Raw genomic sequence first — 72,089 nt, 5'->3', positions numbered from 1 at the left:
AGGATGTCCCTTGGGTCAAAAGCAAATGATTCATCTAAAGAGACAAACTGTCTCTATGCAAACAACCTGCTATTTGCGTGATATGCATATATCAATACCTACACATCTAGATAATCAGAACAAACAAAATGCAATTATGTGACAAAATGTCTTAATAAATGGCTTTGAACTAATATCACAACAACACTTTTCAGTTGCTGAAATTGTTTCCATATTATCTAATTAACTTAGGCATTTTATGCAGAAATTATGTAAATAAGTATATAAGCAAGACGTGAAATTTCGAAACATATTATTGATCTTTGAAACAAATTTTACTATCAATTTTCCCTCATTGCATAAATGCTTTGCAGGGTGGGAAAATAGCAATCGATAGTGACACTCTTTAAATATGATTATGCAAAACAGGAGGGCCTACATAGGAACAGATGCAAATCGGAACAATATTGCTTACAAAAGGATTGTTTTTCCCTTGCAAACAGTACACAACTGAGGTCATGGTTAGAAAATCATTACAAAAAACACTACCATAGTGAAAGTGTGAATTCTGATTTTCACTGTATTTTGTAGGCAACCAAACGAATAAGAGGCTTTTTACATCAAACTGATTATAAACTTGTGCAAATTATGTGGATATGCAAGGGTATTTGCACATATCAAGAACTTACAAGCTTGAGTTAGAAACAAAGTCTGTTTCTGAAAAAAAAAAAAAAAACGTTCCCTCAGTATACTATTAACTGCTATGGCATGGAAACTATGCTAGGAAATGTTTATATAATAACATTTTGATAAGGCAATAATTTATGCAAAAATTGTCATGTGAACAATATAGGAGATGTTATACTCTAAGTCAAAGTAATCTTAGTCTCTGACTTAAAATCAGTCAATTTCAACAATAAATCAAAGCAGAAATAATATGTTCATAGCCATAAAAGAGTATATAAGATGGCCTTTACAATTACTAGGATGTGATTTGTCAACAGATTGTCACATGCTACTGTTATTTACGAGGATCGTAAATGTCATATTCTTCCTGGTTGTCATTGTTTTCTCTTGGGATAATGTAACTCCCTGGCAGTCCAAAGAATGTTATATTCCACCACATATCAGCTAATATAGATGTATAGATGATCATGACGTACATGATCTTGAAGCTTTTTCCAAAAGATAGTTATGTTAACTGGTTTTGTGTAAAGATGTCAGAGGTTAAGATTAAAAAAAAAGAATACACAGGTACAAATGTAAAAGGTAAGAATGTCAGAGGTTATACATGTGTGCATCAAAATTAACTTTCATGCAACCCATACATTAAATGCGATGACGGTGATGACTATACCATGTCACTAAATTCCATGTCCTTTCCTACTTATCAAGAGGAAACAAAAACACTTGAGAGGGGAGGGCTTAACATTTTTCGATAATCAACAAGGGTATCACTGTCAGGTAGAACACGCACAAACATGTATTAAGTTTCATGATATACCTTGATTCACATTCAAGATATGGAAGAAAAAGTGAAATATAGCACTTTCATCAGAGCTTTGACCTTTTGACAGAAAATTTCCCAGAGAATCTCCATTAGGTAATACATGTGTATATTAAGTTTCAAGAAAAATCCTACAAGCATTGCAAAATATGAGGGAAATAGTGAAATTTTGAGGGCCCAATTGACCTTGATCTTTGACCCCTGACCTTTGACAAATGACCCCTATATTCCCTAGAAAATCCTTGCCAATACCAAGTTCCATGAAGACACCTTGAACCATTTGCGAGATACAGTGAAGAAAAAGTGAAATTTTAACATTTTCACCTGACCTTTGACCTTTGACCTATTGACCTCAAACTCTCTGGTGAATCTTATTTTGGTAGTACATGTATGCAGTCACTAAGTTTCAAGAAAATATCTTCAGGCATTGCATAGATATGGGAGAAATAATGAAATTGTTGCATTGACCTTGAACTTTTGACCCTTGACCTCTTGCCGATTTTATTTAAAAACAGCTTAATTAATTGCCCCATCATACGTCATCCTTGGACCAAGTTTGGCGAAATTTGCTTAATCAAGTCTTGAGTTATCGCGTAAAATGATACAACTTCTTTAGTCGACCTTGACCATTTACTTCTAGTACATTTGGGTACTAATATGCAAAATATACTAATTAGATGGTATTTGCATACAGGAATAGTGTTTTGATATTACAAACCATTTCCTTTGGCTAATAAAGGATATGCATACTACTTTGGTAGTTTTTATCATAAAATGAAGTGCTTAGACTGTAAGGAAAACTTTAAAAATAATGTTTTTACTTTACTTTCTTTAGTAATTATGTAAATTAGCTGGTAAAGATGGTTCAATTATTCAAATTCTTTTCTCATTTGGTTTCATAGAGTGTTTCTAACGGGTTATATCTATCTAGGATGAGATTTAAGGGGGTTTCATTGTTTACAAATCAATTTGCATAACTCGCATAATTATGCAAATTTTAGGTTTATTTACATAGGTGTGACATCAATTTTTGCAGGAATTGTTTTCACATGCTCTATCAAATACTTCTACCAAATTAGGTATTTCTGCTGGATGCATATATATTTTGTAATAATTTGTATATGTATTTTTGCATAAATTATGCAAATTAAGGCTTATTTGCATGGATACAGATTGTCTCTTTCGATGAAAAAATTCCAATTGTACTGAGGAACATGTGTGCCAAATAGGACATTTGTACTATAAAATGCAGTGATCACCCCTTTTTTCGCCCTTAGCAAGCCTACTAGTTTCACATAATAAAAGAACCTTCTTCATACCCATCCCGACAATAGAAAGTGTCGCCTAAGCAACCACATCCTGTGTACCACCGATGCTTTTCGTCCCGTCTCTTTCGCGTATATACTACTGGGAATGTCTAGACCATAAAGTCTTTATAGATCCGAGCATGAATCATAAGAGGGCTTGCTCCAGTCGATTTGAGCGACATCATTAGTCGTCTTTAAGATGACAATAGCCTTTCAAACACAAAGTTCAAAATTGATGCGCCCCTCTAGCCTGAAATAACTATCATTCTCATATTCTATATAGACACTGAGGTGTCCACCGCGTACAAAAAGAGGGAAATTTGGCTCTTGCATAAAAATGGGCCAATGGTGCAATTCTAAGCATACTAATTCTTATTCAATTCAATTCAATTCAATTCAATTCAATTCAATCATAGTTTATTTCCAATCATCGAAAATCAAAAAACATAGTACAAAGTATACATGTGATGAAATATTGTTCAAACGTTTGCATAAGATTCATGTAATATATATACGAGACAAATTATAGAACAACATATAACATGTACAATATTTAGGAAAACACTGTATAAATACTTCGTGGGCCAGCGGAAAATAGATTCGATTATGGAAAATAGTGATCCACTAAAAAGCATAGCTTGTCGGACGTGGATCGCTAGACAAATAATGAGTAAATTATATACTATTCTATAACAATATACATGTAATTATTTTGAGATACACCGGTTGGGAAAAAATATAGAATACCAATGCTAGTGCCCGGACACTGCTCACTGAACCACGTGTACCGGGAAAATATGACAAGGACAATACGTTCGTACACACATTCGATTACCCACACGTATACACTGTAAGACGCGAGACAGTACCGAGAGGAGAGAAGACGGTAACAATACAAGTCTACGAAGAACAAAAGACAGGAAAGGAAGAGGAGAGAAGAAAGAAGAGAAGTCTGCACACAGAACACGCCAAGTGCTGCGACATCAGGACAAGTGAAGGCTCAAGCATGAATCAAAACAATTTAAATTATCTAAGATTATAAGTAGAAAGTAAATATTTTCTGAGTTTGTATTTAAATGTAACAAATTTGGGGGAATCTTTTAAACTATTATCTAAATTATTCCAAAGTCTGGGTCCGGTATAAAAAAATGTATTTTGGGCATGTGCGGTTCTCATTAATGGAAGATGAAATTCGTCGGATCGTCGCGTGGGATAGTTATGAACATGACTATTTCGATGAAATAAATCATGGAATATTTTAGGTAAAAAGTTACTGTTGTAATTAAACATAAACTGGCCAAGTTGAAACACATACAAATCATTTACTTTTAATATTTTATGGTCAGAAAACAAAGCATCTGTATGTTCTCGGGTATGTAGATTAAAAACAATTCTAAGCGCTTTCTTTTGCAGTAAAAGAAGTTTATCAAGTAACATCTGATATGTATTACCCCAATTCTATTATTATTAATATTACTAATTCTTAGTTGTAAACTTACTAGACATTTGATAGAATGCATGGTACTGAAAAAAAGCACTTTGAATATGTTTAATGTAACAAACCGTTGTCAAGAATAACTCTATTTGATATCTAAAGTCAAGAATAACTCTATTCAATATCTAAAATGGCGCATGCCCATTTTGATACATAATATATATACTGAAAGTTAACGTAAAAGACGAAAATCGCAAAATTATAATTAAAGATTACAGGTAACAGTGTATCGTATAAGACTCGATAACTTATTATGATAACATCCATAAGTCGGCTTTCATTGCACACTATTCCGCTGCTATCAAAACGAAACTAATCTAAACATGTAAAAAAGTACAGCCTCAGTATTGCAGTTTCATCAAATCAATGTGCTACATGCTGATAAACTGTCCGCATTTTTTTTTCCGAGGGGCAGAGAAGCATATTCAAGGTGTTAAGCATGAAATAGTATAATTGGTTGAGATGAGGATTCAGCTATTAGCCTTTTTACAGATACAACGTACTTTGAAAAGAAAGAAATATTAAAGAGCATACAATTCTGACAGGAAATCAAATTTCATTTGGTGAAGATCGGTTCTGAAATGGTAGAGATATCCAGAAACAAAGTGAAACATAGCGCTCCTTGTAAAAGGCGGGCACCTATATCTCAGCCATTTCAAATCGCACTTCTCTTTGGGTTTTGGATTCACGATGAGCCCTTCCTGTCATACTAAAAAAAAAAAAATAATTGTCTGATTATGTCAATTACTATCGCAGTATTTCAAAGTGAAATGAATATCCCTACTAACTAGTTACTACCTGTAAAAGTGGGAATTTTCGCGAATTTCGCGCAACCAGAAACTAGCGTGAAAATAAAAGCACGTGAATATTTTTTGCTTGCTGTATGTTCCTGTGCGTGATGTCTTTATTCCGCGGAATTAAAAACACGCGAATCTCTTCTTACCCGGCCAAACGCGAAAAATTAGTCGCGCGAAAATATCCACTTTTACAGTACATGACACAAACATAATGATGTCATGAAATTTGTTGTGAAGATGATAGATGAATGTTACAAAGAGATAGGAGGTAGAACATATCCTAACCGCATTCATGCAAGACTAATGATATTGTAGCAATAGTACCCTCCCCCCCCCAAAAAAAAAAAACAACCCCGCAATAATCACAATAATAACAATAACGATAACAATGGTGATAATTGCAAAAAAGTCTTCTCTATTTAGAGTAGCCTCTTCAATGCTATCAGTGCTCTAGCTATCAGAGGGCCCGCCTGACATTATTATCGTATATAGAGTTGCTATAGGACGGAATAGGACGTAATCGCTGCGGGGAGGGAATTGAACTCGGGTCCTTCGACTGGGAGTCGTGAAGCTTAAATATCCACCGTGCCACGGCGCCCTCGCCACCCCCCCCCCCCCCCCCCCCAAAAAAAAAAAAAGAGGAAAACCAAAAAACACCCAAACAAAAAAAAAGAAAAAAAAAACAATGTTATTTGGCATAAAACAGTCATGATTATGCTTGATTTTTATGGTTCATCCCTGCAATACTGAAGATTTGTGATTCTTAATATCATTAAAGTATCCGTGGCATAAATAATAATTATGCTTATTGTCGCTGGCATTCAATGCATATAGTGTAGGCAAGAACTTCCACTTGCATGCTAATCTCTTGGTTCTCTGAAAATTTGCAAAATTATCATGCACGCAATTATTCCTCGTTTTACAGTAAAAACCTTGTGTTCGCATGTTGCAACTTAAGCGGTAAAACAATACAAAACCAAAGGCAAGGTTAAACTTCGTCTTCTTTACACATCATTCTTAGGATGATCACTGACATGACAATTTTGTGTGTCCACCGCTTCAGAAAGATTAACTGTCTTATAATTTGATCGACATTGTGGGATTAACATCTGCAGGAAGAGAACCTGAAGCATATTCCAAAATTCGGTTCAAATATATTAGGCGCCAAATCTTCAAATTTCATTCTATGTTGACGAATTCATATACACGGACGAAAGGAGAATGGTTAGCAATGTATTTCCGTCAAACTTCCAATGGCCCATTTAAAATATTATGCAACATGTAGGTTAATTGTCAGATCATCAAGTGATCAGCAACAGTGTGAATACCGCTGTGCCAGCGTGTAGTCATCACAACAAGCAAGAATAGCTTTTTCGTATTATGTACAAGCACGTCAACAGTACGCGGCAGTTTCTTTTTGAATGGACTCCCGCTATCTACTTTCAGGAGATTAAGTTTGCTACGCTGAACGTTTCACGTTATAAAAGAACCTTCTTCATCCCCATCCGGACAATAGAAAGCGTCGCCTACATCATAATCCCCATCCCGACAATAGAAAGCGTCGCCTAAGCAACCACATCCTGTGTACCACCGATGCTGATGTTGTTCTTTTAGATTTGTGGAGCTCTCTGCCGGGTGTGCCGGGTGTGCCGGATGGGCAATTTACTCCAAAAAATATATTCAATTTAAATATACACTTAAATTCTATAATAAAAACCTACACTATACTTCTAATTATTTACAAAATATAATAATAATAATAATAATAATAATAATAATAATAATAATAATAATAATAATAATAATAATAACAATATATATATATATATATATATATATATATATATATATATATATATATATATCAATATTTACAAACGAGATATTTACAGAGAAAGAAAGGGGACACGTTGTAAGAAAAGATATCGCCTGCCTATACTCCTGCACCGACATGCAGGGTTACGCCGTTCCCGTCGGCAAGCAGGTAGAAGACCCGCCCGCCGACGCCGGTGAAGTCTCGGCCTTTCCCGGGGGCAGGCGCCTCTAGTGTTAGCCTTTATGATAGGCGGGGATATCATGGAAGAGGAGGGATGATAGAAGAATAGAGGAAAGGGTGAGGACAGAACAGAGAAAACAGACACCGATGCTTTTCGTCCCGTCTCTTTGTTGGGTATGTCGGAGCACTAGACCATAAAGTCTTTGTAGATCCGAGCATGCATCGTAAGAGGGCTTGCTCCATTCAGTCGATTTGAGCGACATTATAAGTCGTCTTTAAGATGACAATAGCCTTTCAAACACAAAGTTCAAAATTGATGCGCCTCTCTAGCCTGAAATAACTATTCTATATAGACACTGAGGTGTCCAACAAGTTCAAGAAAAGGAAAATTTGGCTCTTGCATAGAAATGGGCACATGGTGCAATTCAAAGCATAAGATACTCATTCATAATTGTAAATTTACCCCAACGTTTGAAAGAATGCATGTAACTGAAAGAAAATATCTTTAATATGTTAAATGAAACAAACCATTGGAAATCGGAGAAATCTCTCCACCTGAAGCTTAACAATATATTGTTATATCAATAACAGTCAAGTTTCTTTACAACTCGTCGTAGCTACCATCAACCTTCTTGGCGACCATTTCTTCGCACTCAGCCGGAAAAGGACAGCTGAAACAAGTTCTGCAGTCGAATTCCCGTTTGAAAGCTGGACAGAATTTCTCCTCCAGCTCTTAAGTATTACAGGACGACATAGATTTTAGCAATTATATTACAACCATCACGAAGGCCGACGACCAGTTGAAGTAAATGCCGCAACAGAATAAAAAGGCAAACCCGGTGTTAAAATACAAAGATTTGATTCAATGGTGTGTCAAAGAACACAAATATCAATGTATTCTACAGCAACAAAAATGACAGAAGTTAACGGAGTTTGACAAAGAACGACGACCAGCTGAAATAAGTATTAGAATGTTAGTCTAGTTCCCGTTTGGAAGTCGGACAAAATCTCACCACCTGATGCCAAACAATATTATATCACTAACAGTCAAGTTTCCTTACAACTCGTAGCTACCATCTTTTAATATCATCACAAGCCCCTTTTTACACTTTCACGGATTGCTTCACGGATGACCACGGATCGTCATCCGTGGTGTTCCGGCATGCAAAATATCGATTTTCCTTTCAATGCCGGTGTGAATACAATCCCAACTGGTTGTCTACACGGACAAGTACGGAAGCTACAAGGACAAGTACGGTGCCTACACGGACAGACAAGGAATGAACGCGGACCACAGCGGAAACGATACGGAGCTAACACGGATATCAAGGAAGAGCACGGATGCAACTGGGTCCCTTCGCGGTGTTTACGCGGATATCCCCAAAAAGTTGACACATTACATTTGCTTCTTCTTTTGATACTTTATCATTCTTGGGCGACATGCTTCCAGAGCTAAGTAATATGTAACAAGCACACCAGAAAATCTACAGCAGATTACATACGCATCTGCTTGTCGACATCATAAAGGCATATCTCTTTGTTGCAAAATCTCATTTTGCGGGAACATAACAACATAAACAAAGCAAAACAAACTAAGACAAATCAACCCCCCCCCAAAAAAAAAAAAAAAAAACAGCAAGAAGATGTGTGTGGGTCACTTGAAGATTCTCATGCGATATAAACCTACTAGAGGAGTCGATTGGCTGTACTGATGGGTGAAGATGTGAGCAAATTTCATTGACTTTCTGAGCTTGTATTGGCAAAATATACACGAATTTCTCATCCCGGATGGAGCCGATGCTAATACGGACGTTCCGATGTCTTCACGGAGGCAACACGGAGTAGCCTTCAAGGAAGGAATACGGATGCAACACGGAGTAGACGATGCCGACAAGGAAGAGTTTGTATTGATTTCCATCCGTGATGTCCGGGATGAAAAATTAAGCAAGCTCATTTTTTTTTCGGCGGACATGCCGCATGATCAGGGATAATGTCGGATGACTTCACGAAGTCAACACGGTCATGCCGGAAATAGTACGGATGATCCCAGACAGACGATCCGTGGTCATCCGTGATGCAATCCGTGAATGTGTAAAAGGGGCTTATAGCGACCAATTCTTCGCACTCGGCCGTGAAAAAAAGAGTTCCGTGTGTGTGTGTGTGTGTGTGTGTGTGTGTGTGTGTGTGTGTGTGTGGTTTATTTTGTATGTGTGTGTGTGTGTTCCCGAAGACATCATCTCCCGAAACATAATGGCAAGTGAAAACATTTGCATAATTTTCCTTTGGTGCTAGTTTCTGGTTGCGGAAAGTGGGCGAAAAAAAAAATCCGCCTTTACAGTAAAGTTAAAAGGCGAACGCAGATGACATTCTATGGTATGTTGACAACATGAAATCAATTTTTTCTTTGTTTTGTTTCTTTTTCTAAGAATAACAAACAATAAGAACAGTTAACAGGGATCGACAAAAGCGGGATGGACAGCTGAAACAAGTTCTTCAGTCGAATTCCCGTTCGAAAACTGGACGGAATCTCTCCTCCCGCTCTAAAATTTTACAGGACGACATAAATTTTAACAATTATATTGCAACCATGACGAAGGCCGACGACCAGTTGAAGTAAATGCCGCAACAAAGTAAAAAGGTAAACCTGGTATCAAAATACACAGATTTGATTCAATGATGTGTCAAAGAACACAGAAATCAATGTATTCTATGCAGCTACAAAAATGACAGAAGTCAACGGAGTTTAACAAAGAAAGACAACCAGCTGAAATTAGTATAAGAATGTTAGTCTAGTTCCCGTTTGGAAGTCGGACAAAATCTCTCCACCTGAAGCTTAGCAATTAATTCGATAACAGTCAAGTTTCCTTACAAGTCGTCGTAGCTACCATCAACCATCTTAGTGACCAATTCTTCGCACTTGGCCGTGAAAGAGAGTTTCGTATTTTACCGAAACCAAGACATCATCTCCTGAAACATAATGGCAAGTGAAAACATTCGCATAATTTTCTTTTTGCGCTAGTTTCTGGTTGCGCAAAGTGGGTGAAAAAAATCCGCCTTTACAGTAAGGTTAGAAGGCGAATGCAGCTGACATTTTTGGTATGTTGACAACATGAAATCAATATCCCTTTTTTAGCATAACAAACAATGAGAACAGTCAGCAGGGATTGACAGCTGAAACAAGTTCTGCAGTCGAATTCCCGTTTGAACGCTGGACAGAATCTCTCCGCCCGCTCTAAGATTTTACAAGACGACATAAATGTTAACAATGATTACAACCACGCGAAGGCCGACGACCAGTTGAAGTAAATGCCGCAACAGAATAAATAGGTAAACACGTTGTTAAAATACAAATATTTGATTCAATGTTGTGTCAAATAACAAAAAAAAAAAAAAAAAATCAATGTATTCTACAGCAAAAAATATGACAGGAGTTGTCGGAGTTTGACAACGAACGGCGACCATCAAATAAGTTTTGCAACGATGGTCAAGTTTTCGTTTGTAAACCGGACAAAATCTCTCCGCCGTGTTTCCTACGCGTAAAGACAAGATAATACAAATTCAATGTCTATCGACTGCGGTCAAGTCTCCTTTCCCATCGCCGTAACTACCATTTGCACAAAAGACGGAAAGTCAGCCTGTTATTCACAATTATCTATAGCAGCGAGAATACTTTTTTTTTTTCTCGTGAAAACACAAAACTTCCCATTCATTGTCGTTCTCGGCATTGCGAATCATATCACCCAGCGGATTAGCTGTAGCCACGCGTTTTGGACGTTGCTCGACGATGGAACAGAGACGGAATTTCGGTGGTACAGTAATGGTAATTCGTCGGGACGATATGCAACGTTTTAGATCACACGGATAACAGGCTTTACGCTGTGACAAGTAAAGCTGAACAAAACATAAACTTGAACACGAACGGCATTGAAACGAAGCCATATAGTCAGAACGTCTCCCGACGGTTGAACAATGATTCGTCGGGAACGATATGCGACGTTTTTAACAAAAGAAACGCAAGGCACAATAGAAGCCGAACTTTGAAAATAGCTAGTAAGTCGGGACGAAGAGCGACGATTAGTGAAAGGGAATCCTTTCTCTATCGTCGCTTATCGTCGGGACGAATAAACAAAGGTATGAATAGAAAGTACGTGTATTCATATGCACGGTTGCTTATTCATATGCACGTGACGCCTGTTCATACGTAAATCATCAAACATGCACAATGCGACATCGTCGCGACGAAGATATCTCTCTATCAGGTTTTTCTGTGGTGCCTAACGTAAATTTCACTTTGTTAACACGTCGCTCATATGACGTCAGAAATTCGTCGCAAAACAAAGTAAATTTAACGTAATTAATACGTTGTTTTCATGACGTGCTAAATACGTCGCAAAGCAACTTAGATCTTACGTAAGTAATACGTCGTTAATACGACGTGAAAAATATGTAGCAAAATTGACGTAAATTTTACGTCATTAATACGTCACTAACAATTGGTAAATCATCTGACAGAAAATTGACGTAAACTTTACGTCATTACGAGGTCCCTATCATGACGTGATAAGTACGTTGCAAAAAGACGTTGAAATTACGTTATTTTCTGGTCAGTATATGACGCGCGGTCAGTTTGACCATGCAGTTGCGACCAAATTAAGACGTCATTCCGACGTCAGTCTTCTATGTGGGTGCACATTTGAATGATGACATTGCAGCCATATGGTGCTCCGGGCTCTAGCTCCATACCAACCCTGGACAAAAGTGCAAAATCTACCATGAACAATGTTTGCAGCTTTCTTTTTGTGCGTGTATTTTCTTTGTACCAAAAACTCGACGGCAAGGGTCTGACAACACCCTCCATGCACTTTGTGTGTGTATCTATGTGTGTGTGTGTGTGTGTGTGTGTGTCTGTTTGCGTGTGGGAGGATGTTGTGTCTTTGTGTATTTATGTATTTGTGTGGGTGTGTTGGGTGTGCAGTACATCGTTACTCGCAAACGCCTTGTGCATGGTAAAGTTAAAAAGAATAATCAAAATTTATTCTGAAAGAAAATAAAGGAGAGGTCACAGCTGGTCGTTATTCACGCATGAAAAAAAAGTAAACTTTCTTTTCATAATCACAACCTTGTCAGAAATTGTACATTTCATTGTAATGGTATTTAAACATCCAACTTGTCTTATATGATCACATATTTTATATTTCAATCGAGCCTACTGTGACCTAGTTTAGTAATCATGTCAAAAAGCATTATAACTTTTGGCCAGTATAAAGCGTGATACAACAGTCTAACAACTAGGAATATAGGTGGTAGGCGCAGATATAGGTTTTGAGTATAAGGAGTACGGTAGGTAAGATTCGTGTCATGGTTGTACCTTGAAGTAGCCACAGCTTTATTAGACCTTGTAATGAAATACGAATTAACCTAGATGTCATGACTTTAAAATGTCGTCAAAATGGCTTCCACTTCTCTGGGGTATTTTCTCGTCAAAAAGGGGTCTTTAAGACGTCTTTTTCGTTTCTGTATCAATATGCGTTACAAAGTCATGAATTGACGTGTAAACAACGTGTTAATGACATTATTCTGACGTGACATATCTTCTCGTGAAAATGGTTAGTTACACGTCAATAATAGGTCTCTATATATGACCACCAAATATGACGTCTTTTGGACAACTTCCATTTGAGCAAAAATACGACATTTTGACGTCAGTTTGAGACGTTTATATGACGTCCATCTTGGTTTAAAAAAATAGTAATTTACACGTCTTCAAGACGTTTTTGTATGACCACCCAGACGTCAGAAAGACGTCACAAATATGACGCTTTTTAAATACCTTCCATTTAAGCAGAAATGCGGCGTTTTGACGTCAGTTTGAGACGTCTAAATGGCGTCTATTTTCCTTGTTTTTTTACGTCAAAAAGACGGCATGTAATGACGTCTTTGTGACGTTACAAGTATGACGTCGTTTTTACGTCTTGCATTTGAGCAAAAATACTGCTGTCAACAGTGTACGGCGTCTTTCCGACCACAGCCTTTACGTAATATATACGTCATTCTGACGTGTCTCTAGTATCAGGAAATACGTCGCTAAAATGACGTGCTAAAAACGTCAAAAAGCAAGGTAAATTTGACGTCAGTGACACGCCGTTAATATGATGTCATAGATATGGCGCAAACTGACTTAAATTTTACGTCTGTAATACGTTAGATATATGACGTCCTATCCAGTGGCGTATCGGGGGGGGGGGGGGCAAGGGGGGCACGTGCCCCGGGCGCCACTCCTTTGGGGCGCAAAAAAAAAAACGAAGAAGAAGAAGAAAAAAGAAAAAACGAAGAAAAAATAAAGAAAAAAAAAGAAAAGAAGAAGAAGAAGAAACTCACCGGAAGGGGGGGGGGGGGGGGTGGAGGAAGAATGGTGGGGGGGGGGGGGGGGGGGGCAGAAAACCAAATCAAAAAAAGATAAAAACAAAACATAACGATGACTCGGACAAAATGACAATGTTTATTGTGTTCACACAAGAATTCTATGTAAGCTGAAATACAATTTTCGGCTCGCTCGCTGCGCTCGCTCTATAAATTTTATATAGAAGAAGAAGGTAAGAACAAAATTTGATGATGAAGCCGACAAAATGACAATGTCTATTGTGTTCACACATGTCATTTTATATTTAGCAGACAAAATGTTTCACTGAGCAGCGGCTGCAATTTCTTTCGCTCTGAAGCGATCGCCAATTGGATCAAAAGAAGGCGCCAACGGTTCCGAACAAGATAAGAACAAAACGTAATGATGACGTGGAAATATACAAATTTCGGCTCACTCGCTCGTACTAATTTAGAGTATTTCTTCAAGCCCTCAGTTTGTTGGTAAAAATCGTTATCTATAAGGCCGTCACTATATCTTGATTCGAATTGTAAGATTTGATAAGCAAAAAATGACAAGAGTTCCATGTTTTGTAAGCTGAAATACAAAAAATTTCGGCTCGCTCGCTGCGCTCGCTCGCCAAAATTTATCAAAACAAAAAGGAGATAAGAACAAAATGTGATGATGATGACGCGGAAATATACAAATTTCGCGTCACTCGCTCGTACTAATTTAGAGTATTTCTTCAATTCCTTATTATAGTTTGTTGGTAAAAATCGTTATCTATAAGGCCGTCACTATACATTGTGTCTTGATTAGAATTGTAAGATTTGATAAGCAAAAAAATGACAAGAGTTCCAAGTTTTGTAAGCTGAAATACAAAAATTTTCGGCTGGCTCGCTGCTCTCGCTCGCCAAAATTTATCAAAATTAAAAAGGAGATAAGAACAAAACGTGATGATGACGCGGAAATATACAAATTTTGGCTCACTCGCGCGTACATGGGGGGGGGGGGGCATTTCAGGAAGCAATTTGTCAGATATTTCGTCTGACAAACTGTTAAAAGCTACCGAAATCCTTGCTTCTGATTGGCTGAAAGCAAATTTTGTGCAACAAGTTGTCGGACAAAATGCTTCATGAAATGCCCCTCTGGTTTAGAATGTTTTTTAAAGTACTCAGTTTGTTGGTATAGATAAATCGTTATCTATAAGGTCGTCACTATCTTGATTAGAATTGTACGATTTGATAAGCAAAAAATGACAAGAATTCCATGTTTTGTCAGCTGAAATACACAAATTTTCGGCTCGCTCGCTGCGCTCGCTCGCCAAAATTTATCAAAATTCATTACATTTAAATCACCCTCAAAAGACCCCTTTTAAAGGCTTGAAAAGCATATCATGTGGACTTTGCTTAAAGTCTCTACCGGGATGGGGTTGGGGTTGAACACTAGTCTTTTTCAGAAATTAGGGGCGCAATTTTCGCGCTTGCCCCGGGCGCCGTTTTCCCTAGATACGCCACTGGTCCTATCTACATTGCAAAGCTGACGTAAACTCTACGTTTTTAATTAGTAGCTTATATAATGTCATAAATACGTCAGAAACAACGTAAATATTAAGTCATTAATACGTCGCTAATGTAACGAAAAAAAAAATATGTTGCAAAGCAACGTAAATTTAACGGCAGTAATACGTCGCAAATATGACCTGAATAATACGTCGCAAAACTGACTTAAATCTTAAGTCTTTAGTCCGTCGCTAATATGACGTCATAAATACGTCGCAAAACGGACGTAAATTTCTCGATATCAATACGACGTTCATAACTATGACGCGATAAATACGTCTCAAAGCAACGTAGATTTTGCATCACTAATACGTTGTTAATAATTATGTGAAAAATACGTCGCAAAATTGACGTAAATTTTACGTCATTAATACGTCACTAATATTAGGTAATAGATACGTCAGAAAACTGACCTAAAGTTTACGTCATTAGAAGCTCCCTAACATGACGTCATGAATAGGCCTACATTTCAAAAAGATCGACGTTAAAATCACGTAATTTTCTGGTCATTATATGACATTCGACCAGTTTGACCAATTGCGACCAACTTAAGATGTCTTAATCTGACGTCAGTCTGCTAGCTGGGTAAGATTTTAGGAAAATCCGACAATCCGTTCAAAAGGTATGCATTGTAGACATTTTCGGTGAAATTCTTCACTACGTAAGAAGACTGCTTGAGCAGTTGATGATGTCATCGTAGATGAACCATAAAAGGGAATGCAAAGAGAATTCGACATACTTTTATCATTCTAGCGTATTGAAAGAAGACTTGATCGATTTCAGAAGCCAGGAAAAATGACAAACAAAAATAATTTTATGTCGAGGGACTCTGTGCTTTTCATTACAAAAAAAAAAAAAAAAATCTGAGAAGTTCTTTTTGTTATTCACTACATCTACAGTATGAAGGGGAAACAAACTTGAAGGGGTTACTTGAAAGGAGATATCCCCTCCCATACGAGGGAAATTTTGCATTTTATTAACTGAATTGAGAGATCTGGTGCGCACTTTTGACAAAATGTTCGGAAGTCTATGAGGGAGGACCGAACAAGGGATGATGTGGGAATGGCCTAAGCGGGGGAAATTTTGCATTTTCAGAATTGAAATTTAACAATCTGGGTGCACTCTTTGGGCTAAATATTTGGACAGATTTCTATCAAAACAACAAGAAAATTTTCTACATCTCGGGAGTTATGGGGGACATATGATATGTTTGACAATAAATATTTTCATGGGGGGGGGGGGGGGGCTGCCTTCCTGCCCCCTACCCGGATCGACGCCTGCTTAAAATTTTCGTACAGTAAATGATAGATAAGTAGCCGGGCTACTTATCTATCATTTACTTCTCTCAAATCTTGCTGGGATAAAGCGATCACTTGACTTTAGATGATGGATGCATTAAACTGGCTGTTTTTGGAAACATAGTTAACTTCTCATTGCAACAGTCTTATACGTAATCAATTGCTTCATGAATTAAACGTTTATTATATAAATTTGAAAAGAAAATTGTCATTTTAGAGCAATAAATAAATAAATAAACAAGCAAGCATAAAATTTGATAGGACTTTGAAAGGTTAACATCGACTTGCTTGGCCCATCGCATAAAAAACTGAAGCATGTAGTGATTGAAAATTAATGACAATCAAATCGAATCTAATAAAACTTCCAATATCATATTTGTCTTCGAAATATCGCCTGACTATAGCTAAAGATCATGAATACAGTTTATGAGCGCACGATATTTAATAGCCTGGTACTCACTAAGGGCACATGTGCTTCGAGACAACTCCTCGCCACCCGTCCACATCAGATAGACCACCAGCTGTGCCACCGAAGCTCTTGACAACCAAACACAAGAGTTGCAGCATCAGCAGCAACTTAGCGTCACGGGAACACAAATCCATTCTGCTGTACCTATGATTAAAAGCGTCAATAATGCTTTCGAAGAACACCTGATATCCTTTCGCCCACTTTCCCTAGGTCCTCTTCTTGTGACGAGGAAACTTCGTAACAAACATAAAATGTTCAGAATTTAGCACGCAGTTGACTAAAAGGGCCAAAACTTGGTACATCAACAATAAATGTCTAATACAGTCTAGAAAGCAGTATTCCGTGCTTCTACGTGACAGACTTTGAGCGTTGTTATATTAGATTATCATGATTTACACGCGGTCCAACCAAGTGACGAAGATATTGAAAAAAAAAGCTACTGTATGTGTTTCTTGAAGGTTTGGAAAAAGCTCTTAGCCGTAAAACCAGGAATCCCCTTCAATCCCGCTGGACACAGTTGTAACCACGATGTCTTTCCTGCTTTGTAGTCGAAATAATAACACCATAACTTGCCAACTCTCCCGCATGTGGGGGTATATACCGCTTTTGAGAGATTTCACTAGCATTCAAGATAGCGCTGCTTGCTTATGCAGCCTGGATTCTACCACTTTCTCAAATGTAAAATGATGGCAAGTATTTAAACATGAATAGGCCCTATGTTAGAGCACGAGCTTGAAGCAGGGATCTATCCATAATAACACATGTGCAATGTGCAAATACGGTGTATTGTTATAGTCGCGCGCATAATGCTTCTGTCACATTTTTGTCACAGATCACCGTAATATTGCACAAGTTTTCCTGGACAGTATAGAAAAGAAAGACAGTGGTAAGTGCTATCAGCTTCTATTTCATATTGAAACATATATAACACATTTCAATATGTTGTGTTTTGTAATAGGAAAGGTTTTTTTATTTGCGGAAAAAATGTTCAGATAGTCTCCAGACCACTTAACATTTACACTCGAACTCGTTCAGTAGGATCTCGGTCTCAGCTCACCTTGACATCGAACCATATTTCATGGACAGTAGAAAAAAAACAGTGGTGCAATTATCAATTTATAAATTTCATAGAATTCCATTTCCTTTTACGCGTTTTGTAACAGGAAGAGCTCTTCCTCTTACAGACGAATGCTTGATAGCCGTCACTGAATTGTGCATTATTGCATGGGACTTTGTTCATTTAAATCTTGCTTTCAGCTCACCGTGACATTGCACAAGTTTTTCAGGAGAGCATGCAGAACAAAAATTAAAAAACAAAAACAAAAACAAAAAACAAATGAAGACAACTACAACTGTCGCTTTGACGACTGGTATGTTACATATGACATTATTCTCCCAATATGTCTGTAGCATACGTCTTGAAAATGTGAGACAGTTTGACCTGACTAGCAAGAAGTTGAAATAAATATGTGAATGCTTCATGGTAAGACCCAGAGAAGGTAGGGGCCTGTTGACTGGTTATACATTGCTTGAACTAAGTGTCACTTCGATGAGCAGGTCCTACGTATTCAGAAATTTCAGCACTTTCACTTGACCTTAAACCCTTGCCCTCTGACCACATTGGCGCAACTTTCTTAAAACTCGTAATATACACGATATGATACATTATGTGTAGGCCCTACATACAACCATATCCATAAACTAATTTTCACAATACTTTCAGATTCTTCTTCAAATGTTGGAAAAAAGTGAGACTTCAGCATTCTCGCTTGACCTTTGACTGCTGTGCCCAAATCTTTCCCTACAAAATGATTTTGCCGAAACGCATGCATATGTAAAGTTGAAGTTAATGCTATATGCATTGATTCATTTCCAAGGTATGGAGCAAATAGTGTAATTTCATCATTGAAAATGGTACAACTTTAGCAATAATTCAACATGGCCCAAAACCTCCGAACGATATGTTCAGGTCACGCATGTGTGTACAATGTACCATGTAGGCCTACTACGTTTCATGAAGATACCTTGAGATACCATTTCCGCAATCATAAACCTTTGACCACATGACCCAATGCTTTTCCCATAAAGAATAGTTGTCTGGTAATACATGCATACAGTGAGTTTCGTAAGAACACATTCAGGTATTGTATTACAGAGATGGGGAGAAATAGTAAAATTTTAAGAATTTGACCTTGACCTTTGACATGTGACTTTGAGCACGTACGCCGACAAGTTGATGGGCACAACTTTTAATTGTCCCCTCACGCAAACGTATTAATGCCAAGAGTTTAATTTCAATAACTCTATTGGCTCTTCGGTTACCCGCGTCCACAAAGTCGATTACGGACGGACGGACGGACAACAATTCTAAGACCCCGTTTACAGTGCGAGGCTCGGCCGCGGCCGAGCCGCGGCCCAGCCCAGCCCCGCTTCAGTGTAAACGCGCAAAAGGCCAAATGCGAGGCCAAAATTGGCCTCGCATTTGGCCTCGCTCTGGAGGTGGTCTCGGCCGCGGCCGAGCCGCGGCCGAGCCCGGCTTTTTCTTGCTGTAAACGCAAACTGGGCCAAATGCGCGTCCGATTTTAGTCTGGCTTCCAAACCCTCTGCCTGTACTATTTCGCTAATCAGGATATTAACCCCCTCAACGTCGAAAACTAGCATAGTTTAAGGTGGTTTAGTCCTGCAAATGATTTTTTCCTTCGACAAAGGCCTTTGCCCGAACGGCGACTTCGTCGCCACGGTATTCAGTTGGCAAAGGGTCTGAAGACCAGACAATACCAAATTGCGTTTGTTTACAAGCAGAGCGCCACTACGACAAAATATTGAAAGGTTTGAATCAAAAGCGCGGCCGAGCCCAGCAGTGTAAACGGACAAAATTGCGGGGCTCGGCCGCGCAATTAAGATCGGGCTCGGCCGCGGCCGAGCCGCGGCCGAGCCCGGCCCCGCACTGTAAACAGGGTCTAAAACGGCTCCACAGCACGATCCCCAGACAATTGCTCCGGAAATGGCAACACATGCTCCGCAACATTTCGCGCCGTTGACATTCGCTCTGTTGACACTTGCTCAGCCAGGTGGGCATAATGCTCAGCCAAAAATTGCTCCGCAGGCATTTTCTTCGGAAATACGGCGTTTGCTCTCCTGGTATTTTCCTGTTTCTGCAGAAGATTAAATTTTCAATGGAATTCTCAATGACGATTCTGTTATATTGTTTACTTTATATGAATTTGTGTGTGTGTGTGTGTGTGTGTGTATGAAACAATAATTATTGATCTACCGACATCTAAATGTTATTCAGAAATTATAATGAACACTTCGTTTCTTGATCAACGGTTCGACAGAGATGAAATTTGAGTGCAATCGATTACACCATTGTAAGTACTGTACACTACATCTCCACTAATGCACTCTAACATGTGCATTACAAATCGTGATAATTGTGGAGGACATTGCTTTCATAGTGTACTCACATGTCCATGTACCATGTGTGGAGGGAAAATGTATACAGCTGTATTCGGAATATAAATTCTAAAAACTTAAATGGAGTTAAAAGAAATATGCATCTAGCGCATGATTTCAAATTGGTTTTCTTGAAATTGTGTAATTTTTCAGTGCATAAAATAAACACACGATTGCTTGGTCGAACAGTGCATTGACAATGTGTAAAATTCATCATTCTAGAGGACAAGCACTCTAATTATTTGTTCTCCAGTCTGCTGGAGTTCACGGTAATATCTTTTCTTCTCTAGGATTTATTTTGAACCATTAATTATCAGTGTATTCCCCCTTCTGTTATAACATGTACCACCCCTCTATACACCAATATATCAACCCAGACCACATACATACTCGCATCCACATGCATCCACGCATCCACCTTTTCACAGAAACACCACATATCACATGACATTTTCCCGCTCTTTCACTTCTCACCCATTGGTCCCTGTAATACTGAAAACATGCCCAAATCACCCAAGCCTATACATCATTTACATATTATGAATATTTAGTTTTAACCTTTGTTTCCTATTTGCATGTTTTGTCATGTTGATTTTGTATATGAATATTTATGTTACATGTATGTAAACCCATGCCCAATTGTGTGAAGAAAAAAATGGCTACGAGTCAGTTACCCAGGGGACTCCTTCCAAGTAACACGTGTGTGCTGCCCTAGTCTGCTTTTGGTGTGATGAGTGCTAGAGAGGCAAGTGAACCCGAACCCTACAATTATATGCACAAAATCACCCACACACTCATGATCACTTTACAGGAATGACATAGGTGAATGAAATACAACGAAACAGTTCTCTCTGTAATTTTTATGCCATTTTAATGTTTTTTGCTGTCATTGTCTACACAATCTTTGCAACACAAGATGACAAAAATGCTGCTAGATGCTTGAAGAATCATAACCCCAAACTAGGCTCAGTGAAGAGACAGCTTCTCCTACTGCAATGGTCCCAGGCTATTCCTATAAAGACAAAGAAAGAATAAAAGAAAGAATAGATATCATTATGAAGATGACTGAACACGAGGTTGCGCAATGCCATCATGACTTTCCCATACAATGTGCTCCCATTATAACAAACAATTGGAGCAGTAACAAAATTCTGTTACAAGATAGTAAAACTTCAGATCACAAAATACAGTGGACTCCCTTTATAACAAAGTCGTCGGGATTGGCAGTTTTCTTTTGTGATTCAGAAATTTAGTTATAATGGAACAAAAGAGCAGATAGTGTTGCAGCCTGAATTTCTAGTTCGTTGTAACCGCAATTTCATTATAACAGTGTTCATTTTAACGGGAGTGCAATTCATCTATACAGCTTAATAACAATAATAATAATAATAATAATAATAATAATAATAATAACAAAAATAATAATCATAATCATAATTATGATATCAATAATAACAAATGTAACTTATATTAAGCCAAATCCACGCTGTAGAGTGGTCATGGCAAATTTATCATGTATTTTATTTGTTCACCTTCAATGAAATTTCAATAAAGCAAAAGAAATCTGCCAGTCCCAAGGACTTAGTTTAATGGGAGTCGCCTGTATTCCTGTTTAAGACTTCTAATATAGAATACATTGTATTACTGCCAAAACCAAAGTCAGAATCTCTTCCTAGCAATTAAGAGTTCCCACAGTATACAACAACATTTACAGATCTATTCCCAGCTTTACCAAATGAGTTTCATTTTCATTACACCTTTGCCTTTCATAAAAATATGTGAACGAAAAAAAGATAAAAAAGAAAAAGAACTGTGCAACTATCAGCATACATCCTTTATATCAAAGTGTGTCATTGAGTCACAAAACACTACACTACACTGTAACTGTAATTCTGAATTACAGACAACACACATTTGTTAATTTTTTTCATGTTTTTGTTGTTTTGTTTGTTTTTTGAAAGGTGGGGTGAAAAGTGAGAGGTGCAGCAAACAGTAAGTAATTTTTCAGGTGCATGAGAGTTCTATATTTTGATCGAGCTATGCTTCCTCAGTCTTTTGTTCCTTACAAACAACAAACTAATGTTCAAATTAATGAAATTCTTGCATCAACTTGGTTTTATTGCAACAGACTGCTCTACATGGATGTAATTTGAATAATTACACAGTACCCACTGCATACAATAAGGATCAAAACCAGCACTGGCTGTCAGGCAAAGCTCGCTGGTCTAGTGCATTTATGATACGCATGTCCCGTGATCATAGAGTCGTAGGTTCGAATCCTGGTCAAGTATGCATGCCCATGATTCTTTATGATAGCTACTACCAAAACACTGATGAATTCGGTACTTATTTTTTGTCAATGTAGGGCAATCTGTCAATCAGTTGCAACAAACCAAGGAGACAAGGAAAGTCATTCTGACATTGGATGTCATGGCTGCAATGGCAATATCTCTTGCACATCTCGCACTTACGTCGGGGATTTCAATCTCGCCATCGTTGATCTTGTCGATGACGTCGTGGGGGTGCTGCTTGTCGATGGTGCAGCCGATGGACTGGGCGGTCCCCAGCACCTCCTTGACTGTGCCCTCCAGCTTGCAGGCCATGGAGCGCTCCCGCATCGTCCTGGCGATATCGAGGATGTCGTCCATGGTGATGTTACCGCTGTGGGAGACTGGGGAGGGGGTTGGGGGAGAGGAAACAATGGGATTCATGGCATCAAATAATATACAGATGGGAATTCAATAGCCACTAGCCGCTACAAAATAAAAGGATACCCTGTTACTCTTTAACAAGATTGCGGGACTGCTGGTTTTTATCTCGTTATTACTGGTACCTTGTTGCGAACAAGACACTAGCAGTAGCTAGATACAGTAATGGAAAATTGAGACTCCCTAATTCATCTCTTTTAAAGTGGTAACTCGTTCTAAGTGAGCAACAATGTCTGTATTTTAATGCAGTTTCTTTGTGCAGCAGATACTTGATAAAAAGAAGATAATTTTGCAGGTCCCATCCTTTAGTATTCTTTTGCTTGAATTACTGACATAACAATAAGTGATGTGACCAGGAAACTAGTTACCAACTAGCCAGTAATCAACCCTCAGTTTACTACCACACACATCCCACTTCCTGTGTCTACTCATGTAGCCCTGCAAACCAGTGACTCTTTGTCATAAACTGAGCACTGCACTTGAAGAATCCCAGCGCTCTGCTATTCTTGTAAAATGCTGGTAATAAGACACAGATCTTGAATAAATCATTTTGCATCCTGAACACCAGTCAAACAAGTCCTACATGGTCTACCTCTCGCACTAGCCCTCATACACCTTACCCCTCACTCTGCACGAAAATACAACAAAACATCAGGATTCACTGCGTGGATTAAACCAATGGGAACTGATACCATGCTAAAAATGGGCCTAACTCACTATCAATTTCAAAAGAGTCTTTCACAAAATCAATCATAATGTCTTTGGGGCGACAAGACCTTGTATCTGCAAATTTGGTGAAAATGACTTTTTTGGATTAATGGTCAAATAATTATTTAAGTGATGTCCTGTCCAAATCCCAACTGTCTTACCCCAAAAATGGAGCCACCTGGCGTGTCAAAGGAAAGGCTATCCCATTCGCCATAGTGCTTTGGCTGCCATGTTTTTTGGCTCTCCTGAACATTTGACATTTTGTAGATACGAGGTCTTGTCCCCCCAGCGACGGTAAGAAGCTTCCACTTTTAGAAAACATTTGAAAGTCTAGAATTTTTGCTAGACACAAGTAATTTGTGATATCAACTTAGTCTTAAGTTTTTTGGAATACACTTTCAGCTTTATCACAATAGGCTGCAGCTCATGTGATGCGGGCAAGTCATGTCTTGGTATCCAATCATTATGCTGGTTGAAACTGACCAGACAGATCTAGATGAGCGTATTTTGGCCACTTACTGTTCTTGACCTTCTTCCTGTCCCTGGGGGGCTCCTTGAGGGCCCGGATGATGAGGGAGGAGGCGCTCGGGACAACGCTGACCTTGGCCTGTCGGTTCTGGATGGTCAGCTTGACCGTGATCTTCAGGCCCTTCCAGTCCTGGGTCGCCTTGGCAATGTCATCACCCACCTTCTTGGGGGACTGCGGAGACAATCGAGAAATTAAATGTTGACCCAAAAGTCTAAGACACTCTGTCTCACAAAACATTTGATTTCTGCTACAAGCGAATTTCTCTCTCATGAAGTACAAAAATCAGCAAACCATCACAAACCGGTACACTTAGAAAGCAAAACAAGTGCACAAATAAGGGGGAAAAAAATACATAGTGTATAACCCTTAATCGGAAAGGGAGAAAGAACAGCACACAGTATTACAATTCAAAAATCATAATTGATATTATTCATAATTTATCTGGTCCATGGACTATGTAACAGTCACTTTGACCCTGTTTACAGTGTGGGGCTGGGCCGAGCCGCGGCCGAGCCCAGCCTCAATTGTGGGGCCGAGCCCCGCAATTTTGTCCGTTTACACTGCCGGGCTCGGCCGCGCTTTTAATCCAAGCCTTTCAATGTTTTGTTGTAGTGGCACTCTGCTTGTAAACAAACGCAATTTGGTATAGTCTGGTTTTCAGACCCTTTGCCAACTGGATTCCGTGGCGACGAAGTCGCCGTTCGGGCAAAGGCCTTTACTGAAGGAAAAATCCTTTGCAGGACAAAACCACCTTAAACTATACTAGTTTTCGACGTTGAGGGGATTAATATCCTGAATAACGAAATAGTACGGGCAGAGGGTTTGGAAGCCAGACTAAAATTGGCCGCACATTTGGCCCAGTTTGCGTTTACATGGAGAAAAGGCTGGGCTCAGCCGCGGCCGAGACCACCTCCAGAGCATGGTCAAATGCGCGGCCAATTTTGGCCCCGCATTTGGCCTCTTGCGCGTTTACACTGAAATGAAGGCGGGTTCGGCCGCGGCTGAGCCTCGCACTGTAAACGGGGTCTATGACAACAAATATAATCTTGCAGTGAACTCTCTACAACCCGACGGTTCCACAAAATGTCAGCCTCTACTTTATGACAGCAGTGTATCTCATACAGGAAAACCTAATTACAAACAAGGACCTAAAAACTGTATACAAAACAATTACCTTGTTATATCTGGTTTCTCACTACCACTCATCAGGACACAAACACAAATAAACATAAAGAGCTGGGACCTAGAAATTTAACCTCTTACAAGAGGGTTTTGTTCTGTATGAACTCCGTAACTGTACTATAGTTGGAGTGAGGCAATCCAGAGATCTTGAACTTGCAAAGACACAAGCACATTTTCACCCATCAATGGCCTACAAAGCAACCCAGATTATTGTAGTCGTTGCTAAAGGGATCATATAGTTTGGGCTAAGACATAATTTCAGGTTTCTAACATTTTTTTGGTGAGATGACCAGAAACCTCTTGTAAAATATGAAAGATCATATAATTCCAAGAGGAATTGAATGTTTATTTGATGAAAATTGGCTTTGAAATGGCCGAGATATCAAAAACAGAGCAATCCTAATAAAAGGTGGGACCCACTTTTTAGTAATCACTTTGTTTTATTTTGTTTTACGGTATCTCGGCCATTTCAAAAACCAATTTTCATCAAATAAACTTTTTATTTCCTCTTAGAATGCTACGCTACTTTACTATTTAATAATAATATGTGGTTTCTTGGTATCTCACAAAAAGTTAAAAGCCCAATCCTCACATCTCGACCAATCACTAGATCATCCCTTTAAGTGAGTTCTGAGAGGGGCAGCCCTGGGCAGCTCAGGAGTTCCTGGGGTGTAAAGTGAATTACTCACCAGACCGAGGGGACCGATCTTGGGAGCCAGGGTGGAGGTGGCACCCACTTCTCCTCCTACAGCCCTCAGGCACACTGTGAAGAGAACAGAAGTTGTAGTCGTGGTAACATGATCATAGAAATACAGTCAATATCGTCGCCTGTGCCAACCTAAGCCTCGAAAACCTAAAACTTCATACCATCAAAATGTGAGTAGCGGATTGTAGTCACACAAAGAAGACTTCAAAGTTAGAGACAATTCACTATCAGGAGAAATGAAGTTTAAAAATTGACAGTCTAAGAAAATTTTAGCCTGGATGGATATTTCATGTGGTAATTCTACTGTGTCAGTCAAAGCTCATGAAAGTCAATGGATTTTCCCTGATCTTTATGGCTCTGATCTATGCAAGGCTAACTGAATAAAACTACAGCAGCACACCATATTGGACTCTTGCTGCAACAATTTTCCTGGAACCAGTAAAAACCACAAGTCTTTGTCAAACTGAAATTCTGACAAATAAGGTGATGAAAAAACAAAAACAAAAACAAAATTTTTGATCAAAATTTGTTGTTTCATAATGAGAGCTTTTTATTCAAGAAGATTCAACTGCACATTTTAAAGAGAGCAGATGTTCGAGTCACAAAAATATGCAAGGTCACATTCCAAATACAGAACCGGAACTCGATTTGTTCCAATAATTTTACCATACTGGAATACAAAAGAACGCAATATAAGAAACAAATTTATCTTCTAACGGAAAATGCTTTCCATCATGTTTAGAATTTAAAATTTGACATAAATTCCCTTCTCTTTAAATAATTAAAACTGTATTTGAGGGTCTACTTTTCCCTGTGCTATGCCTATAGTTTCCTCATGACTCAGTGCTATACTTGGAAAGCCTTAAACACCAAACATAGAACCTATTATTGAGTAATTATCGAAATATGTACTTGATTGTAGTCTTCAATCAAGAGAACAAAGACTTCAAAATTAGACTAGAAAAAATTCATACCTGGAAGAAATTAAATCCCTTTCAAGATACAAATGACCATGCATGTGCTCATGCTTACAATTTAATAGTCCTCTACTTTTTATTCATCATGTTACTGTACGTGTTACCAATGTAGATTCCCCTTTTCTTATTTAGATCTAGGCCCAATATTGCAATAAAGCTGAAGTGTCCGAAAATTGGGGCTCTTACTCTACATTTGTACAACCATTCATTGCAATGGCATAATATGACAACGAAAATGTAGGTAGGCCCCTAGTATTATTTCTACACCTTTTTGTGTTTTTTATGGTGGGCTTCAAGAGTAGGATAGTGCTGCATGCTACTTCCTACTGCTCTATATTAACTTCTATAACAAGTTAGTAGTCTAGTCTGCATCAGCTATCAGACCAGTCTCAGATTTAAGATGGTCAAATTAGTGTCCCATCTAAATCTAAATGCGCGACTTACTGTGAGTCTGGGTAATGAGCCACCAATGATTTTTTTGTGTATTAATTTTAAGGAATTTTATATGATAGAAAACTCTTAGTCATCTAGATTCTACATGCGATCCCACCAATGTCTGTGTGATGTACCAGTACAATGTCAGCGATTGCCGCACCAGACAATCACGATGATCACAGTCTTCCGAAGACACCGCACCGAGCACGAGTGATCATCGTGCTTATGCCATCCCATCATGATCAGATGATGGGGGCCCACAACCACACATGATTTTTGCTTCATATTTAACTCTGCTCTGGCTGGTGGGACTTTCAAGAAACAACATTAGGGCATACTCGTGAAATAGGCCCCACCACTGCGTATCCGTACAAATACTACGGCGGCTCGCCTGTTTATACTCGTGAATTCAGCCCCACCGTGTGGCGTTCATCGGTAGATAAGCACGGCGGTGGGGCTTTCTTCCACAGTATAATACTCGTGAATACGGCCCCACCAAACGGCGTTTACGCGAGATGCATACGGCGGTGGGGCCGATTTCCACAGCATAGCATCGCACGGGTGCACGCGCACTGCGGTGGGGCCTATTTCACGATTTTGCCCAACATTAGTGTCAACGTAATTCTGATAGGGTATCTTTGATGACCGTAAAACAGGAATAAGACTAAGGACCTACTGGTGGTGTGGGTTATTGTAAAATAACTAATGTCCTACGTAGACATCTATATGTGGGACCACGGTACGGGGTGATATTAGCCCATGTAGCGACAAGATTTTCAATCTCTATTTCATCATAGATATTGGAAATTACCAATTTTGATTTCGTTGGGATCGAACTTTGGAGGCATGATTCTTTAACTTGAGGTGGATTTTGATCTGAAAATCAAAGTGGTAAGTGTCGGATGAACCCGATTCTGGATACGACCGAAAAGTTGCACAAACCACTTTTCCACGTCTCAATCGAAAAGGCAGAAAAATTGCAGTAAATGGAGAACGCCATCTCTTGTCCTACCACCCGACAGTCCCTCAGCCTGCAGCTAATGCTGCAGGATGATAAAGACGAAGCCCCCAACTGTGATGACGATGGAAGTGATAACGACGATGACCATGACGACCGTGGTATTGATGGCAATGGAAATGACGACGAAGATAATGATGAATTATTTGAACGAGCCGTTGAAAAAAAGAAAAAAGAAGATGACGAAGAAAATGAACGATGCCCCATCGACGGTTGAATGGGGAGAAAGGGACTGTTATAGGCCATGGGGTGAGCTGGTTTTTTCGCTTGTTTCGTTCCGACAACTGCGGCACTAAAATGTCTCCACAGCTACGTGTAAACAAATAACCAAAAAGGCTACAGGAAAAAGTTCGACACAAACCCTCCTGCAGTATTTTGGTAATTTAGGGGGGAACAGTGAACTTTTTTGTCACTGAGGAGCTGAATATGTACACTTTGCCGTGTACGATATTCATTCGCGAACGATCATGTGATATATGTTATCCAATCCGAATCGAGAATTATTGTTTACGAGTCAAAATGGCCGCCCCCTGTGAGCCTGTCGACGCGTCTACGTCGTCTGCTCAGCCGAAACTTATTATGCGTTATTATGCATGTAACATCGATGAAGTTTGAAAATTTCACGGCTATGACAAACCTAAGATAGACGAAACCTATTTTGTGTGCCAAAGAGTGGATCAAATTGAGTGGGGGAGACCGTGAAATCGCAGACCAGTACCAGAACGAAGTGATTCAGCTGCTCAGGGGGACTGACTGCAATCTACGTAGTAGGATAATTTACAGGTTAGTTTACGTGCGTACAGTCGAGTCGTAGCAGTCGACACTGCAGTGCAGTCTCACTCATAATGTTAATGACCATGATGACTACAAGTACAATTGTACAACGTTTAATAGCTATGTTTATGAACGTTGCTTGTGTATGTTATAATGGGCGCTAATGCAGTAGCTTAGCCGTTAGCGTGTCTGTTACTTAGATAAATTATCTTGAATTTCACCTTGGCATGGCATAGCGCCGTTATAAAATGTCGCCTAGATGTAATTTTACATGTTGTTCTATGTACAGCCCAGGTTAGGTTGATGTAGCAGATCGGTGATATTGTTTTGTAAAAGTCTTGACACACAGGACTGGATTGAAAAAGGTCTAAACTGCATGTAAATTTATATTTTCACAATCATGGCCATGGAGTATTAATATTAAAAATCCATCCTGTTTCTCTCACCCCGAAATTGGCGAATCCTCCCTCAAAACACACATTTAGCATCTCATTAAATTAACTTATTAATATTTGATATAAATAGATCTAAAAGACCAACAATGACAATAACATAATTGCAACAATTAAACTTCCTAAAACATATGATTACCATTATGTTGTGCCAAACTATAAAGCAGTGGGTGGTGGTGATAGTGAAAGGCCAAGGATTACTAGTATTAATGATGATAAGGCAGTTGTATTCATAATTATGATAATTGATATTGCATGTGATCAGGTGCTGAAAGCTGTAGTTGTAATTTAAAATCAGTAATTGCACTGCAAGTACAAGTTGAAGTAGTTGATGATGACAATGATCATGAGGTGTTAATGATTACCTGGCATAGTACTAGGGCCTGTGTATTGGTAATTACAAGATTCAAATATTGGCAGTCAATAGTCTACCGTACATTTGATGATATATTGAGTGTAATGTTCAACCCCTCCCTCTAGCATTTAGCCTTTTTTCCCCCTAACAAAATCCAACGGCTAATCATTGCTGTTCATTTCTCCATTGTATTAAATAGGATTTCATGAAACGTGCTACAAGAGGTTTATAGATAGCAAACGCCTGAATCTCGCTAGGAAACGAAAGCTGAAGGAGGAGCCTGGTCCGTCAGCAGGAGCATCTGTTTCCTCCCCTAAGACGCTCACATCAAGATCAAGATTTTCTTCTGGAAGCTCTTCAGGTTCTGCTGTGTTGCCTGTGAAATGCATCATTTGCAACAGAGTCAACCTGCTCATTACTTGCCAAGGGAAATAGGTTAATATGATTGATATTGAAGCATGAAAACATTGTCATGTTACTATAAGTTGTCCTTGATAAAATGGAGCAATATATAGGCCTATACACCACTGAAACATTCACACACATACACAAAGAACTTCAGTGCAAAGTTCAGAAACAACAGAATGTACTGTATATGCACCAATGCTTTGGTCAATGTGATTGATATTCAAGAATTGACATCTTACCAAAGTTGTGCATGATAAAGTGTCTTGAATGCCAATGTTTATGCAACATGTTTTGACTCCTTGCCTCAGTATGTGATTGTTCGCCCTTTAGCAAACATTTCTGCCCACTATTATGATTTGATTAGGGTTGACTTATTCTAAGAACAAAGATGTTTTCCTAAGTGTGTTTTTTTTTTTTCATAAAACTGAATGACTACGATTAAAATTTGTTTCTCCCACTCTGGGGAAAAAAATATGTAACTATTATTAATACTGAAACAGAATGTTCATGTAGAAAGGTCAGTACAATGTAGGTGTGAGTACAAAATCAGTTTGCTAAAACTAATACACACCAGCCAAATGAAAATTGTGCATAAGTTGAGTCAGGTTTGCACAGATCCTCTGATATTGGATGTCAATTGCAATGTTATCATAATTTTTAATGCCAAATCTGTTTTATTCTCTCCAAGATTTTCAGGTACACATTGCCTCCAATGCAGAATCCAACAGTTCTCACTCATGAATGGGTAAACTATAATTTTGCCTTTATTTTATATATTGGCATTTTTCAAAACTTTTACACCCTTTCAAGGATATTTGGACCATGGAATGTTCCAGGAAATTTATTAAAACTAGAAAATTTGACTGATTATCATTTTGAGCTATCTTACATGAAAGGAGGTAGTGTCCCACCATGTTGTAACCTAATGATAGCAATGAAAACTTCAGGAAATTTTATGAAGATTAAATTTTCTAGTGCTAAAGTAATGTATAATATTTCATGAACAACGTGATTGCTATGTGATCTAAGTATAAAGCTTCTTAAGAAGAAGAAGAAAAGAAAAACATGTTTACTGATAAACAATATGATCTGTTTAATAGTAATGTCTCATGTGTGTAAATGAGTTTGTATGTGTGCGTGTGAGTGTAGATATGTCAGCGTTTTTATGCACCTGTGTATGTGTAATGCACTGATCAGTACATGTATTATATCATTGTGTGTGTTCATGTTTATGATAATCTTTTTTATGATGCTGATGTGATAAATGGCCAAGGCATGAAGAATAATATTTTAATACACTTGGGTATATTGAATCTTCATAACTATGTGTGTGCGTATGTGTGTGTGCATGTGAGGGTGTGTGTGTGTGTGTGTGTGTGTACAATAAGATTCTCCCACATGCACGCGGACACACACACAAACAAACACACTGATTTTTTTTATTTTGTTTGCCTTGAATGATTAGTCATTTGATTAATAACATGTCTTTGAACAGAATATAAGGCATTTGCCTTGACCTCTGACGGTCAGTCAGTGCTCTCTCTCATAATATGGTCTTGAACCACTTTGCTCTTGTCCTCCTTTGCATAGCCAGCATCAGGAAAAGCTGAAACATGAGATATAATGCAGCTATTAAACCAAAACTTCACTTTTTTTTTCTAGGTATATGGCTAAAAGCAGTGCTTTACAAATGTGTACTAGTATATGCATTTCAGCTTAGAAACACTATGGGAACTGTACTGCGGCTAGCAGCCCCATACGCATAACTGCGGCCAGCAGCCCCATACGCATAGCGTCATGGGGCTGTGAACTGTAGCATACAGGATCATGACGGATATTTTATCGCGGACAAATATCAACTTAAAATCGGGAAAAATCTTCAATTTGAAGACTTATTAATAAATTTGAAGTATTGATAACAGAGTTCGTGCAAGGTTTGCTTCTGCAAATAGTTCCTTTCTGTTCAAATTGATGACTAAATGTGACTCGGTCGAGAGGAAACTGGGAGAGCTACACTGAATTGACGGCCAGCGCATGCACACACAGACATCTAATATCCAGTCAATGGATACGAAATTTGTGCGCAGTGATGTGTGCGCCTGCGCTGACCGTCAATTCAGCGTAGCTCTCCCAGATTCCTCTCGACCTAGTCATATTAAGTCATCAAATCGAACAGAAAATGACTATATGTAGAACCAAACCTTGCACGAACCCTGTTGTCAATACTTCAACCTTACTTGTAAGTCTTCAAATTGAAGAATTTTTGTTCGATTTAAGGTTGACATTTGTCCGCGATACTTCCCTGTCATGATCCTAAATGTTACAATCCGCAGCCCCATTACGATATGTGTATTGGGCTGCTGGTCGCAGTTTATAAAATATGGATTTTCGCAAAAACTGCAGGATATTTCGAGGAGAACTTTTAACAGTATATTTAGGATGTACAAAACATCACATTTCCGCATTCAGAAAGTAGTGCCAGTGTTGCTGGAACGAAACCCATTTTCTAAGCCTCTTTTTCAGCTTCACCCCATGGCCTATTAGGAGAATGATATCAAATAATAATGAGGTTGTAGATGCGGTTGTAATGATGTGGTGATGCACACCCGGCCGTCCTGCTGTGCATTATAAGGATGACAATGCTAGCAATACGATGTATTAAGGATGATAAACTTAATGATGGACTAAAGTGGCATAATGCTTGTAAATTACCAGAACCAGAATATAAAATCTAACAAATCGAGCAATGATTTCTGATAAGAAAGAGTCATGATCACTCATTGGATCATTGGCCTATCATTTAAAAAAGAAAATAGTTCTAGGCCAATTTAGAAACAAGAATGAATAGCCACAAAATGAATAAAGAAAAACGTAAATTCGCTTTGGGAATATACTTTATTCTAGGATGTTCAACCAAACTTTATGAAAAAAACAAACACGTGACTTTAGGCAAGGAGAAGATGAGAGAGAGAGAGAGAGAGGGGGGGGGGGGAGAGAACCTCAGAAAGACAGAGATCAAAACCAAATCAACGTCCTTTTTATTCTTTGATTCAACAAAACCTACTTTTTATCACCGTCAGTGTGTGTGTGTGTGTGTGTGTGTGTGTGTGCGTTTTATTTGAACTTGTTTGAACTTGATTTTGCGTTATGACCCTAGCACGACGTGTTAGTAAGGCATGTTCACAAGCAAATTGATCATATCTCTCGACGTGAATACATTCCTAAAGTTAAAGCGATACATAATACTAATTATTCAGCTCGCTGATTTTAGTCATTGGCGGATCCAGTAATATTTTTCCTTAAAGGGCCCCTGAAATCCAAATGCATTTTGATTTGTGTTGATTTATGATACCCTCAACATCACTTTTATGGTGAAACGAATATCTATATAGAAACATTCCATATATTTTTGACGATTGTTCTTCTATTTTTCTTCAGATCACTTGGGAACGCCCACAAAAAAAAAAAAATCCTTCCAAACCAATATTCCTCCGATGACCTCATCTGTCAATCATCGCTAAAGTACTGAAATGTTTAACAAAAGACATTGGAATGCACCTTCCCCTCGACTCAGCATCCAACTTGCATGTTTCTGTTAATGTGACTATTGAACAAAAGACACGGCGAGGGAACATGCAAACCTTGTTCAGTTTTTGGATTAACCCAGTTTTTTTATTAACCCGGAAGTACGTAAGTGGCACTAAATATAAATAGCTAGATAGAGATCTTGAAGTGCGAGCGCGGTCGGTAAGGAGAGATGACCTAAGGACCTTTTTTTTTTTTTTTTTTTTTGATTGTTAGCTCATGAAACTCGGAAGTGGGCCCCTACTCCGCCGGCCCTGATTAATGTGACTAACAAAAGACATGGCGAGGGAACATACAAACCTTGTTTCAGTTTTTGGATTATTGAACTTTCGAAATAACAAATCTTATACGTTGTATATCATTTATATACTTTTTATATCATTGGATCGAGTAAATCTGACGAGCAATACTAATAGACCATAATATCAGTCATGTCAGTGAAGTTTGAGGAAGATCGGACAATTCTGTTTAAAAGTTATGAACTTTTACAGTTTTTGGTGTTGCCATTGCTGGATAAGAAGATTACAGCAGCTTATGACGTCATCACAGGACAATGATATAAAAGAAGATAATAACCCGGATGAAAAACATCCTCCCCACTTGTTACTGACACATGGTACGGCTAATATCATTCCTCCAGCTGCCTTCTGAAAGAAGTTAGTCTTGTGTTCTTCCGTTACAAATGAAATACCAAGGTATGTTGAATGTTCAATATCATAATATTTTCTTTATTTTTCTTCCTGCGGTGATGTCAGGAATGTTGAGTTTTCTATGCTATGGTGGCGCCGAAACTTAAAAAATTCATGACTTTTGAACGGATTGTCAGATTATCCTCAAATCTCTTTGATGTGTTCTAATAATGATACATGCACTCAATCCACATTTGATCATTATATTTGGGTTTATAACAGTTTACTGTCTCCACCCCTCCCCTCCACACACACACACACACACACACACACACACACACACACGCACACACGCACATACACACAATCTCGTTTTCACTTTCACTAGTATTGATGTGATTGTTTTAACCCTAATCAGGCTGGGGGGGGGGGGGGCGGAATCCGCCCCCCCCCCCCCCCCGACATTTCGCGCAATATCTTCACAGCGCGATAAGCTCCCGCCGCGATGTTTCATGACTTTTTCTTTCAAGTATCGCGCAACTTTTGAGACCAAAATTGTTGCGCCCGCGCGTACCGTTTTGACGCGACGCCCGTTCGGAAAAAATATGTCAACCCCAAAATTGCTCCAAAACGTGATTTTGTGTACAAATCCAATGCAAATTGTGCTTTTTCAATTAATTCACATAAAAATTCATATCTTGACTTAGAATGGACGAAATTAATTTATTTTAGCATAATAAAGCTTCGAAAAATGTCTGTGACAAATTTTGGCCAAAAAACAAACAAAAACAAAAGGTCGAAAAACAAGGAAATACATAAGAAATTCAAAAAAACAATCAAATACATAAGAAATTAATTTCGATACAGATTTTTTTTTATCCTATGTCTCAGGAGAATGATACAAGAAACATTTTTAAAAAGAAATTAGCTTAATTAGAGCATTAATAAGTGATTTAGAGCCCAAAACTGATTTTATGCATAAATTACAATAATCAATTAATATAAAATATAAGAAAAATTGTTCGGAGAAAGCAACCATACATTTTGATAGTATACGTCGCGGGCGTCGCGTGTGCCGATTTTCGGCGCGATCACGCATTCCATAGGCGAGATCTGAAGGGGGGACGGAATCCGCCCCCCCCCCCCCCCCCCCCCCCCAGATATAGCATAGCCAAAAAAGCCCAGCCTGATTAGGGTTTAAAACAACACAAAAAATGAACACAAAACAAAGCAAGAATTCTGTTAACGATTACATGTACTTTTAGACTTACAAAAATTGTTCAGCACATAAGGACTGTTCTAAAAATGCAATACAAAATAGATATAAGTGTGCTTGGGTTTGTGAGGATAGCACAATATCTTGTATCTTGAAAAATGCAGATGTTTGTTTAATCAAGAGAATCATGACATACAAGGTTTTTAGTGTGTTACATGCCTTGGTGTGATGTTTTCACATGTAATGTGTGTAATGGGTAATGTTAACGTAATATTTTCTTTGTGTAAATGTTTTCATGTCCTATTGCACAAAGTTGTAGCAAAAAATGATTCACTGTAATTTTTTTTTCTTTTTTTTAATAGAAAAAAAAGAACAGTTGCAGGTCCTTGTATAACTCTTTGGCCCAAATTCACAAAGGTGGTACGTGTACAATCTTTGTCCATGGTTTAAGCAATGGACAAAGACCGTAGTACCGGTTGTATTGGGCGCCAAGTGTCACATGGCCGATTTTGTTGCAAAATCGGTCATTTCGTAAAGAAATGGTCACTTTGTCGCCGAAATGACTGATTTCGTAACGAAATAGGCCAAGCAACACTTGGCGCCCCATACAAACTATGTTAATCTTCTTCCATGGTTTAACACCATGGACAAAGATTGTACCACCTTTGTGAATTTGGGCCTTAGTGGATGTTCTTTGGTCTATTGGTGCAGTAATACACGTAATACACCTTTGCATCTTTTTTTGCATCTAAACATTCCTGTAATCAAACAGCATGAGTGAGTATGGAATATACTACATGTATGCAATCATATTGTCTTGGAGTGTATTTGTTCATGATTTTTGACATAACTGAACAAAATTAGAATATATTTTTAGTGCATTACACCTAGGAATCTGTGCCATTGAGATACTGTAAACAGTATATTATATACCACATACATGTAGTAGAGCTACACGTATCGAAAAGATGTCATACATGTATCAGCCAGTTCCACTGTACATTTGAAGAGTTTGTTCGCAAAAACCGATAAGTCCATCTTTGAAGATTTTGAAGTAAGGTCTCTGTCATGATGTACAAAATACATGCAATAACTTTTAAATGATATACATGTATTGGTTACTTCATACAAAGGTACACTTTTGAAGTTATGGTCAAAACAAGCAAAAAATTTCTTATTATTATCTTTATTTTTCTTGACCTTTAATGTCAAATATCTCCATTTGGCAAATATGGACTTATCGCTTTTTGCGAACAAACTCTTCATATGTATTACAACTCAAAGCTCACCTCCTGACATGAATTTTGAATTCAGAGATGTGAAAACGAGACACAACAATGATAAACTATGACACACCTGTTACTTTAAAAATGTTTTTCATTTAATATAATGGAATTACATGTACCTTTACATTGTTCACATAATCATACACCGAGCAAATTTGTTGTTGTTGTTGTTGTTGCTACCATTGTTGAACACTTGAAACTCCCTGACACACTTGATTTATATACACTCAAAACAGATGTGTGGGGAAAACAAAGCATAATGAGAACAAAACAAATGAAAAAGTAGGCTTTTATTCCAGACTTTCAGGACCTTTTTCTAATTCAACAATTAATAAATCAATAAAAGGGCTGGATGAAGACCACCAATGAGAACGCCTGCTTCCACTAAATTGATTTTTTCACAATATTTTTTTTTTTGTTCCTCCTCAAAAGAAAGAAAGAAGAATAATATCATTACTTGCTTGTCAATTTTCTGTAATGTTTGATGCATGTTTTGCTCGTCGGAGTACATGTACATAATTGTGGAAAAGTCGATGTTTAAACTGCCTACACCAGAAAAAAAAAAAAAACACCACAAGCATAGTCAACTTTCATGGAACACGTTAACAACATAAGTACGTATCATGTCAAAGATTGATGCGATTACAGTCTTTCACTATAGTTGCTCACTGCACAAACAAAATGACAATTTCAGAGAATCTCAACATTGTAAATAAGGGGCACTGGTTGTTAATGTTTCCAGTTAAAAAAGAAAAAAAAAATATGTGCATATCCGAAGATATTATTGTCTCTAATATCGTTTCCATACAACATAATAGAAAAAAAAAAGTTGAATTTAAATGGTCAATGCCTCTAAGTGAAAATTTGTCCGCGAGCAGATTTACCACATTCAATATTTCTCACAGTTGTGTCTAAATAGACCAATCAACAAACAATCTATAAAAATTTTGACATTTGTTCATACACACTTTGTATATCTCTCGACAGTGACAGCATTGGTCTATATAATCCAGTGTTATTGTGAATAGAACATCCTACATGACTCACTCTGTCAAAGTTTGACAGCTTTACGTATCATGCCACCAAAATTCATATGAAAAAATAGAGCATTATCGTGAAATAGTCCACTACTCCATTCCCTGTGGCAGTTTACTGAACACAGTCATGTATTCTTTTATGATACTCAAGGAATGCCCATTTGGAGGTTTACCGCCACAATTTTCACATTTAATCAGTGGTTCCTCTCCCCTCCAATTCCCAGGGATATTTATTATAAAACAAATATGCTACCTGTGTGCTTGTCATGCATACATACAGGTTTATGTATATAATATCATGTTAATTGTATGCCTGCTACACTCACATCAGAAATACATGCTTGCTATTACTGCAGTTACTCCATTTCAATTGCATTAACGATTTAAACAGCTCTGGCTACAAGTAGTTTATTTGAAAAAGTTTAACAAAAACACAAGTCATTAAAAGAGTTTTTAAAAGCACATAAAATAATACTGTATACAGATTTCTTTAAATAAGAAAAAAAAAATATGGGAATAAGGTATTGTTAAAAAGTTTGAATTTGTAAAACTGCGTGCATAAAACTTCCCATGCAATGGCAGGGGCCAAACATGACTGATACCCACACATCAATGGGCCTTTGCCAGTAACTTGGTATACAATTATGTACACAATCACACCCCTGAAAGTGCATCAAATCAAAGTCAACTAGCAAAGTGTCCACTGTTCTAAATTCCACAAAAACTGTCTTCTCTTCAGACGTTATGACAGTTACAAATCCAAAGTCCATTTTTTTGAAAGACTTTAGCTGTTTCCCCCCCCCAAGTGCTTGCTTGATTTCACTTGAAATATCAACTGCAGAAATTAATTTTCACAAACATAGTCAACCTGTTTTCCACCTTTAAATTGCAATGGGGTAACTAGACAGAAAAATCCATCTGTCCAGAGGAGTCTTTGATCATTTTTTTTTTTTGCGTCTGACTTCACGGATGTGAAGTAAGACGCAGTCTCCACGGAACATATCCCGACGACCAGATACAGACCGATCTTTCGGTCAGTGGGGAAAATATGCTGCAATGGGCTAAACATAACATTAATCAACACAAGAGACTAAAATATCACCTTTCAAGACCCCGCGGGAGAGTGGGAATACAATGGAGCGGGTAGGCTTACGCGGCTCACGATATAAATTCGAGAATCCCCGTTGACGAACCATGTACAGATTTATGACAGAATCATATCACAGATCCCTATCCTAGTGCACGCACAGCCAAAAGAATCTCAACGGGAGTCGAACGTTACTGATGAGCATAGTATGCTTCGATGCACATGTTCGTGGAATTGTGACTGACGGCAGCCATTCATGGTTTTCGAATGGTACCCGGTGGGCAGCGAACGAAGATAGATTTAATTGGACCACCCATGAATTGTCACACTACAAGGTCTTTTATTATCCATTAGTTGACAAGCTGCACAAACCTTGCACTCACAAACAGAGCTCAAAAAAATGGCGGACCAAAAAAACAACACAAAAACCAACTAAGACAATGATCATTGATATAAACCTTCCAAGACGATACATTTACTATGTGAGACATGCATGTCAATTTCAGATACAACTTGATATAAAAATGAATTCAACGTAAATGAAATTGGCATTCAACACTGAAATAGTTCTACTTATAAAATGCTGGAAAAAAAATTCATAGTGTAATATATGTTACATAAGAATCTCTTTCTCTCTCTCTCTCACACACACAATATCTCACACCCTCATATCTCCTCCAACATTCTTTTATTATCAATACTATGTACAAATAGAATGAAAGGTTTCATAAATGATTTGTTTTGCTTTTTTCTAAAGACAGAAATATACTCCCCACAAATAAACCTCAGACGCCCGTTGTCGCATGAAATTCTTGTTAGTCCCAAGGGCGACAGAAAGTCCAATATTCTAATTCGAAGAAACACACGATCCAATTGGCGAGTTGCTCAACAACATGGACACAACGTCGATGCATTATCGTGCATTCCAAGTATGCACGACTGTCGTCACAACATAGATAGATGTCTGTGTTTTTCAACGCTACAGTTTTTGTGGGAGCTGCGTTGTTCTTGTTCTGCTTTTTTTTTTTTTTTACAACAGGTGTACAGTTTAGAAAGTGGAAAGTACATGTGTCTTATATGTGACAGTTTTGCTATCTACTCTAAATACGTTGACTTGATACGGCAATGCCCGATGTGGCACCTCAACGTTCGGCAGAAAGTTCTGGCCAGCGCTTTGAACATGAGCATGTGGTGAGGACGCAACACGGGGTCATTTTATGTGCACCTTCTCTGCTCTCCGGATGGCACTCCACGACAGTGAGAACGAAAAATGCTCATCATGCCGTGTCTCATTCTCTTCGATTGGACAGTCGACAGCAGCATTCCAAATTGTGCTTCCCGCTACAAAAACTCGGCGGTGTCGGCGTCCATGTCAGCCGGGCCTTGAACCCGCAACCTCCTATGGCAATGAGCTGTACTACTGCACCACACACATGTAAATTGTCCCTAACCATTCTTCTAGTTGTCCACGTACAATCTTTAATCTACTCTCCCCTCCCTAAAAAAAGGTGAAGGGTTATCGAGTTAAAACACAGACAAACACATTCTGTATAGTAATCTTTTCAGTGCTGAAAGGTTGCATGTCTACTGCAGAGGAAAAAAGAAAGGAAATTTTACATAAGACAAGTGGAAGGGAAGGCAGCTTGTAATGTGTCAGGCATGCTTTCGATAAGTGCTCACTTGAAACGAAACATAGACTATTAAAGCGTGTGGTGATACTCATCATCTAGCAAATGCAGAAAGCCAGGATGTAACATAATAGGATGTCGGGGCAATGGTAAACTTTCCGTCTTTACTTTGTGTATGTGTTTTGTGTGTGTGTGTGTGTGTGTTGGGGCAGAGGTTCAGTGAGGTACAGCCACTAAAAGATGCTACAGGATCCATAGGTGATTGTCAAATTCGTGAGATCAAACACGTAAGTGCACTTTTAGATTTAATTGGTACCAAATTGGGGGGGGGGGGGGTGATTTTGAGAATTTGGGGCAAAACACTGCTGAGCAAACCATTCTTGAACATCATGCAATGCATCAAAGATTTCTAGCTACCCTACTGGCCATCTGCTCCATTACATGGTATGTGCTAAAAAAGAACCGCTGCAGAGGTTTTGCCGTCAAGCGGACAACGTACAATGTACTGTCATGCCGTTTGGCACAGCAACGGATGCTGATTCCAACCCTGTGCACTTTATTACTACTGCTCTGCATCAAACTTGCATAATACACCCTTACCAAGATGGATAACTGTGGTTATTTCCAATCCTTGGCTGAAACCACACCATGTCGACATCCAAAATGTTATAACGATCTTTATTCGTGCAAAGGAATATGGTTCTGTACAAGATGAAACACTAACTTCCACTCCACTCGAATCCACTTCCCTGAACAGAGCATCTAATCTCTCACCTCCTGCGACACATTGTACCATCACACCTGTCACCATTTGCGACTTTTACGCTAGTACACGTGAAAGAACCAGCGGGATTAGCACTGCGACATACAACCTTTCAGCACTGACCAACGTGTGATAACATATTAGTAATAGACATGGTACATAAAATCTCATATGATCAATTTTGTGAGAGACATGTGACAATAAAAGACATAGGAGTAAAAATGTTTTTTTTTTGTTTCTTTTCGTCTTTTTTTCCCCCTTCCTAATCTTCTTGTCTCCTGCTCAAAGAATTGTGCACTTCTTCCTTTTGTTCTTCTTTTTCTTGTTCATTGCATTCTTGCGCTCCTTCTGCATAGGGGGAGAAAAGGTATGGAAGAAAACAAATGAAGAGCAAAATTATTCTCGGTAGTGTCTCCCCAAAACCGATGTCACATACTAACATGAATACAATCATAGCCTTCTTAACTGACCAATTAATCTCACATACAGGTGAGTCCCAGTAAAACAAAGCTAGGTCATGCAGTTTCTTTTGTTATCATGAAATTTTGTAAAATCTGAAGAAACAAAAGTACATGTACATACAGATAGATATATTAAAGGTACAGTTTACAATTGGGAGCAGTCATTTAAAAAATGTTTGAGATATCACATTTGATGCATATGTGTAGATCAGTTGTATCACATTAAATCCTACCATGTAAAAGTTTTGCAATAAAGCCTAACATGTAAGGAGATATCACTATTTTTCTAACTAAACCATTACTGTAGACAGTTTAGTCTAGAAACATTTTTATTGCAGTATAATCATTGTTAAAATTTTGTATATTCAACAATATTTAACATTAATTATAGTATTAATTCAATTTCTTTTAATTGGTTGTTTCTATCCCTAACTCATATTCTACAACTATTTTGAAGCACTACAGCTGGATTTCCACTTCATCTGCAAATGGTAAATTATGTCTTTATAGCAAAATTGGGACCTGAATCCTTACTTTATTGTTGGGAGCGAGTGTGTGCGTGTGGGTGGAGGGGGGGGGGGGAGAATTTGTTGCGGAGGGGAATCACTGATCAAGGTTTAATCCTAAGCCCCGTCTTAACAGGCCACAAAACGCAGGGTAGCCTCCGGCAAAGATTGCGCTACAGAGAAGATTGTGTCTGTTAAGACGCAACACAGTGGAGAGCCTCAGGAGACCCTCCGGAGAGTCTCCAGAGAAATCTAACCCTGTGAATGACCAGGGTAGATGCAGGGTAGCCTCCAGAGAACTGCCAGAGAACCGGCGGAGACGCTCGCGGGGTGAATCTTACCCCGAGGCGTCATGTGACCAGCGCTAAGTCAGGTGACCAGCGCTATGTCAGGTGACCAGCACTGCGCCACACACAAATCTTGAGAACTCCTGTGAACTTTTGTACGGCATGTACAGGACAGGGTTGTGTGTAGAACTTTACCTATCATATACAGTCGTTACACTAATCGAATTCTGTGAGTTGAACAGTATCATAAAATGGGCTTTAGAATCTCTGCAATCTGATTGGTCAATTGTCATGCATTGATTTTTACTGATCCACACAGAGCCATGCGTCCGGTAAAATCCGAATGCATGGCTCAAGTCTTGTATGGTGTTGTAGGTGTACCGGACGCATGATGGGGAAAATGGTTGCATTTCATGAATTTATGGACCCATTTTATAACACAAATTATACACAGGCCTATTTCATGGATCAGTGAGAATTGGATGCTCCGTTTAACTTTGGAACAGTCTAAAATCCACTCGCTGCACTTGTGGGTCTAAACAGTTCCTAAAGTTAAACTCACGCAACCAATTCTCACCGATCTACTCTGTCCTGTGCATCATTTGTATATTATACTAGGCATGCTCTTATTGTAAAACATGTGGGTGATTTCATGACTTATACTTTCTTTAATTCTTTTTGAAAGATCCTCACGAAAAGAGAAACAAAGTGTGTTTGCACGGTAAACATATTTTACGGAAAAACAGAAGGTCTAATTCAAATGCCTCTGCAGATAACAGGGCCTACATGCCTGTATCAGCGCACACGTGTACATTTAGTACACAATCACACTATCGGAAATGATGTCAGCATATCTATCTGTAATGTGATTGGCCAAGGAGAGCGTATCCTCCCCGGAGAAGGTTTTCAAGTAATGCCTGTTAAAACTGGGCACTCGGCATTCAACCAGTGTTTTATGGAATCTGCGGAATGTGAACGCGGGGTGATTCTTCGCCGGAGAACGGACGGAGAGGTCTGTTAAGACGGGGCTTTCGAAGAGCGAAAAGTTGGAGACGGAGACAGACCGGTGTACTTACGTCGTTCCTGATCTCTCGTACCAGTGTGTAGAAAGCATCGTCCTATAAGGGTGAGGGAGAGACAAGGAAGGGATGAGTAGATGACATTAGTTGGAAGCAAATGAAAAGTTTTGCCACAAAACAAGCTAACTCCATTCTTCTCCAGGTGACATATTTGCGATTAAAGCTGGTAAAAAAACAAAGAAAATAATAAAAAATATAGGATATTTTTATATCTTTAAATCATAACTTCTAGAATATTCCTTGTTATGTTACAAGTGAGGTATTACTGGTAAGGTTTTATTTTGCTCTATCTGCTGATGGACTTAGTTTGAAACTTTTTAAAATGGTGCTTAGCCCATTTTGCAATAAAACCCTTCAAATTTCATTCCCTCCTCGGTCATTCATTGAGACAAACTGGGGGCAAAGCAAACATAAATTGCAACATCAAATTTTCATGAATTGGAGCTGATGGCCTTTTTTGCGGCATAAAATTATCACACGTTGCCACGGGCATTCAATGCATATAGTGTAGACAAGAACTTTCACATGCAATTTGATTTCAGAAATCTTGGCTCTCACAAACTGTTATAGCGAAATTGAAATGCATGCGAAAATCACTGGTTTTGAAGAGTTCATGTATAATATCTAAGAAAGCACCCGAGTCATATTGAGGAAAGTCTTTCAAGCATTAACAATATTCATACAAAGGTTTTATACTAGTCTTTCATGAAACCATGGAAAGTGGAGGCATTTTAAAAGTTGTGTGTATTCGCCAAATGGTGATGTCACAAATATTTTGCTTCGTTAGCAGCACATTTGGCTGTGGTCCATGAACAGCAAAAGTTTTCCTTATGCACGACTAGAAAGGCATGTACAGAGCCCACACCTCTGCCAAGCAGCTCATTTCCACCCACATTTTGATTTCCACCCGGTATTAAAGTCCTACATTCATACCATCTGCATTATTAGATTCCCTGATCATCAAAATGCACCCTCAGTATTTGGAATCATATTGGCATCATAGTTAGTTTAATCTGGATACTTATTGTGGAATTATACACATACAGTATGCTGAAACTGGCCCATTTCCCAATGATAAAGATTCCTTTAAAAAAAAAATCAAGCAAAAATTCCTGAATTTAGAAGGTGATCTGAATCACTACCGCAATTCAGTCTTCTCTTCCTTGTGTGATTACCAACTTTTCATGAAATTTTCATCCGAATCTGCCCATAACTTTTTGGAGTGGCTTTGCAAATAGACAAACAAAACCAACACTGGCAAAAACATAACCTACTTGGCTGAGGTCATGATTGTCCTAAGAATACTATAAGGATGAGTCAAATGAATGTTGCGTGTGCAAAAGGTCACAAGAGGCAGCATATCACTTCGCAGATTATTGCTACAGAAAGTTGAGTCAGATTTCCTCATGTTTGCATTTGAACCAGTGACAGGAAGTGTTATTGTTGGCTCCAGGACAGAAACAAAAATGGTGGATAAACAATCAGAATTGATGGAAAAACACTTTTATTTTTTATTTTTTAATTCAGTCTGAGAGTCCCTGGAAAAAAAAAAATCATAACGCTCATGAAGATTACATTTTGAGGATTTTTTTTTCAAATATATACATGAAATATTACAGTATTAAAAAAGCCATCGCAGAGCATTTGTGTGTGTATGTGTGCTGTAGACGCCACTTAACTATTATGAATATAATAACAAGCAACTAGCCTGAGAAATATTAAATATTGTACAAGACTATACCCATTCTTCAAATTTACACAAGAAGATTTCCCAGAAATTGGTCCAGCTATAAAAAACAAACAAACAAACAATATTGCGGCAAAAATCTCCACTTTTTGATACTTCAAAAACTTGGAAAAAAAAACTTTATCTAAAATAAAGGGGGGAGGGGAAAATATCAATGAAAAGCACTCACCACCCCTTGTCTTGTCTTGGCTGAGGTTTCTATATAAGGAATACCATAACTCTTGGCTAGCGTTGTGCCTTGTTTGCTAGTGACGGCCCAGTTTGGTAGATCTATTTTGTTTCCTACCACTGCAAACAGACAGATTAAAGAGAGAGAGAAGAGAGAGAGAGAAGAGAGAAAGATGAAATATAAAAGAGAATTAGACATTCATGTACAACAACAAAATGGCATAATAAATTATGAACACTTAATGAATGTGAATGGTATGAGAGTTCATAATAACAATAACAATAATAATAACAACAATAATAACAATAATAATAACACTGATAATAATTCCATGTATATGGTGCTTTATACGGATGTTTCTATGCGCATTGGTGTTATTTACAAAAGAAAACTAGAAAACACAATAACATAAGGACAATGCAAGACCAAACTAGCAGTAACAAAAAGAAAAAGAAATACTATGTAATAGAAACATACAATAATTAATAACTGATTATCAGAGAACAGCCCCTCAAAAGGATTTGAAATGTTATGAGGTCGGCTAGGAGTTCTCAAGAAGAAGTCTAGGGATTTTGCAACCTCCTCAAAATACATGTAGCTTTCCAAACTCTCGGGTTTGAAAATTCAATACATTCCCGCCACAAAATATCATCATTACATGTATCTCGGGTTAGTCCAAGCACTTTTAGAATACTGGTAACATTACAAAAGTACCTCTGATTTAAATTCTCCAGAATATTATCGGTATGTGGAAAGAATATATCATGTGTGTGTGTGTGTGTGTGTGTGTCTGTCTGTCTGTATGTATGTATGTATGTATGTATGTACAGTGTATGTGTATTTCTGTGCATTGTGTTCAACATTGCCCACTGTCTCTATTTAAGAGAAATTGCTACATTCCTCTCTCTCATTTCCACCACTTATCTTTATTGGGTAATCTTCCATGTATATCACAACATAGTATCGCTACCAGCTATTGAAGGCACTGTCTGTACTGGGAGCAGTGATTTAAAAAATGTTTGAGTTATCACATTTGATGCATACGTGTGGGTCAGTTGTATTACAAAACATCCTACCATATAAAGATTTCACTACAAAGCCTAAAATATAAGGAGATATCACCATTTTTCCCAGTAAACAATAACTGTATATAGGTTTATTCCAGAAACAACATTATTATAACTATTTTTCATATGTTGTATATTCAACATTTATTATACTGATTAACATTTTTACATTGGTTGTATCCATCCTTAACTCATATTTTAGAACTATTTTGAAGCACTACAGCTGGGTTTTTCTTTCATCTGCAAATAATAAACAATACTTTTAAAGTCATTGCCATTGATTGCCTTACATCCTGTGACCTTGAGCCGGGTACTGAAGTGAGTGTAAACACAACTCATTAGCTATCACCTGTGCATACAATTTGCCCATTTATGCCCCAATGCTCCCCAAGGCTGGGCTCGACTGTCTCACATTGGTGTAAACATACTAAAAGAAAGAGAGAAAAAAAAAAGAAAGTCTATTGACATTCGGCAGATTCCACTGTCTAGAGCATTTCCTGTCTCATTACATTGTTCCACACAAAATGTCATTTTTTTCTGCGTAAAATAGCACTGATTCCTTTCAGGGAAAGAAAAAAACAACAACAACAAATAAAATATAACCACCTTGCCAGGAAGGGTGCTTTTGTTTGTGTTTTCATATTTATTTCTTTCTTTTTATGGTCAGGGTACCTGCACCTTTTACACAAATGAATTCCATGAGTTTTTAACGACTTTTCAATGTATAATTTCAGGAATCCAGGACCATTTTTCAGACGGTAACTTCATAAAAATCTACGTGGTTAGTGTTCAATAAATGAAAATAACTATCATATAAGTAGTGTCCATGTACATATCATATGTAAGGCAACAGTGTGTATAGCTACCAACCCAACACTGTCTGTAGCTAACAAGTGTGAATGGTCTGATTTTACTTGCTGAAATGTTTGCTTTCAAAACAAAATTACATTGCAAAATTTGAGGATCACTAAAAGGCAAAAAAAATATACAAATTTATAAATTTCATGACTTTTCCATGAAATATCTATAATTCTCACTTTCCCAAGACTTTTCCAGGCCTGGAAAAAAACACCTTTATAAATTCCATGACTTTTCCTGCTTTTCCAGGATTGCAGGGACCCTGCTTTTCCAGGATTGCAGGGACCCTGTTTTATTGATTTGCAGTATACGGTATGTATTCCTTCTGTAATACAGAGAAAATGAATATTATCTTCTAGTTGGGAACTCATCAATACCCCAAATCGAGTTGCCATATATTTTCTTGGACAAAATGTTTCATATGCTAGACCAGAGGGTTGATGAAAGATTGATATCATTGATAGTGTTTATAATCGTATTTAATCTCTACAACAGCTGCCAATATATATAACCATTAAATTCAAAGTGATAGAAGAAAGATATCTGGAAGATAACTGCAGTCACTGTTGTACACGCATAATGAATCAGCAAAAGTTAAGTCTCAAATCAGGGAGATCTTTGGGTGCGGTTGAACACTCAAAAGTGAACCTAAGTGAACCAACGCAAACTGTACCAGATTTGGAGCGTTTGAGCACTCTGTTGAGAAAAAATACCTCATGACTTATCTCTAGGGGGGGGGGGGGGGGGGGGGGGGGGTCACACATTTTGTAGCAACAAGGTCATTCACCTAGCACAACTGAACTATGTGTACATTGTACTAGCAGATGTGCCAAACATAGAGAATGAACTCTTTGCACTATGACGTATTGAATGTTACGTGCATTCTTCACATGCAAACTTTTGGAATGCTTTCTTTACAAGAGCGCTCGAAGGCACTCTTTGTGTTCCTTTTATCAAGATATGAAATGATATTGAACTTTTCAGCCAGCCTTTTGCATAAGCCATTAGACTTGCCAGTTCTGTTTATAGATGACTGACTTAACTTCTAGGTAAATGGCTAGAAAGAACATCTTAAGATCCAGTAGTGTGGGGAGACCATAGGATGGAAAGCTGGCCCGACTTGGCTATATTTCGGGATCCCCGTAATGATTTGGGTACACCCTTGTCAGCAATTTCCATCTATGTAGGTACACATGTAGCCTACGAACCTCCACTGGAGTCTACTAGTGAGCGTATGCTTCGATGCACATTTTCGAAGACGCTAGCATTCCCGCACGAGTCATGTTTTTTTTCAATGTACAACAATTGACAGCGAATGGAGATCGACTCAATAGGGCCACCTTTCTCTCAGTCTTTGTTTTTTTTAAAGGGGGGCCCTTGAGGAAGCCTCAAGGAGACCTTGCAGAGACCTTAAGGAGGCCTTCAGGAGACCTCGGGAGACCTTGAAGAGGCCTTGAGTATGCCTTGGGGAGACCTTAAAGAGACCCTGAAGAGGCCTTGAGTAGGCCTTGGGGAGACCTTGAGGAGATCTGGGGAGGCCGTGAGAGACCTTGAGGAGACCTGGGGAGGCCTTGAGAGACCTTGAGGAGACCTTATATGATACTCACAGACCATGGGCACCTCTTCCGCATCCTTCACCCTTTTGATCTGCTCGCGATAGAGGTTGACGTCCTCGAACGACTTCTCGTTGTTGATCGCGAAGACGCAGAGGAACCCCTCCCCCGTCCTCATGTACTGGTCCCGCATTGCACTGTGGGGAGAGAGATGAGGTGGGAACAGAGAGAGAGAGAAAGGTGAATCATTATTATCATCATAATCACCATCACCATCACCATTACGATTATCATCATCATCATCATCACCATCACCATCACCATCACCATCACCATCACCATCACCATCACCATCACCATCACCATTACAATTATCATCATCATCATCATCATCACCATCACCACCATCATCATCATTGCACTGTGGGTAGAGAGATGGGGCGGGAACCAGGAGAGAGACGAGGTGAATCATAATTATCATCATGATTATCATCATAATCATCTACATTCATCTTATTATCAACCATCATCCTTACGACCTTCACTTTTTCGTTTTCATCATTGTCCCTATCATTCTTCATCCATCATTACCTACATATCAACTCCCTCATCTTTCTTACCATCATCATCATCATCATCATCATCATCATACATGTAAAAATCTTCATGATCATCAAATGTCATCCCTACCATCTTTACTTTTTGTTAAATCCTCCTCCTCATTCTTTAGCATCAAGCATTTTCTTCAATTGCCACATCTTTCTTCTTATCATCATCTACATCCACCATCTTCACTCCAACTGTCATACATGTATAAACTATTCCTCCTATCTTTTTATCATCATCATCATCATCATCATCATCATCATCATCATCATCATCATCATAATCACCATCATGTTAATCATCTTCATTAGCAACCATCAACCCTACTACCTTCACTTTTTCTCTTTCATCATCTTCCTCATAATTCATCAGCCATCCTCTACACATCAATTACTGCATCTTTGTAATCATCATCACCACCTACATCACAATCATCATTCCACCTGGTAAAAGAAGCTATTCCTTCTATTTAAGGCTGTCTTCTTCATCACTATCATCATTTCAATTCATGGTATAACAAACATATACACATTTTTCCTCTATGCTCAAATGGACTATTTGGATCATTTGGAGTTTTTACAGGCTAGGGTATATCCATATCATGTACAAGGAGTTATACCTGGTAGCTGCTGCCCATGACCAGTAGGCTAGTAGGCATGTCATTGTATTAGGTAGGACCCATTCTATCATCACATCACTAGGGTAGTGATGTGGCTTTAGTCTGTAGCATGTCTGCATTGCAAATGAAATTGCCTGGGTTCAATTCCCATTGAGTCTAGCGGAGCAATATTGTGTGTAATCATGTTGTCCTCGCTTCCAAGATGCAAAAACATCCTGTCCCGCGGATAGAATATTAAATGGAGGACCCTTGAGCGCAAGAAAGTCACAACTCATGAATAGACAAGTTCCCAATTCCCACTTCACTTCCTCCCATAAAAGCAGGGTGGTAACCCGGTGAAGTGGTACACCCCAGATACCCACAACTAAAAACGGCAGAATTATGTCGACCCCTCGTGGTACGCCCCAGGTGACTAGCCATAGTTGGCAAATGTTATTAACCATGCACACTGTGGTATCTATGAAGAAGACGAAGATCCTCATTGCTACCGCTGCCAAAGAGGTTATGTTTTTTGTCAGTGTTGGTTTGTTTGTCTGTCTGTTTGCAAGATCACTCAAAAACTTGTGAACAGATTTGGATGAAACTTACAAGAAAAGTCATCATCATTGTCATCATCATCATCATCATCCTCATCACCATCATCATCATCGTCATTTTCGTCATTATTGTTTTGTCATCATCATCATCATCTCAACTACCATTTTGATGACTTTCATCATCATCATCATGAACATCACAATCATAAGTTCCCATCTCACTATTGTATACTATCATCATCATCGTCATCATCGTCATTATCGTCATCATTGTCATCATCATCATCATCATCATCATCATAATTTCATCTACCATTTTGATGACTTTCATCATCATCATCACGAACATTGGCATCGTAAGTTCCCATCTCACTACTGTGTATTATCATCATCATTGTTCATGTCCTCATAGTCACTCCAGACAATCACTCCGGACAGCCCATTGACCAACCTGTACTCTTCTTGACCGGCGGTGTCAAGGATGTCCAGCAAACACGTCTCGCCATCGATGACCACCTGTTTTCTGTAGGAGTCCTCTGCAGGAGGGAAGGGAAGAGAGAAGGGGAGAGAAAGGACACAACGTGAAACCTCTAATAGCTCAACTCTCTGTGTACTTTGTGTGCCTACTGGCATGGAAAAGGCTTTTAATAGCGTTGTACACATAGTCCCAAGTCCCTGGCACTAATAGGGTAAACAGTTAAAGCATGGACCTACTACATATGGACGTTCATCGCTCGTTAATTAATTCATGCACCTGTTTCTGTCAAAAGTGGCACCAAAGCTTTTTGAACATGCTTTCCTGCTTTGATCTTATGATTACCACCGACAGCCAGCCTGGACAAAAACAAGACGGAGCTTTGAGAAATCTAAAAACTACATGTGCAGAACCTAATTACAATTGTATTCCCTTAAATCAAGAAAAAAATGCATGTGCAGTTGTAGTGTACATTGGGAAATTATCACTCAAGTAATTTCATTTGCGAAATGCGCATACTTTACAAGAGAAAGTAATTATTTTGGCAGGTTGGTTGTGATTTCTAATCTAACTTTTCCTAGTTTAACATGGACATTAACTGTAGATGAAATAATAGTGTCCTATCATAAAGCCATGTTACACGCTTGTCCACAAGTGTCTACTTCACTCATTTTTCAATTTTCAATTCCATAAATTGGGGGGGGGGGGGAGGAGTGACTTTACATAATTAAAGGGGGCACATGCACCCCCTCCATTTTTATCTATTTCTTTTGTTTTAACAACAAATAAAGGGGGGGGGGGGCATGTCCGGTGCATCCCCTCCTGGGTCTGCCAATGGATTAATCCATTTCAGTATTACACAGATACTTTGAGGGCCACTTTCTTGACAATGCCATTATGCTGAACATCTTCATTGTGTTGTTTCATGTTGGTGGGGTGCCTACGTGTCAAGTGACCTTGAAAGACCAAACAGAAAAACAAACCCCAAATTAGTGAGAGCTATGTAGTGAAACAGATGTAGGGAATTATAATAGTATTTTGGCTCTTTCTTCACTGGCAACTGCAGCAGCGTGGATTCAATTGGCACAGGCAAAGCTCTGTCTGTGTACTCTTGCGTCAAAGCATACGTGAGCGTGCCAATTTCTAATTCAAAGCAGATATAAGGAGATGACCTCAACAGCGAGCATCTGTCTCTCAACTGGAATCTCCTCATTGTCTGAAGGGTTGGATTTTAATCGCTGCCAGAATGGTTTGGAACGCGCGACGACTTCTCATTCTCCCCAGACACAAGGAGCCGCGTCAGATCGGCACGGAACTCATTAGTAAAACATAGACAAACTCCATTATCAGCACCATGACTAGTAGTAGTATCTATCATTAAGATTTCCTACACATGCTACACGTTATACATGTTTTGAAACATTTGTGCAGTGGTCAATCTAGCAATCTAAGCACATGTATCTGTTTGCTTCAATATTTCATTCTTCTCTAGTCTATCTATCTCTCTCCCCCCCCCCCCCCCCTCTCTCTCTCTCTGTCCATATATTCTATTTTTCTCTCTTTCTCTCTCCCACTCTCTCCTTCTATATCTACATCTCTTTCTCTCAAACTATCTACTTTATCTCTCTCTACAAGTTTCTTCCAATCAATCTCAAATAATGGACACTCTTGAAAGGATATCAAAAGATGAGACAGAAATCATTTGATCACAAAGCCACAGAAAATAATGATAATAATCCCAGGATTATAATAATGATAATGATAATTATCATCATCATCATCATCATCATCACAAAACAATGACAAGAAAAAACAATAACAACAATAATAATAATTAATAATGATAATAATAACAATAACAATAATAATACTAATACTACTGGTAATAACAACAATACTACTACTACTACTACTACTACTACCACTAATAACAATGAAAATAATAACAATAATAACAATAATAATAATAATCATAATCATAATAATAATACCAATGGTAAAAAGACAGACAAACAAACAAACAAACAAATAAACAAAAAGACAAGATGAATAAGATTCAAAATTTCCCTTCCTACAATCCCCCTCCTCCTCCACCTACGGACTTTGTCTCCTCTCAGCTAACTCTTAATCCCTCTCTAATGCATAATTCTGCATTAAAGGTCGCAGATGCGTCGTGCCACCTGGAATCCACGACAGTCAACTGATCCAATCTTATACGCACTTCTGCAGGTGTGTCTTATAAACCACTGAAGTTAAAACTGCATGGAAAGCACAAGGCTGTGCAAGTAATGGAACTCTGAAGACGCATCCATACCTGCCAACATTTCAAGATGAAATATCTTACTCGTGGATTGCAAAAATCTTATTTCATATGCAAACTGAAGTTAAAAATCTTACTTTCAGTCAAATCTTCAGAAAATACACATGAAAGGTATACCTAAATATTCTTTTAAAATCTGATTTCTCTGACAGAAAATCTGATTTTGCTATTTTTACCGTAAAAAAATCTTACTGAATCTGATAAAATCTGATTAGTTGGCAAGTATGCACATCTGCCCCACAGAGTATGTGTAAGCATGTGAATCCGCCATCATGGATAGCCCTCTACCCACCTAGGGTCTATGACCTTTGTGCCTCTATCTACTGAAGACTGCACAGCTAGGGCAGACTGCCATGCAACAATGACCAAAGATGTAGCATTCTTGCTTTTTGGGACTATTAAAGCAAGATGGCGATTAAAAGTGCCATTTTGTTTTCTGTCCACTTATGCCTTGTAGGGATTTCTAGTTCTTTGAGGATACATTTTTACACACAATGATTAGTTCACACTTGAACATTTCTATAATTTGCATTTGTTCAGTTGCATTCTATTTCGTCTCGCCATATCAGTCAATCTTAATTGTAGTCCCACCCATGCATATCTGTGTGACATAATGTGCCTACAACAACCTTCACTTACGTTTCATAATTCCAGGTGACACATTTTTGTATGTGTTTATTGTTCACAAACATGCAGTGATATCACAAGCTGTCCAACCTACTTGCATCATGAATTAGCGTTGAGTGCATAGGAGGCGCCAGAAGAGTAGGGCGGTCGAGGCCTCCGTTCGTTTTATGAGAGCCCTCTGAATAATTGAAATTTTGTATCTATTTGCCCTTGTGATATATCGGCTCTACGAAACAACAACCAAAAACACCTGTTCCAAATTCAATCTAACTTTGACTGGCTGGCCGAGGCATTCTCTAATTGCCTTGCTGTGGCAGCCCACATGTATTTGATTCATGTATCGCAATACAACTATGGATCAAACAGCATCACCCACACGTATCAACCTTGAGAGCATTGTTATCTCTCATACTAATATATGGTTGTTCTTTTTTTTAATTTCTTGCTCGAAATTCCTCAAATGCACTCAAATATGAGAGCTACGAAGCTCAAGTTTTTCCCTTATATGTCCATTTATGCTTCTCTTATTAGAACAACAAATGCATTATGGATCTCCCATCCACCCATGCCACCCCCCCCCCCCCCCAAAAAAAGGGAATCTCCTGTCACAGCTGATGCTTCAGCATGTTATTATAAGTACCTGAGAATGTTGTTGTAGACCCATCCATTGTTACTTGTAGGGGAGGACAGCTCTGTTTGAAGAGCGCACATCATCAGAGTTTAATATGTAGTATGTACTGCATGTTGATACAATTAGCTCTCCATATCCCTTCCCCCTTTTAACCCTCCCTCCCTCTCTCTGCCTCTCAATTTCTCCCCCCCCCCCTTCTCCCATGTTTTGCTATCTTTTATTTTCCCATCTCTCTCAAGCAATCTCCATCTTTCTCCATGATGCTACATTGTATCCCCCCCCCCCAATCCCTTCATCTATCTCCTTCTTTTTTATCTTTCTCTGGCTATACCTATCTCCTTCTCTTTATTATCTTTCTGGTAACAGTGATCTCTTATTGCATCACTCCTTTGTACATGTTCTCTGTCTATCGAGCTATGTCTATATACTGTATACGCCGAATATTTCGCGAGGTTTTTATTTTCACGAATTTCATGAGTCACAAGCTATTCGTGAAATCAAAGACACGCGTAAACAATGACTCTGATCCTGATGTGAATGTGACGCACACATACATAATCTGAGTTCAGTACAACGCTCTACGATCGCGAATTTAACTACTCGCAAAATTGTCGGAAGTCCCGATTCGCGAAAATTCAGACTCGCGAAATATATGGCGTATACAGTATTTGAAATTCTCCACACCTGTCTGCTTCTCTCCCCCTCCCTCTCCACCTCTATTCTCTTTTCTATCTTTCTCACACCTTCTACCACTCTCCCTCTCTTCATCCCATTTTCTCAATCTATTTGTCTACCTCTCTTTCACTCTGTCGGTCTGTCATCTCTCATTTCCCTCTCTTCTATGTCTCGTATCTATAGCTGTCCCTTTCTCTAAGCTATATGTCTCTCTCTATTATATCTTTTTCTCTATCTCTGTCTTTAATTCTCCACTTTTCTCTTTTCCAAACTACTGTATATGTCTCTCTTTACATATCTTTCTCTATCTCTCTCTCTAATTCTCCACTTTTCTCTTTTCTAAACTATATGTCTCTCTTTTAATCTTTCTCTATCTCTCTCTTTCAATCTCCACTTTTCTCTTTTCTAAACTATATATGTCTTTCTTTACATATCTTTCTCTATCTCTCTCTCTAATTCTCCACTTTTCTCTTTTCTAAACTATATATGTCTCTCTTTACATATCTTTCTCTATCTCTCTCTTTAATTCTCCATTTTTCTCTTTTCTAAACTATATGTCTATCTTTACATATCTTTCTCTATCTCTCTCTTTCATTCTCCACCTTTTCCCTTGTCCCTCCTCCTCCCGTTCACAATATATCACCATCTTTAATTATCTCACACCCTACTAGCTGCAGACTGTTGCAGAATATTATGTTCCTACAAAAATCTTAAAGGAAAAAAACAAAACAAAACACAACACACACACACACAGGGTGCCTGCTAAAAATAACCAGCAAAGTACAGCATGACTTCACGCTCGAAGGACAGTGCAGTAGAGTTTACTGCACCACCGGGTCCCTCCTGCCTTCTGATAAATCATTTGTCGATTACGGTCTGTCTGATCTTGACACTAAATTGCTTCCCACGCTGCCGCCGGTCGTCGCGTATTATGAAAGTGAAACACGAAGTCATTGCAGGCTACACAGATTTTGCGGTCACACGAGACAGCAACACAACAGACAACACATGAACACTATAGGGAGTGCACTTTAGCAAATTAAAAGAATGACAACAACAAAAACACAAACAAAAAATGGATGAAATTGAGGGGATGAGGCTGGCACGTCAACTGTATGATCGATGCATCAGAAGAGGACACCGATTCATGATGGACAAATATTCTGGCAACATCGGTGTCTCTCGACTGAGATCTGCCAATGCTCGTGCGTACATACATACTTTGCTATGTGATGATATACACATCTCTAGGTGTTCATTCGTGTGCTCGTACCGTGAGACAAGGAGGGGGGAAAAAAAAAACCAAGGTACGTCGTCAATCCTCTCTAATTGAAGTAATGTTGATGGCACTTTTGATGGTCGTTAAAAGCCGTTTGCGTCGACAGATAATGCCGCCTGATTATTTTTCCGACCCTTACGCATTAGAAGCGAGGATCTTCTCTATATTCCATGCAGTCGGTAAAATGCCAGGAGTGAAAATTCAAGACAGCACTAAATGGCAAAGCTGCCTTCCACCAACCCCCCCCCCCCTCCCTCCTTCGACAAAAAGACATATGTTTGTGATGCACTTTTTGCCCAAAGGGGGGAGGCATCAGCGACAGAAAGTCGTTACAGAGCTCATTCACAGAAGACTTTCTTCCATCAAAGCTGAGTGTATCAGCACATTGGGTTCGAAGAAAACAAAACTGATTTGTGTATGGCTATATCGAAAATGCCATCTGCGAATAAATTTTGATGGACGTAAGGAGCCACACCTACCAGCTCAGAAGCTGAAAAGAAATATTTTCATCTGACAAATCGGAGTGAAATCAGCAGAATAAAGGCTTTCTTTGTTTTTTAATAGTTATCTATCTCCAATGCTCACCAGAATACAAGATGTTACAAAAAATATACATGCAGGGGGAGAAAAAATATTTCATCCTCAGCAACTACGAATCAAAATGGTTGATTATCAAATAAAACCAGTTGGTTACTATGAGAAGGACTTCGAAGTACAGCAATGGTGACCACATTTGACATTTAAACTGAAAGTAAATGTCCTTAAAGTTAAGGACTTTTTCCGTCAATCACCTAAATGGGGAAGCCATCGGGTTCTCGCTCAGTTGACAATCACAAACATTTGATATTTGGCAGACTAACTTTGCTAATAAAAACTTTGATATGCACTGTTTGGTATGATTGACGATTACAATTTGATTTTGTTTGATTTGATTTGATCTGAATTGATTTTTGTTTCGCCTGACTGCTACAGAACCATTGTATGCCCATGAGCAAGCAAGCAAGCAACCATTTACAGTACAGCTGCACACACATTTTTGAAGTGGTTTGAATTTTTCTCAAGGTTTGCACATGTTTTTCACATTTGATTACATTTTATTTTGAGCATGTCACCAATTCTCGACAATGTTGGATAGCATGTTGCCCACTTTTGAGTATGTTGCAGAAGAATTTGAGGATGTAAATACAGCAACATGCTCAAACCCCTCAAGGACTACCCCCGTTATTGTCGGTGATATACATGTACATAAGCTTAGTCAATTGTCATGAAATCGCTACCACTCTGCGAGTTAGATTTTACTCTACTCTCTAAAAAAAAAATCAAGTGAAAATGTTTACTCTTGAATAAGTGAATAACAGACAAGAGTGAATTTAGAGTGAAATTGGAGTGAATTTTTAGTGAAAATGTTAATTTTCAATCAAAGTTCACTCCAACTGAGTGAAAAGTTCAGAGTGAAATTGGAGTGAATTTTGACTAACATTTTCACTTGATTTAAAAAAAAAAAGAGATTATTAATCTTATTCAAACCATCTTGACCACATTGTGAAATTGCACTCAAACAACGAGTGGTGCTAATCAACACTTTCGATGTCAAACAAATTGTCTTACCTATCGTTGGATCGTACTCATCTACAAAACTGTAAAGGGGAAAAGAGAGAAAAAGAGAGAAAAAAATAGGGAGACCATGTAAGTATATGATCTTTATAGCCAGTAAAGCAGACAATCAAAATTCACAACACATTCTCTACCTACCTACAAGAGTCTGGTAGTTAAAATCCAAAGACAATATTAATGTCATCTCCTTTTAATCATATGATCAGCTGAAGGATCTAAAGTGTCATGAAGAACTAGCTAAACTTGATCTCCAAGGTACATTATCTTTGTTAAGTCTTTTTTGCTACCCCTACTCATCTAACAAATTTACTGATCTATTGCTTTTGTTACACTAAAGATCTCAATTGAAAATTAGTTTGTTACCACATTGAAATCTCTTGTATGTGATCTTGCCTCCCCACCCCCCCCCCCCCCACACACACACACAAAAGAAAGAGAGAGAAAGGATAAAGAAATATTAAAGGGATGGTACAGTATTGGTGGAGATAAGAATTGGGCTTTTAACTTTTTGTGAGATACCAAGAAAACACTTATGATATAGTAAAGAGCATACCAGTTTAAGAGGAATTCAAAGTTTATTTGATGAAAATCGGATTTGGAATGACTGAAACATCCAAAAACAATGTAAAGCAAAGCAATCGTAATAAAGTGTGGGTCCCACACTTCATGAGAATCGCTCTTTTTTGGATATCTCAGCCATTTCAAAACCGATTGTCATCAAATAAACGTCAAATTCCTCATAGAATTACATGCTCTTTCATATTTCATAAGAGGTTTCTCATTATCTCACCAAAAAATGTTAGAAACCTGAAATTAGGTCTCAACCAAAACTATACAATCCCTTTAAGAGTTCTAACTTGATTTACAGTATGAGAGAGTCAAATGTAGTGTGTATCATCACATTACCCATGAAAGTCAGAGATCATGACATAACAGGAAGAAAAATGCACTTAAAGTCAACTTTGGCAATACAATTTATAATCTCAAAGTTTTGTTTTTACTTTCAGTCCTGCTTTTAAGTGTCTTCCTTAAATGATGATGGGGAAATCATACCAGTTAAAAGCTTGAATGGCATCTGAAGAATTCATATCTGCCACCCCCCCCCCCCTCTAAAAAAAATAAAATAAAATAAATATTTTCCTGACATTCTGTAGCTTTTATGATGATGCATCACAAGCTCTGCATGCTACTTACTGGTTCTGGATAAGTTGTATCGTCAGGGCACTCTTCCCTACACCTCCAGCTGTGAAAGGGAAGCAGAGACAAGAGAAAACACAATTTAGTTGAGTGGTAGGAAGCCTGATACACATCAATGCACATTTTGCTGCAGACTGCATAGTATAGATACATACACACAAGCACATGAAAATATAATGCACCGACATAAGTTTTTATGCATGGGACTAATACCATACAGCACAAATGGAGTACAAACACTAATGTATATATGTGGGACTATTATGCCACATGAGCATTTCTATTTTAGGAAGAAAATGAAGAAGTTGCTACTCTGATTTCTGAAAGTAACTTCAGACTCTAGCAACTTTCTTGCCAGAACCTACTTGTATACAAATGTACAATTTCTATGGTTTCTTCTCTCACAAAGGCATATGAGAGAAAAAAAAATCAGGAAAATTAATTTTGGTGGTGTTTTCAACTCTTATCCATCTTTTTATTTTATTATTTATTGTTTGTTTGTTTGTTTTGAGAAGGGGAGGCAGGATACAGGGGGATGTGTGGGTACCCTGTTGGCCTTTTCCGATATCAGAAAGAAGGAGGGCATTCCCTAAAACCCATTGTCAATGTGATTGATGAGGTCTCTATAGCTATCCTGCATTGAAGCAGCTGATAAGCAGAGAATACACAGCCCCCTGGAGGTCTCCAAATACCACATCTCATCCAATCCACATCTTTGAATCAAAACAATATTTTCTTTCATTCATTCTTTCAACGAGTCTCTCTCCCCCGCCAAAAGAATCATCTTTCTCTTTGCTACCGTAACCGGCATTGTTTTTTTGCAAGAGGTCATCATAATCTCTGCTGGTGGCTTCTATATCAATAAAGACCTCTGTTCTCCGCCCCCCCCCCCCATCTCCCCAACCCAACCCTGCCCCATTCTAAAGAACACTTGCAAACACTCATACACTGTACAACACTGCGGAGAAGTCTCTCTTTTTTTTTTCTATATATAGACATATGTTTCCTCCCTCTTTCTCGTTCTTTCTTTCATCTTTCCTTAAAATATCAATATGACAAACATGCAATCATGCACAAAGCACTTCATGAATTGAATATTCACATCATTCAAACATTATCTCTCTACTTCCCTATATCTATCTCTCTATCTATTTACTACCTATCTCTCTCTCTCTCTCTATCTATCCATCTATCTATCCACCTATCTTTAGTACTATATCTCTATATCAAATGTATCTATCTGTAGTTCTGTCTGTCCTACTTATAGATAATACAATATCATGTAGTCATTTGTTTATTACCTATCTTGCTATCTACAGGGTTCGAAATTGGCAATGGTCCGCTGGCCATTGGCCACCCAAAATCACGTCGGACTAGCTAAAAATCATAAAATTCTGAAGTTACTAGTCCGTCTGGCTAGCCAAAATATTGCTTCAGTGTCAAAATTGATTCTAAGTAGTCCGCCTGGCTAGTTAAAAAAAAAGTTTAGTGCGACCCCTGTATCTACCTACTGTAAATCTATCTATCTGTCTGTCTGTCTATCTGTATCATACACAGATATCTGTCTCTTCAACACTCAAATTATAAACTCCTGCCATCTATATAAAAGCATTTTTCTTTTCTCTCTTTATGAAGCTTCCATTTAATACCAGTTTTACACATACATTGTATGCATTGTATATCTTTCATCTCCCTGTTTGGATACTCTATATCCACAAACTAGTTCACCTGCACACCCCATCCCGATATACCACCTCCTCCCTCTCCCCTCCACCCTTATTCCCCACCCCCATTTCCCCACCCCCTCACACCCCTTCTACCCTCAATCTCCCCTAGGTCACTGTCATTATCCTACATAATAGATCTCCAGAGAGCCTCTCTATTGTTTGAGCGTACCGCCCTCTGGGGTTCCATTCAGATCTCGGCCCATCATCCTTTGTTTCATCTGTCCCTCCCTACCACTCATCTCATCCAACCTTAACCCTTTTACTCCCGGGGAACTTTGAGCAGTGCGTACAATGCTATGGGGTTTCCTACGCCCATCGGCACTCAAAAGCACACAAAGGGATGATAAACATTGCGGAGGTCAAGCGAAGGGGGCGGAACAAAGGGAGGCGTAAAGAAGCGATGCCTGGAGGGCGTCTTTGAAATCTAAAACCAATGCACCCAAGGAGGATGTACACTTCACCACGGCAACGAACACAGTTTATGTGATTGCGAAACATCACCAATGACCTCTTACCCATATTTCACATTCACATTTCATGATACATTTGTGAATGCAATGGGACTTGAACAATGAAATATTGAGCTTGATGTTGTGCAATCAGCCCGGAGGTAACCCCGCTCCTATTACACGCTCATGAAACATCTGTAATACACAGATAAACATTCAGGATCAAATTTCAGTGTTCGAATTTCAGCATGATAGTATATACAAGCTAAAGAAAAATGAAATTGAAAGCATTTCTACATCTTTTTCTTCTTTTCTTCCTCCTTCTTCTTCTTTTTCTTCTTCTTCTTCTTCTTCTTCTTCTTCTTCTTCTTCTTCTTCTTCTTCTTCTTCCCTCCTTGTATGCAAGTTCAGTAAAGATGACTAGAAGTATAAGACATACATTTGTACAATCTTGTATATATTCCAAGAATTTCTCTCTCTCTCTCTCTTTGTCAATCAAGTGAAAGATATCAGATAGTAACATTCAAGTAGAAAGGCAAGATGAATCGAATAGGTATAAACAGTTATAGAATGACAAGACAAATTCTATCAATGCTTTCAATTACTGCCTTAAATCCCTTTTCAAGCAGACTTTGATCTTTTGAAAACCTTGGTGACCCTTTCTTTCTATCTAATTTCAATCCTAAACCTTAGCAATGTTTAACAAGTCAAATATGAAGAGCGTTTATGGTGATTATCTTAAGGTCAGGAAAAGTCAGCGAATGTGATGTAACATATCATGATGTAAATGTAAAGCTATTTCCCTGCTAGCTTCTGTGGTTGCATAATTGTGACGTCTGGTTGTTTTTGTGTGGTTTGAGTGTTTTCTTCAGCTTGCACTCTGTACTTTATTATGAACAATGCATGCCATAAATGTCACTTTACTTTAAGAGAGAAAGAAATATGTTTCCCAGACAAAAGATCTGGAAATCAGGGGGGAAAAAAAGAAACAATCTTCTGTCAAACTGAAGCAGTCAACTTTTCAAAGAAATCTGTATAATGTTTTTCCTAAGTGTCATGTAAGAGAGAAATACATTGTATTGATGTCATAAACAAGTTTCAAACTAAAAAAGAAAAAAAAAAGAAAAATAGACAGCAAATTTCCAATCCGGTTTCATGCTAATCAAGTAATCTTAGTATGTCTGAAAGCTAATGTTCATTTCTATTAAAAAGACAACCAAAAAAAAAAATGTTTCTCACATAACATCTGGCCTATTTTGGTCTAGATTGATGAGCAAAATTCAGAAGGACTTTTGCGTCATTTTCTGGTGAGAACTTGTGAGTTAGACCTCTGAAACATGATTGAGGGGACCCATGTTTGATTTAGTTTACGGTGGGTGAAGTACGTAATAGTATCAGCAAGGTGCATGCATGCACACTGTAGTACTTATTGGCAAGCCATCGATTATGATACAGCCGTTGTGCAGAATGTCATTTTCAACATACGATTGGCAGGGAGACCCACTTTGCTGTCTGCACACTCCATTATTCTTGATGATTTAAGAAAAGAAAAAAATGATTTCACTATCATACAACGTTGTTTCCCTTTCTTTTTAAGTTCCAAAACTTCTCACTGTGAAAAGATTTACGGTTCTGAGAAGAGGGGACTGTAAAATACTGGCCTTCGCACAGGCAAATCAACCTTTGAAACTGTTTCGCCAAAGTATCCTACACATTTCCTGCTCATCTGCTTTTATAATATTGACAGGGTTGTCCTGCTTTGTTTTTGGCATTGTAAAATGAAAGTTTCTTCTCTTTGAGACCTCATTCCTTGGCAGGCAACTTACTTTGCAAACCCCCAGAAGCACTATCTTACCAGCCGTAACTTTCTTTCATTCACGTCTTATCTACGAAAAAAGGGGGAATCCTGGAAATAGATTTCTGACTCACACACCGAGCAGCTGATCCACTTTTCCAGGACATGCATCCAAAAATAAACAAAATTCAAACTTGCGCAAAGACTATAACAAAAGAGATCTACAATGACATCCAAGTGAAGAAGAAAATCATTATGGCTAGGAGGGACTCCTTTTTGTGGCTTTCAGTTTAATCGACAGGAATCCAATTTGGATACACCCTCATCCTCAATGAAGTCAGCCTCAGAAGAAAAAGAGAGGAGAAAAAAAAAACAAAGAGTTACCTTGTCATCCTTCAGCCACTTTTTTTTTTTGGGGGGGGGGGGGGGGGGTGGGGGCCTCCCACGTACTTCCCAATGATAACCTGACTACACTCCATTCATTCCACCAAACTTTTTTATAGTTCTAAGAACAAAGGCGAACTCCCCTCCAAACATCCAGAATTAATACGTGGGAAGAAATTGTCAAATTTTTCCATTAAGATCTCCATGGTAACACGGAATTACAAAGTAGGCCTATGCTTTTCCCCACGAAAACCTTAGGCAAAGTGCCTCATACTTTGAACAGGCACATGACCGTGTATTCCCAATCAAGTGGGTTGTACTCATACACTGTAGTTGTCCTTGAGGCGAGCAGGCGTGCAGTTAGGGGCACCCTGTTCAGATACAGCCTTTTTACAAACCCTAGATTGGGACAACAATATGGCAAATAACACTACAAGCAAACAGTAAATACGTGTACATTGTATGAACAAACCCATCCCCTCTCATTTTCTTTGCTCATTTTCCCACTAAAAAAAGAATAACAACAACAAACAAACAAACAAACAAAAATTAAAAGCAACACAAAACAAGATACTGTAGGAGGGGAGATATGATGAAATGATATGAATGCACAAAGATTTACGCTTGTAAGATGGACAACACGCTTGCCTTGGTTGAAGCACTGATCTCAAGTAAATCTGGATATCTCACTCGCCAATCGCTTTGAAGCCACTGCATCGCCATCTTACCATGCACATCGCCCATGCATTTGTGTACGAAGCTCACGACATCACATGATCTTGGTGACATTCTCTGCTGGCAAATGTGTGCAAGTCCCCAAAGAGTTTGCCTGGTAAGATGGCGGCGCGGCGGCTTCACCTGTTTGTACAGCTTGAATGGGGCAATGAGTTATCTAGATAATTCCTACAGAGATCAGTGGGTAGAAGGCTCAGATTGAGCTTGCTGGAAGAAAGAGAGGAAGTTTGGGGTCAGAGGTCATGTGTTTGTGTGTCACCTTTCAGTTTGCCTTTGATACTGTACAGCATCACACACTGTGTGTTCACTAGCATTCCTCTGAGCAGTGTTGTCTGTGAGTTTGAACTTGAATAACCACATATTTATGTACGTTTACCACTGGTATGTTTATTATGCTCATACAAACAATAATTGTATGTGTGCACCTACAATATGTATGTATGAGCATATAGTCTGCCATATACTGTAAAAGTGGATATTTTTGCGCGACTAATTTTTCGCGCTTGGCCGGGTCAGAAGAGTTTCGCATGTTTTTAGTTCCGCGGAATCAAGACGTCACAACAGGAACATATGGCACGCAAAAATATTCGCGGGCTTTTATTATTGCACTAGTTTCTGGTTGCTCGAAATGCACGAAAATTTTAACACCGCGAAAATATCCACTTTTACAGTATGGCAAGCATTTATCGAGTGTTTTTGAAGTCTTTGCAGGCTAAAAGGATCACCCAAGGGTCTAGCAAGTGTACCACAGCCTGGCTGACTGGATTCACAGCTTTGGGCAAATTGACAGAAGTTGAGAAAGAAAAATAAAGACATTCGAGAGACAGTAAAATGAACATTTTACGGCTGCATCATCATGCACTGAGAGCTGAAAGTTGTTTAGTTTGGATGATCCTTTGACTGTATCTTTGGAGCAAAATAGGGCTGTACATTAAGCATTGCACTATTCAAACTCTGAAATTTGCGTTCAAATTGCAAGGGTAGTGAAATGGCTGGAATTTCAAAGGGGGGATATGAAAAATCAGTCCCCCCAAAAAAAAAATTGTGGGGGAAAAAAGAAATATCATGTCTGCTTCAGATTGTAAATTGGAAAATTGCTCCCTCGGCTCGCTTCGAAATACACGAGTCGCATTTTGCCCAAATGGGGGGAAAAGACAAAGAGATACTTTGGAAATGCCACAAAATGCAATAAATCTCATTCACTCACAAACATACAATGCACATAATATGCACATTGTATCATCTTGCTTGCAATACAGTGTACTGAATATAACGGGACCCCACACAATCATGCACAATATACGGGGGTACACACATACAATGTACATTGTACATGAGACAACGTCCTCAATTTGCTTTTCTTTAGTCCACAGTTTATGCATTGTATTATAGACAGAATGTCTTGTTTTGTGTCTTTTTTTTTTTTGTGCTCAACAGCACAATTCAATAACAATATAATTCAATTGGATTGCACTACAGCAGTACATGTGTCCGTCCATATAATGTTCATACACTGCGTTTGCCATTGAACATTTGGCTAATAGCCACTGAGAAAATGTAAACTGAAATGTTTCAAAGAGTTACTTTTCATTCTAACCCCCCCCCTCCGAAAAAAATGGGGGGAAAAAAGAATTTGATGATAAAGTCCAATGCTAGGTTTTAGTAGAAAGTACACTTTACTTTTTAGAGCATCATTTTCTGATTTGGCCATTACTGTTTAAATTTCAAAACATCAATATCATAATATTTTTTTAGAAGAATTAAAAGTGTGTTGATTACACAAAAGTATGTAACTGTGATTTTAACAATAATTTTGGTTTAATACCACATCATATACAATACTGTACAGTATGCTCAGTACTCTCACACAGCATAAAATTCTGTACCAGGTCCTCAGACAATACAGCTCTCACAAAGACTTAACCCCTCCCCCACCCCCATCAAGGAAAAATATGAAGTGCTCACCCTCCCTAAGATGCTATTTTATCTATTAAAGAGCCCCATAGACAAAGCTTTACAGCATCTCCGAAACTCTCTCACCATCCCAAGAAATCTCACCCTCTCCGCGATACCCATTGCAAGGCTACTACCATTCATCAGAAGTCTTATAAATTATGTACAAAAATACAAGGGGGGTGGGGTGGGGGTCCTCTCTTGCCATCTTGACACTAATGATGCCATTTAGGACGCACGGAGGCCCACACAAAGCAAAGTGATCTCCTTAATACGACTGTTGTCATTTCCTGGGCTTCCTACGACTCAATTTGCAAAAACCGAGGGCTAATCAGCAAAGGGAACCCCACCAATCCCCCCTCCTGTCCCCCCCTCCCCCCTCCCCCCCCCTCCCCCCCCCCCCCCCCCCCCCCCCCCCAATCACGCAAGATGCGCTTTTGGTAGCCACCACCACAGGACTTCAGTAAAAACTTCCTCCTCGAAAGAGCAATGACTCATCATGACTACTTTTTCTAATCTCCATTTCTGGATCTCATTGTTTGAAGGTTTTCCCCTTTTTTAAAATCTCTGTCCCTTCCCGCCCCCCCCCCCCCCCCCTCCGCTTTACAAACTGAATCTCTGCAGTCTTTCTCAAAGGGATGGTACATCTTGTACAGTTTTGGTTGAGATGGGGAGTCAGGTTTTAACTTTTTGCGAAAAATCAGGAACCACTTATATAAACTTTGAAAGAGTATACAATTCTAGGAGAAATTTAAAGTTTATTTGATGACAATTGTTTTTTTTTTTCTATTGTTGAGATATCCAAAAGCAAAGTATAACACAAAGTGGTCCTAATAAGGTGGGGCCTACCATTTATAAGGACATTTTTTTTTTTTTTTAGCAAATCTCGATGTGCAATCCTGCTTATAATACACAGTAACAAATTATAATAGACATCAATCATGAAAATCAAACAGCAATTTTATATTCAAAACAAAATTGAAAAAAGAAAATCCTTTGTTGTTTACATATTTGTATACACACACTTGTCTTATAATACATACAGTACAAACACATGACATAATTATATCAAACACACACACACACACACATACACAAGACACACATTCTATGTCTGAATACAAGTTATTAAAGGCATAATTTACTATTTGCAGCTGAAACAAAAACCCAACATTAGTGCTTTAAATTAGTTCCAAAATGTGAGTTTGGGATAGAAACAACCACTGTAAAAATTTGAATCCATATAATCAATGTAAAGTATTGTTAAATACCAGAAATGTGAACAATAGTTGTAATAAAAATGTTGCCAGACTAAAACCGTCTACAGTTTATGAATGAGAAAAACAGTGATATCTCCTTATACTTAAGGCTTTTGATTGCAAAAATTTTATATGGTAGGATGTTTTGTGATACAACAGACCTACACATATGCATCAAATGTGATATCTTGAACATTTTTTAAATCACTGTTCCCAAAGGTAAACAGGACCTTCAAAGTGAGAAAGAAGCAGAATTTCGGAGTACATCCAACACTTGTATTAGAGAAGAGCAACGACAACCAAAATCACTCAAAACATGTTTACCTTTGGTTGGAGTTAATCAGTGTAAAACCCCCATGCACTGCTACAAAGTGTATAGCTGTACTGTATACACTTGTGTTGCATGATCACCTTTGCATGTTACATACAAAGAGTACAGCGAGGGCGCTTTGTGCACTAAATTGATAATTGTGCTCCTGTACAATGAAGGCTTTCATACAGATTGTACACCCTAATGAATGACCCCCCCCCCCCTTCCCTCTGTATATAAAGCTCCTTTGAAAAGCCGTAAGATTCCCGATGACAATGGGGGTGTGGGCGATACCGTCATTATTGAGCTGGAAAACACGCCTAATAGATAAATAAGCTGTTGGACAATGTCGCCAATCAGGGACTTGAGTGGCTCGGCTGGATGGATATACTCCCTGCCTACAGTCATAGAGTGCATGTAGTCCTATAATGGATGTTTCAAGGCATTGTATAGTAAGAAGGAGAGAGAGAGGGGAGGGTAATTTTTATCCTGTTTTTACTGTGAGCAAGTGTAGTACCCAATCAATGTCGTACAATGAGCAGAATAAGCCCGTCTGGAGAATTTAGCTTTCAAATGTGCACATGGGTACAAATGATGTTTTTTTGTTTGTTTTTTTTTTTCAGTTGTTTTAAATAGGCACTTGACTCGTTTTTCAAAGTGACAGCGCTTGCCAGACATAACAATTCATGGAATTAATCTGTAACGTTCAAACAAATGATGAACTTGCATAGATAGGCAAAGTGACCAGAATGGGAAAGCATCCATTCCACTATTTTGTAGAGAATGTTTTAACAATCTTTTCTATTGATATTGCCAAATATTTACAATGATATTTGAATAATCATTACATCAAAGATGCTTATCTCAGTGAATTTATAAACCAACATGCCCTATTGGTACAATTGACCTTTTTACTCCTCATGTACCACATAAAACCCCAAACTGGCTTAGTACCTTCGAGTACATCAGAAGCAAAAAAAAAAATAATAATAATAATAACAATAAAATAATAATAATAATAATAATAAAAATAATAATAATAATACTAATAATAATAATAATGATAATAATAATAATAAAAATAATAATAAATAAAAATAATAAAATGAATATCAAAACAAACAAACAAAGATTTCGTACCATTTGCCATGATAGACATTGGAGGTCAAAATACTGTGTATATAGAAAACGGGGGAAGCATTTATAGCACAGGCCAAAACAGATGTGAGCTAATCATAATATTAATGATTTGGCTTGCTACAGATCTCGACACGTACAAGTCCGATGATCCTCATGAATATTCCATCTGACGGGTGTAATCCAGTCCCTACTGATTACTGTGGAAGGCTTTTTGAAATGTGTTGGAGGAAATGAGACGAATCGTAATCTATGCGAGACCCTGTCGCTGCGGCCAATTCGTACTCGCTTGCACCAATTACAGCCACTTTCCTGCCACCTCCGAAAGATCGCGCCTCATTTTCACGGACGACATCCGCGCCCTAATGGCCATGATGCCACTGAAAAGTCACACCATGTACATATACTTTAAAGTCTGGATAGCATCTCACAAAACAATAACAAAAAATACAACAACAAAAGCATACGGACATCACCATTTGAGAAGCAGAAAAATGCTATTTTTCCATTTTTCCACTTTTTCATTTTATTTCTTTTCCATTACTGACCTTATGCAGGGCTTGACATTACTTTTTTTCCCCCTGGTAACCAATTGAGGCCACTAAAATCTTCCAATCTGACACTTTGGTAGCCCCCCAAAAAGAAGTGTATTGGCCAGAAATAAAACATAACATAACAATTTATTTGGATCTTAACGGAGTTGCCTGATATGTTGCACAGTTGTACTGTGTGTCAAGGCAGGAGATTGAGCAACCCCCTCCACCCATCAAGTTTAAAGTGACCAGTACCCCCCCCCCCCATCTTTACTTTTTTAACATTTTCTTCACAAGTTTGAACAGAAAAGGAAACCCTTTGGAATTAAGTGCTTTTGCAGACATTACCCTTGAACTTTTGGGCAGTGCATAGTCTTTGCATGTCAGACCCACTGGGAATGAATTTTTTCCCAGGGAATCAAGCATAATTGGGTAGCATGTGCAGTCAAGAATGGGTTTGCACATCTACATTCTACAGGTTGAATATTGTGGATGAAACTTTCTTTGCTTGAAATTGAATATTTATATTTCAAGGCATACTGTATGAGTTGAACAAATTGAATTTCTCTGCGCTCGGCCATGTGTGTGGCAACTGCGCTTTGTACATACATGACTGTAGGAGACAGAACAGTTTTTGTGCATACTTTCTTTTTCTCTGTTTTCTCTCGCAAGCCCTTAAAACCTTCCCCGGCACAAAGACTGTTGCAGTCATATGATTTTTTGTTTAGATGGCAGGCAAATTTCCTGTTTTCTTCATAACCTTTGACCACGCTAATGCCCGAAGCAGCCTACACGAGGGTGGTTATACAATGTATCTTCTCTTATACTGTATTAAAGTGCTTCCAATGTTGCAACAAAAGGTGACATTTAACAAGCAGGCAGCATTACACAAAGAATTCCACCCTGCCTAGATTAAAGCGGTACGGCGGTTCAAAGAGGGGATATTCCTTGAATCAAAATTCCATTACCTTTTCATGAATTTAACCTTTCACTTCGAAAATGCACATTTGTATACACATTAAATTCTTTGACTCATTTTCACCACATAACAAGAATAAAGAATGTTGTGAGGAATCACGTTCATCTCAACAGCCATTACTTTCAGCCACAAACAAGCATACTCTCATGTTTGACATTCTCTAAATGTATTTTGCGAATTAAGGTTGTTTCCTTCTTTTTCACCACAATCATCATGTGTAGTGTAATGTGCCTTTTATCACAGCATAATCATATTCCTTATAAATAGCGCATCGATCTTCGCCGAGGACACAATAGCACATAGCTACAGGGTTTCCCCTTCGAGAGAAAGCAGCACACGCCCACCTACTGTAATCCTAACATGGGCTCATACCAACAAAGTGCCTTGAACCTGTACATGTTACTATGTCGTTTGCCTACACTGTATATTACAGGCGACTACAGAAACTTTGACAAAAAGCCAACCTGGACAACCACTATCTTCATTTTTGTTTTGCTTTGTTTTGATTTGCCTTTTGTTTTTCCTAGGACACAAAACCAAAAATGAAAGGAAGTCCATCAAAGGTATACTATTACAAAACAGTCATTTTCATGCATGAAAATTTGAACTTATAAATGATCTTTTTTTACTGGTCTTTTCTGGTTTACTTTTTGGACATTCTTCAAAATAAGAAAGAGTGTATACATGTACCTCTTCAAACTCCACATTCACCCAAACGCATCATATTATCTTTGCTTCTATTAAACCCTTTGCATGCTGTAAGTGTGGTCTGGCAAGGAAAATGTTACCATTGTACACACTGTGCAAAGTCCAAG

The 72,089-nt window shown here is 38.5% G+C and overlaps 2 protein-coding genes across 2 annotated transcripts; both read right to left on the bottom strand.

The window, feature by feature from the left end:
• Positions 1–21,069: 21,069 nt before the first annotated feature.
• LOC139713197 (large ribosomal subunit protein uL11-like) lies at positions 21,070–28,437 on the bottom strand. The gene is made up of 5 exons (XM_071624945.1): positions 28,281–28,437; positions 26,041–26,114; positions 24,160–24,340; positions 22,696–22,895; positions 21,070–21,236 (listed from the first exon to the last, which is right to left on the bottom strand). The coding sequence occupies exons 1-5, from the start codon at positions 28,315–28,317 to the stop codon at positions 21,231–21,233; spliced, it is 498 nt and encodes a 165-aa protein (XP_071481046.1). The 5' UTR covers positions 28,318–28,437; the 3' UTR covers positions 21,070–21,230.
• Positions 28,438–41,280: 12,843 nt separating this feature from the next.
• Positions 41,281–61,943, bottom strand: LOC139713178 (GTPase KRas-like). Its single transcript, XM_071624924.1, has 8 exons — positions 61,910–61,943; positions 60,011–60,059; positions 58,811–58,839; positions 51,647–51,731; positions 49,489–49,631; positions 45,957–46,075; positions 44,038–44,079; positions 41,281–42,055 (listed from the first exon to the last, which is right to left on the bottom strand). Exons 1-8 carry the CDS (start codon positions 61,941–61,943, stop codon positions 41,990–41,992), a joined length of 567 nt encoding a protein of 188 aa, XP_071481025.1. The 3' UTR covers positions 41,281–41,989.
• Positions 61,944–72,089: the final 10,146 nt, after the last annotated feature.

The sequence above is a fragment of the Diadema antillarum genome, unplaced genomic scaffold (genome assembly GCF_040938485.1).
Source record: "Diadema antillarum isolate AM-2024a unplaced genomic scaffold, OU_Dant_1.0 seq00001921_RagTag, whole genome shotgun sequence".
Taxonomy (NCBI): Eukaryota; Metazoa; Echinodermata; class Echinoidea; order Diadematoida; family Diadematidae; genus Diadema; species Diadema antillarum.
This window is presented reverse-complemented; position numbering and strand designations above follow the sequence as displayed.

Excerpts from the sequence above, each read along its gene's own strand:
- LOC139713197 (XM_071624945.1), bottom strand. The coding sequence starts at position 28,317 with ATGCCTCCAAAGTTCGATCCCAACGAAATCAAAATTG. Across the intron at positions 24,341-26,040 it reads AGATCGGTCCCCTCGGTCTG|TCCCCCAAGAAGGTGGGTGA; the intron begins GTGAGTAATTCA and ends TTGTCTCCGCAG. Across the intron at positions 22,896-24,159 it reads CAGGAAGAAGGTCAAGAACA|TCTCCCACAGCGGTAACATC; the intron begins GTAAGTGGCCAA and ends CCCCCTCCCCAG.
- LOC139713178 (XM_071624924.1), bottom strand. The coding sequence starts at position 61,943 with ATGGGCCGAGATCTGAATGGAACCCCAGAGGGCG. Across the intron at positions 46,076-49,488 it reads GGAAGAGGTGCCCATGGTCT|TGGTAGGAAACAAAATAGAT; the intron begins GTGAGTATCATA and ends GTCTGTTTGCAG. Across the intron at positions 44,080-45,956 it reads CCAAGACAAGACAAGGGGTG|GACGATGCTTTCTACACACT; the intron begins GTGAGTGCTTTT and ends TCACCCTTATAG.